Source organism: Mus musculus, chromosome 9, assembly GCF_000001635.26.
Source record: "Mus musculus strain C57BL/6J chromosome 9, GRCm38.p6 C57BL/6J".
Taxonomy (NCBI): domain Eukaryota; kingdom Metazoa; phylum Chordata; class Mammalia; order Rodentia; family Muridae; genus Mus; species Mus musculus.
Window position 1 is genome coordinate 89209827 of NC_000075.6, and position 72089 is coordinate 89281915.

A 72089-nucleotide genomic window follows, 5' to 3' on the forward strand; every position below is an offset into this window, starting at 1 on the left:
AGGGAGCCACATATAATTGTCATGAATATCCAGAAAAGCCCTGCCTTCAGAATTTAACAGCAACAATTTAACATGTATAATAATAATAATAATAATAATAATTATTATTATTATTTGGTATAGTGCTGGTGATAAAACCCAGGACTATATCCATGCTAAGTTCTATTTATTCCTGCTAATTAATAGTTGATGAATACATTGGTTTATGGTGGTGATTCTCAAACATTATTATGGGTAGGGAATCACCTGAGGATGATGTTAAGATAACCATTAGGACTCCCTAGGTCTAAGGATGGCTCAGGATTCTCCATGTCTCACATGTTTTCAGTCGAAACGAATTCATACACCACACTCATGTTCAACTATTGGTGAATGGATATTACATTGGCACACTGACATGGTCTGTAGATGTAAGTGAATCCAGCGTTTGTTTACTGTTCATGATAAGATTCTATTCAGCTATGTTCTCTCTCTCCCACCTTGCTTTGTCTCCAGGCACTTAGATCTTACGGAACTGAACTACATATCCCTTAACACAGGTGCCAGAGATCTGAACTCAGCTCTCTCGTGCTGGTGTAGTTGGTCTTTTTACCAACTAAACTATCTCCGCAGCTCTGAAAAATTAACTCTCAAAAAATCAGTCCTCGGGTACTGCACTGTAACATGGGGTGGTAAATCTGAGTCAGTGCTTCTCAAATCTACTTACTTTGTTCTCTGCTCCATTCTCAGTCAAACGTCCTGTTAGAAAAAGGCATTATCTGTCTCTAAACAGCAGATGGCAACAGCGGTTAAATACTTCTATAACAAGGAACAGTCTGACTGAGTCCTGAGCTGTCCAGAGAGGGAACATCCATCTCCAGAAAGGGCCTGCCATATGTTATAAAAGCGGGCCCAAAATCTATCAGTAAGGAGCCAACTGACTGAAAGGGAGAGGAAGGCACTTGGTGGTAAAGGAGAATGTTTTACATTGACCAGGAGGAACCAAGAGCCTTCCGGTATGATGTATAGGCATGTCTAGCTTGCTTTGCCCTTCTGAAGCTTCTCGAGCCCTGTACTCCACAATTAGATGAATATCGAGTCCTGGAGTATAGTTGACAGCCTTTGTTAGACCCTCTGCAGAAGCATGGCGACCTTTTGTGGTCTGAGAGAGAGGGTAAGCACACTGGGCTACGTGCACAGTCCCCAGCTATCAAGCAGGAAGGGTCAAGGACGCCACACCATGCTGTTATCTGCCAACACAGGACGGGAGTCTGCTCAGATGCCTAAGTGGCCTGTGCACCTCTGCAGGTTTACAGAGGCAGGGGATTTGGAGTCCCGCCCCTTAAGCTCCGAGGGTGATGGGCGTGGCCGGGGCGGTGCTTGCCAGGAATGGCGGCGGTCACGGTAAACAGTGCCAAGCGGGGCCTGCGGGCCGAGCTGAAGCAGCGCTTGAGGGCCTTGAGCGCGGAGGAACGGCTGCGCCAGTCTCTCCTCCTCACGCAGAAGGTGCGAGAAGACTGCCGGGAGTTAAACTCCGGGAAGGGTGGGCTCGCGAGTCTGCGCAGGCGCACCTCCCCGGGGGCGCGTGCGCGTCGTCCGGGGAGCGCGCTCCGCAGGCAAGGGCGGCTCTCGCTGGTCCTGGAGCTTGTGAGGGAGCGAGCTGAGCTTCCGGGCAGGTTTGGTCATTCACAGAGCTATTTTGTTATTGCTAGGAAAGGCATTGCAGCCATTAGGAGCTGTAGAGACTGTCGAATCACTCTCCGGTTTAATTGAAATCCATTCGCATGTGTTGAACACCTAGTAAACTTTTTTTTTTTTTTTTTTTTTTTTATGAGTTGGGTAATACAGATGACAAACATGATTGTAGCCCCTAAGGGATCAGGGATGTAGCAGAGGAAGGAGACAAATGGAACCATTGTAGGGCTGGGGATATGGCTCAGTGATACAACTGTTCAAAAATGCGCTGTATTTTATTTGCCCATACTTAGAACATACATGGAATTTGGGTCTGTTTTTCTAGGAGTTTTAAATCGCCTGTACCTTTATTTTGGCAAAACTCCACTGTGAGTTTTATCTAAGGGGAGATAACTGTTGATGCTGTGACTTAGCTGCGTTCACTGCACAGCATTACACCTTGGGTTGCTGCTTCTGAGTTGGGGTTGTTTCTGGTCCTTATTTTCTTGTTTTGTCTCTTTTCTTACTTAGTTTTCCTCAGCTTCCTTAAGAGTATATCCTCAACGGAATTATTTTAAAGAAAATACCTATACGATTGGCACTATTTGTAGTTGAAATGTATTCGTGTTTTGCTTGCATGTATGTAAGTCCATTGTGTGTGTGTGCCTGGTGTCTTAGGTTAGAAGTGGGTGCCAGATCCTTTGGAACTAGACAGAGTTCAGGAAGGTTGTAAGTCCCTATGTGGGTGCTGGAAATTGAACCCAGGTTGTCTGCAAGAGCAGCAAGTGATCTTAAACTGCTGAGCCATCTCTCTAGTCACAACTTTTAAATATATTGTATATTAAAATATCTTCAACTCCAATTTGGTCCATATTAATCAAATTTTAATTACTTTATTGTCATTCTGCTCAATACCTATGGGTTCCAATCTAGAGACCAATGTTTTCATTTATGCATTATATCTTGTGGTTTAGTTATTGTTCTATTGCTGTGAAGAGACACCATAACCATAGCAACTTATAAAAGGAAGCATTTCATTTGGGCTTGCTTACAGGTTCAGAAGGCTGCTCTGTGATCATCTTGGTGGGAAGCTTGGAAGCAGGCAGGCAGGCAGGCAGGCAGGCAGGCAGGCAGGCATGGTGCTGAGCGCTTACATCTTATCCACAAGGTGGAGGTAGTGAGAGTCCTGGGTCTGCCATAGGCTGTGGGCTTTTGGAATCTCAAAGCTCACTTTGATGGTTTCTGTGACCACAGAGGTAAGAAGAGTGTCTTCAGCATGAAGCAAGAAGGAAGTCTGACTCAACATGATTTGGTACCTGGGGTTGGTTCAAACTTCTAGAGTCTTACACTTATTTTAGGCATATTTAAACATAGCACATTTTGGGAGAAAAATCTCCTCATTTTAATTAACTTAATTAAAATTCAAAAGAGTTTCTAAATAATTATGGCTTAAGCCATACAAGGGACATGTGTCTTCTCCCGTAGTGATGAATTCTATAGATTGACTACATGTGACAAGTTAAGGGTCTCGGTGTAGTCTCCGTCATATAGATAGTGCCAAGGTCACCAGGTTATTAACCACCTCTGCTCTCATTTGTAAAGTACACATGCCATCTCCCATAAAGATGGGCTCTACTGACTGAGAAACAATGCTCAAGATAGAGGTCTAGGGAGGATAACTGAGACAAACATAAGAATCTGGAGGAGCCATGCAGACAGTTCAGAGGTCACCAGGCTATTAACTAAATTCATTCCCCACCTTCTGGATGTAAAACAGGTAATATATCTTTCCCTTTGAAGAAACAAATGTGTGAACCTATCATGTTCATTGTCATTCAAACTGTTACATCTTGATTACCGGTTTTCCTTTGTATCTTTCAGAAATTCTTTTTCATTAGATAATAAAAACTCTAGATTAATCTTTTGTGTCTCTTAACTACTTTTCTTATTTTTTTTCTTAATCTTTCTCCCTCATAGGGCCTCCTAGATTGTTTTCATTTGGCTAATCACAGTTTTAATGTCTAATGAGTATTCCTTAGGTCTCTTACTGATTCCTTTCCCTAGCAGTCCATTAATGTTTTATAGATTCAGTTATTATTTTCAGTTTGTCTGTGAAGACTAATTAGAATTTAAAAATCATCCCCATCTTTTGAATTACCTGTTTGTCACTAAATCATTTTTCAATTCTATTTTTTTTATGTTTAAAAAATCCTTCTATTTTGTATTTTGTTTGTTTTTTCAAAATAGTTGAAAATCCTTGATTGGCTATGCATATTTCTGTCTTTTGGGGGTAGTGAGCCTCAACTGAGGACCTTGTACATGACAATGGATGAAACCCCTGGCCCTTGGCATTCATAAATATGCATTTATGAATGAAAGTGTGTTAGCTACAAGCTTTCCTCTGTTTTTGCAGATACTGTTTGGAATTCTAAGGGAAGAATGGAGTCTGCCCACCTCCTGTGTCCATGTTTTAATGGTGCTGTGTCTATAAATACTGGCTCATCTTCCCTATGTCTTATAGGAATCATTGTCTTCATCCTCCCTTCCTAACAGATAGCATGGAAATGGGCTGGAGGAAGAAAGGCAAATGCATATGCATAATCTCACACTGATTTTAGCTGTGTGTCTCATTGTTTCTTTAGCTCTTGTTTTTCTACACTCTGCTGTAAAGAGACTAAGAAAAAGACTTTCTTATATAGTAAGCGGTGTGAAAAGCCTCAGGCCTGCTCCAAATCCGGGTTTCCATTTGCTTCATTTCTGCCAGCAGCTTCTGACAGCTTCGCAGGGAGGAATTCCTTCCCTAGCCTCGCTTTGCTATGCTTTGCTTAACTTCCGTCTCCCCTTGGTATTAGATGTAACTTTGCTTTCTTCCCCTAAGTCTTTCTGTCAGCCATATTTGTAAGCTGCCATTGCGTTATCCTTCTTTCCTTAGCTTGAAGGACAGGGGGGACAGAAAAGCAGTGGACACAGAAAGGGAGTAAGGGGCCGGCTTCTGAGTCTGGGTAAGTGCTTAGGACTTCATGAGCACAACTTAGCTCCCACTGTCTGATGAGCGATTCCACTCAATGTGGATTCTTGCACCAGGAGCCCTTTGCCCCCATTTTAATGAACTCTGTGAGCACCTAATTGAATGGAATGACACTGGTTGAGCTAAGAAACCGTTACCAGTGTGTTCTCTGTGGGAGAATCCGTCCTTTAGGATACATAGGCAGTGACTGACCCGGGACTCACCATATAGACTGAAGTGTTGATGTGCGTCCCTACAGATGTAGCAAAGGTTCTGCAGAGCCCAGTAAGGTTAGGTCTCAGTGGGACTTAAATGGGGAAAATCAATGGGAGAAATGTCCAATGATCCAAGGACTGGAAATTTTGTGAGATCCCAATTTCATAGAAAAAAATAACCCCCAAATCCTCGAGTGAGTCCCTGAGGTGTACTGTCAGGAAATAGAAACTGGGTTCTTATCTGGGATCTGAAGATAGACAGCTTTTCATTCCATGACTTCTTAAGGAATTTCCATAGGGTCAAGCATAGGCATAGTGGAGAGATGAAGGAGTCAAGTATGCAAATCTTGAGTCTTGAAATAAAAACCAGGTATCAGGGTGCAGTGTCAGCTCACCGCATCACTCCTTGAAAAAGGCCGAGACAAAAGGGAGGAATTGGTAAGAGAAGTTACTAGTTTATGAAGAATACAGTCTTAAAAATTAAAACTGCCATCATTTCCCACTTAGGTGATTGCCCACAATCAGTATCAGAATTCCAAAAGAATTTCCATCTTTCTAAGCATGCAAGATGAAGTTGAGACGGAAGTAATCATCAAGGACATTTTCAAACAAGGCAAAATCTGCTTCATCCCTCGGTACCAATTCCAGAGCAATCACATGGACATGGTGAGGTTAACGTCATCTGAAGAAATTGCTTTACTTCCCAAGACATCTTGGAATATTCATCAGCCTGGTGAGGGAGATGTTCGGGAGGAGGCCTTATCCACTGGTAAGGCATCTTTTCTCACATCCAAACACTTACCTTGGTGCACCCTCTTTCCTCTGATCTTGGAAGCTAGCATGGTCATACTTGGCTAGCGTGGGAGAACTGATATCTTTGTATGTTTTGATGGTTTCACTGGATTTGTTTTTCTTCTCATAAAAATCTTTTCTCCCTCACCCCTTTTGTGTATTTTGTGAGACAGGGTGTCACTATGTAGGCAAGGTTGGCTTCAAACTCTCAAAGTCCTACCTCCCCAGTGCTGCGCTCATGGGCCTACACCAACTCTCCGGCTTCTACCAGATATCTTTATCTATTTTTTGGTCAGATCTATTGTATGCCTAGGAAGCTAAGGCCCAGTGCCTAAAAGGACTCACCCTGAAGCTGGGAAGACAGAAATTCCATGTTAATAAAAGTATCTCAACTTGTACTCTACATTAAATATAAGCATCAAATTAAAAAAGACATTCAATCAGTTCAGGGGTTGGTCTTGCAAATGTGCACCCCTTACATGGGCTTCTTCATCACCATCCTCTTCTCTCCATCCATACCATGTTTGTGGCAGCAGTTGTGGCTTTTGCTCCTGTGATACAACCCAAGTTGCAGTGGAGTAGAGTATGAGGCTTTAGAGTCTTTCAGCTGTGGTATGAGGCAGCGAACCTGCCCCCCCCCCCCCCACTGTTGTTTGCAGAAAAGTCTGCTGAGCAGGCATGCTTTCTGTTATCTCTTCACGTCGAAAACGTGCAGTTTTCCTTGCATCAGCAGTTTAGAAAGTGGCAAGTTCAGTGCTAAAGCCTAAATCAAGCCTCACAGTGTTGGAGGTGAGCCAGTGGGAGTGCAGATCATCTCTGCTGCAGCCTTTGCTGTCTACTCGTCTTCCTGGTTTGCCTTTGTTATCTCACCTTAGAAAAGGGTGAACTTGTAGCCAGAGTTGCAGTTACAGATTCTCAAGTAAAAATTTCTTGTAAGGTTCTTGTCTTAGGTTTACAGGATACAAAACCAGCTGGTAAGTGAAAATAGAGGGTCTGTCTCTTTACTGAATTTATCCTTAAAATGAGGGCTGCTTAGACAATTGATTAGCCGGAAGTTTTTCCATTGAGAATGTGTAATCTGGTTCAACCACTATCAACTTGGCATAAGCACAAGGGGATAATATTGGTCCAGAAACTGAAGACTACACAGACAAGGCAGCTCCAGTGTCTCTGGATTAGTGTCTTTAGAAGTCAGTCTATCTTTGTTGAGACTCTTTTTCTGTCGATGTTAGTTTTGTGTTCACTGTGGCTCATGGCAGCTTGGACTTATAACACCCTTCGAGCTAGAATTCCCAGCAGAAAAGAGCAAGTCTGGGTTTCTAATAATCCCAATAAAATTCTGGTCCTAACTCTTTTTGCTTGAGGTGGTCATCCCTGAGTGAATTACTATGGATAGATACAAAATTAGTTTATTGGCTCAAGCCTGGGTTGTATACAAACGTTCCTGACTGTTTTCTGTGACTGGGGCAAAGGACCTGTAGCCACCTCTTCAGCCCTCCTCAACCACTGTTTCTTTAGTAAGACTGTGTGGTTCCTGTAGAATTATAGGAGAGTAGGCATTGGTTTATCACCATCTCGCACAAAGTCTTTATATATATATTTAATGAAAACTTTATTATAGAGAGCTTGCAAATAAAAAATGCCACAGAATCATGATATGCATGAGAGCAGGCCAATGAAAATATAATTGTGTCACAAATTTGAAAGTGGTTTGTTTGTTTGTTTGTTTGTTTGTTTGTTTTGGTTGAGATGGGATCTCAGTACAAAGCCAGGCTGGTCTTGATCTCACAATCCATAAGTCTCAGCCTCCAAGGCTTCTAGACCTTCATAGCCATCTGGCTGGTAAATAGTTATTAAGAACTTAGTTCAGTGGTTCTCAATCTTCCTAATGCTGTGTGACCCTCTAATACAGTTCCTCATGTTGTGGTGAGCCATAAAATTATTTTATTTCTACTACTTCATAACTGTAACTTGGCTACTGTTCTGAATTGTAGCATGATATCTAATATGCAGGATATCTGGTAGGGAACCCATGTAGAAGGGTCATTCAGCCCCCACAGTGATGGGGAAGTCACTGAGTGTCTGTGAGAAGTGTGATGGAGACCTGCTTCCCACAGGGGTAGAGTTAACTAGCTGTGGTTCTCATAGAGGTGGGCTTCTGCTAGCACTACACAGGCCCTCTCCTATGAGCTGCCCCGTTCAGCTTTGCGTTAAACATCAAGATGTTCCACCATTCCTTGATTTCACATTCATAAATTTATTCTTTTTATATATTTCTGTTTGTAGCTATCATGTACCCATAAAATTATCCTTGTCTCTCTTTTTTAACCATCCAATTAGTAGGTATTACTGGATATTTCTTTGGTATATATTTGTGTGCACTGCATGTGTGTGCTCTATGTATGTGTGTGCACAGCTGTATGTAGAAGCCAAAGGAGGGTGTTGGGTGCCCTGCTCTATCACCCTCTACCTTATGGCTTTGAACAAGGGTCTCTCACTGAGTCCAGAGGTAGGCTGGCAGTGACAAAGCCCCAATGTATCCTTCTCTTTCTTCCACATTATAATGCTGGGTTACAGGCACAACTGCACCTGGAGTGAACCTCATGCTTAAGCCGCAAGCCTTCGTAGCCATTCAGATATTTCCCCAATCCCGCTTTGTACAATTTTTATCACCTGCTTCTGATCCCAGTGACCTTTTGTCCCCAGTTGACTGGTCACACTGACTATTCCCCTAGAATGACTTTCAAACTTGTTTCCTGATCATATTGGTTTCCCTCAGATGCCTTTTTATACAGCTCACCCATCTGTTAGATTTTTTTCCTGGATACTATAATGATCTCTGTCTCTGGCCAACAGTACTTCCTGCTGATCTGTTGTGGACAAAAGCTGGGACTTTGGCTAACTCTAAAGTCCAGGCCACTGAATGAGCCACTGTTTCCCCTTGTTTTCTGCTTTTCCCCAGTGTGGTTCCTCTCCGTCTCCCACAGTGCTCGGCTGGAGGATAGCATTTCATCGCTGTTGTCGGTGAGGGATTCAGGACTGATCTCTATAGTTTCCTCCTTTCTAACTATGACCTCTGTTCCTGAACTCTTGTGAAGTCCAGATATCTCACCTGGAAGTGGAGCTCATGAAGCCTACCCATAGGCTATTGTCGAGATATAGTGAGATGATGTCAGTTGCTCTGTGAAAGTGCCCTTGCTTCTGTGCCTTCTATTTTGCTAGAGTTGTGCTATAATGTACACAGCCTTCTGTGAAAATGAGGCTTGCTGTTTTCTAGGCTGGAATGTGTCATGTGTTTCTTCAGGCTAGAATATTGTAGTCCAGGGTCTGAGATCCCTGGCCCTCAAATTGTAATCTGGGTTCAATTACTTACGAATTTGGCAAATGACTAAAAAGCTGAAAGGCCCCAAGAGTTGGGACTAATAAAGCCGTTTTGTAGTGAGAACAAAGTAGGATGATATACAGTTAAATACTACACAGTGTGTTGTCAGGAGGAATCAGTAGAACGTTGTCATCATCATTGAGTACTGAATATTTTCCCTGGCTGCTCCCAACACCCTAGTCTTTTTCTTCTGTGATTCTTAAGTCCTTGGCACTTAGCATTAATCCCCACGTTTTATTAATTCTTCTTCGGAGCATATTTCTTTTTGTTCTAATAGACTTTGTCTCTAGAGGACAAGATTTTGGTGTAAGATACTGTATCCCTGGTACCTCCTATCATTTGGTTCATAGTCTATAGTCATCCAAGCAGGAAGGAAGACAGGCTAAGGAGAGAGACAAGGTGCCTTTTCCTTCAGTTATCAGATTATTGAAGCAGTGGTCCTAAGGACCTTTTTCAAAAATCCCATGCCAAGAGATGGAAAAAGCTGAAGGCTGGTGCCACCCAGGGGAGGAATTTGTCTCCCAAGGAGAGATTTCACACAATTCTGATACCTTTCCAGACTACCTTGCAGGAGTAACTGGAGTGGGAACAGAATGGACAATGACCACCCAGGGAGTGGGACTGCTTATTTACATACATCACTTGCCTGCAATGAAATGTAAACCTTGGGGCTGGCAGGATGGCTCAGTAGGTAAAGGTTCCTCTCACCAGGCTGAGGACTTGACTTGGATCCTGGAACCCAAATGGGAGAAGAAAACCGACTCCAGCAACTTGACTTGTGATTTCCTACATGTTTGGTAACATGTGATTCCTTCCCCAGTAACTAACAGAATAACCAACCAAATGAGTAAATAGAGGCATACTCAAAGAGTGAACATCATGGCCAGACCAGCAGAGGATTGGGTGGGGCGGCGTTCGTTGCACCTCTTTATTGATTCCTCCTTCCAATGTGGCCACATTGGATTAATCTCCTCTCTCTGTTTTGTACTGTTGTCTGTGTAATTGACCTTTTGAGGGCAGTGGCTGAGCCTGGCTTGTTTTGCTTGCCAGGGTCTATGCTCTGACCCTAATAACTTTCGCAACATGTTGATTCAAACTGGAAAGTTCTCAAAGTAAATCTGAATTTATTATAAGTTCAGACAATACTAATATAGATGAATAGATGATCAGTCCTTTATACATGAAGAACACCTGAATTAAAAACTTACAAAGAATACATGGGAATTATTTTATAGATGCTGTGATTTTTTTAATTATTTATATCATATGTAAAATGTCAACATTATCTCTGATTTGGTCAGGGCCTTCCTGCATGATGGTCCTGGGATTTTCAGTCTCTCGGGGCTGGTTTTGGGAAATCATTGAGTTAAGAGAATCATGGGATGCTGCCTGGCTTCTGATGTTGCCACACTTGCAGTGGAGGCTGAGGATTGGCTTGGAGGCCTTGTGTATTTGTGATGGGTATTGTGTTAAAGGTTGGTAAGAAGCAGAAATTGCAGTTTTGTTAATGGAGTATTTAGGATCAAAAGCTTGGTTTCTAGAAGCACAACAAGCCAGGCTTGCCCCCTCCCCCCACCCCCAGTTCCTTCATGGGAAAAGCAGAAAAGAGGTTCCTCGCTGACTGGCACCAGGCTTTAACCTTTCCCTCCTTGCAGCATGATATTACTAGGAAATTCTAATTCCCTGTCAGTAAGTGCTTCTGTATCCTAATAGCCACTGGATGATCACAACTGTCTCGCTTTAGACTGTGCCACTCCTGCGAGATGGCAGATCTTGACCTACTGCACCATGGTTCTTTTTGTGCCCTGGGGTACATTGAGATCATTGTTATGCCTCAGATCAGATGAAGTTAATACTTTTGCTATATCTCCTCTTTTGTATGCTGAACAAATGTGTTAATTATTAGACTGAAGCCAGGGATGTCCATAGTCCTGGGGACCAGGCCATACTGTCTCAGCTACTTGCAGAAACTCAGGGACACCGCCACGCAGATGACTGCCGCATACTCAGGAGAACTCTTGGTTTGGTTTAGTTTATATTAAGTAGTGACTCAGAGACACTGCCACACAGATGACTGTCACATGCTCAGGAGAGAACACTTGGTTTGGGTTTAGTTTATACTAAGCAAAGAAGAGAGTTGCTAAAGATCCGGCACGATTTGCTGTTTTCAGTGTGATTTGTAGCAGCTCTGCTCTTACAGGAAGTGTTTTAGCAAACCTTTAACCACATCTCCTTCACACAACAGAAACATTGTTGATTTTACTGAAGCCATTTATCGTATTATATAGGGCAGAGTTTTGTAACTTCAATCCATGACTCATTAATGGCTTTGTTTGATTTTGAGACAGAATTTCATGTAGCCCAGGCTGGCCTTACTTGCTACTTCACTGAATGTGATGACTTTGAACTTTTTAACTTGCTTGCACCTTTCAGATGCTGAGGCCACAATGCATGCCACTGTCCCCATGTGTTTAGTGCTGGAGATCAACCTGGGGCACTGTGTGTGCTTGGTAAGCATTATACCAACAGCTTCCTCGTCAGTCACCACACTGGTTTGTTTTGAGACAGAGTCTTCCTAGGTTGCCCAGAGTGTCCTTACATTTACGATGCTTTATCCACAGTCTTTGGAGTTGGGGTACCAGGATGTGCAGTTCTATACCTGGCATCATTGGGCTTTAATTTCCTTAAGAAGCATTAAAAACCAAACCAGAAAGAAATTGAGAAGAAATGTTTATTTAGGTGTGCTGATCATGAAATGGATCTGATATTTTTCTTCCAGTAAGTTCTAAAACACTGTAAAGCTATTGGCTTAGATGTCTTTCTCAAAAGGGCATTCATTATCTGGTGACCTTACAGAGCAATAAGACCAACAGGTACATTTTCTTAACCAGGTACATTTGCTAATTTTGATGGAGACCTAGCAAAACAAACACACAAACAGAAACTCACATGACTTTTTATATATAGCAACATAGTCACACGTGAAATACATGGTTGAAAATAAAAGCAATTCATGGACCATAAGGATACTAATTTCAAGGAAAACCAAAAAATATTTAAATAGAAGTGGTTTTGTATCTGTGCAGGGTCAGGTCTCACCCCTGCCAGGGGTCTCAGCCTTCTCTGTAGTTCCACTAATGCAGGTGTTTGGGAAGTACTGGTCATGTAATCAGCGAGGCATACGAAGTGAGGGAGTTTGTGTGTGTCAACTCTCTCTTAATGCCCCTGTTGATTTTTAAATTCTGTCTAAAAGAAATTTAGTGTTTTCTTTTGTTTTTTTGTTTGTTTGTTTTTGTTTTGTTTTTTTGAGACAGGGTTTCTCTGTGTAGCCCTGGCTTTCCTGGAACTTACTCTGTAGACCAGGCTGGCCTTGAACTCAGAAATCCCCCTGCCTCTGCCTCCTGAGTTCTGTTTCTTAAAGAATGTAATATAGCTTATAATATAGCTCAGTCTGTTTCAGATCTCTGTTTACTAAATTCCAATAAAATACAGGGAGTTTGCTTCTGTATGAGTTCCTCTCCCTTTTGTATCATATAAATTATGTTTCTATGTATTATGCATCCAACAGTGCAGTATAATTATTGCTTTAGATATTTATATGTTTTAGGAAAGAGTTAAGAGAGGAAAGGAAACTGGGTTGATGGGACATGCCTGCAACTGCCTGTTTTTCTAGCATTCTGGAAACTACGGCAGGAGTATCCTCGTGAGTTTGTGGCCAGCCTGAGTTACGTAGTGAGACTGTATGTCTCCTGAAACACCACACACACACATAAATTCTTTTTTTGAATACATAGATGAAGAAAAAGAAAGGCTAAGGTGGACAGATTTAGAAGGATTTCATGTTTATATTTTTCTAACTTTTAGATACTTTTCAGTTTCTTTTTTTTTTTTTATTTTCATTTTATTTACTTTAGTGGGTTGTTTTGTTTTTAAGGTGGAGTCTCTTATACTCCATGCTGGCTTGGAATTACCAAGTAGCTAAAGATGGCCTTGACCTTGTGAGCTCCTGATTCTTTATGTCTGACCCTAGCAAGTACTTTGATTTTAGGTATCTACAACTATTCCTTGTTTATGCTATACCGGGGATTGAACTCAGGTCTTCAAGGCATGCTAGGCAAGCCCTTGTCTAACTGGATCCCAGCTCAATACTTTTTTTTTTTTAAAGGCTATTAATTGTTGTAATAAAGTACTAACCATATATGATATTTATTGAATGACCTCTCTGGTAGACTCACAGTTAGGTTTTATTCCTAAGATAGTATAATAGGCAAGTAACCTAGTCCAGTGATGCGAACTCTAAAGAGTTTTGAGACATCTGTGCTTTGTTCAGTAGATTTATTTTCTTAACTTCCTGCAGTGGTCAGTGTGCTGACAGGCTAAGGATGCAGAGGGCCAGGGGTCCAGTGAGTAGGTGGGATGGGGAGTATCGGTGTTAACAAGGGTGATTGGTTGAGGAGGAAAGGGCTGCTCAAGGACTGGCTGGGTGAAATATTTAGGCTCTGAACACTCAGAGCTAGGGACAGGGAGCTATGAAAAACTTCTCCTGTGGACAGAGATGTGGAAGGGCACAGAGGGAATTCCAGTACTTCTTTCCCTCCCCAGAGACCTTCATTCCCTTTTCATTCCTCTCTCCTACTATCTGCCTTCCCCGTGTCTCCCCCAACTTCATCTCCTTATTGTCTACCCTTTTCCTACTCTGGTTTTTTTTTTTTTTTTTTTTTTTTTTTTTTGGTTTCTCTGTATAGCCCTGGCTGTCCTGGAACTCACTTTGTAGACCAGGCTGGCCTCGAACTCAGAAATCCGCCTGCCTCTGCCTCCCAAGTGCTGGGATTAAAGGCATGTCCCACATGCCCTTCCTACTCTGTTTTAATCATGCAAGCAGTCAATATTGTTTAGCTTGCTATTAGACTGTAACATCTTTATGATTCCTTATTCCTTTATTTTCACTCCTCCCTGTATATTAGTACAAATATAAAAATAGTTAACATTTTAATATAAATGTTTTGGACTCATCGTTATCTGTTTTATCTTAATGGTATTAAATGCTTCATTGGTCCAAGCAATATTTAAAGTTATTAAATGTTATTAAACATCCTAACCATTTTCTTATCTGTTTCCCTCGGGAAGCAGTTCCCAACCTGTGGGTCACGACTTCTTTGGGGATTAAATGACTCTTTCACAGGGGCCACCTAATACCACTGGAAAACACAGATGTTTACATTATAATTCACAACAGTAGCAAAATTACAGTTATGAAGTTACAACAAAAATAATTTTATGACTATGGGTCATCACAACATGAGCAAATGTATTAGAGGGTCACAACATTAAGAAGGTTGAACACAAATACTTTAGAACTTTTGGAATTTATTAAAACTTTCTTTGTAGGTTAATATATTTATTTGATTATTACAGTTTTGTTGGTAATGACATTTCATTTTAACAGGAACAGAAATCTTGTGAAATCCAGTTTGAAGGAGGAGGGGGCTTATTTATTACTTATTTTTGTGCAATGGGAATAGAATTTCAGTGGCATGTGATTGTTGACATTGACATCTCAGTTTAAGAGGAGAGTGTAGGCTACCATTTTCTTGGCATTTCTTTTCTACTTGTGAAATGGCTTCTGCAGATCTTGCCATCACATCTGAGGTAAGCAAGAAGGGAAATGATGGCAGTGGTTGAATGTTAGCTGTCCCCACTGCAAGTAACTTCTGGAAACTCTTACCTCTCATTGGCTTTAATGGTAACAAAACTTATATATAAGGGAAATCTGGAATTTTCCTTTTCTTATTTATATCTATGCAGATTCTAGGGTGGTGCTGGGCCAGTGAAGGGTGGGTCAGTTCCTGTTAGAGTCCTGTAGACTTGCAAAATACTCTGTGGGTTTTTTGTTTTCTGTTTTTTGTTTTGTTTGTTTGTTTGCTTGTTGTCTAAGGGACAAAGCAAGCTCTGTTGCTGTATATTCAGCTGAATTTCCTTCCTGGGCTTGTAAGTGACGTCACCTAATCGGGCAGCAGCCACAGGAGGAAGAAGACAAAGGTCTGTTCTGGCTCCGTCTGTGGCTCCGTCTGTGGCTCCGTCTGTGGCTCCGTCTGTGGCTCCGTCTGTGGCTCCGTCTCAGGGCTCTCCCCTCCACTGACGTCAGGATGCTTGACTTCGTCAGTGGAAATAGGGACAGGATGGACAACTCGAAACTGAGTTGGAATTTATTAAGAAAAAAATTTAATATACATTTAAACACTAGTGGTGAAAGAGTGGGGTGGAGCGGCAGAAGGGGAGAGAGAGACAGAGACAGATTTGCTTAGGACAATGACAGTGTATACCCAAGTGTAGCCATGGGCATCCCAATGGAGAGTTGCCCCTAAATGTCTCAGCATAGCTGTGTGAACATTCTGGTGGATTTGAAATTTACATTTTTCTGGGTCTGGAGAACTGGCTTGGCAGTTAAGAGAAGGTAATATTATTGTAGAAGATCTGAGCTCAGTTTCCAGTACCTGCATCAGGCAGCTCTGGCTCCAGAGGATCTGACTTCCTCTTCCGGCCTACCTGGGCATCTGTACTCATGTGCACATGCCTACACATAACTAAAAATAATAAAATAAATTTTTACATTTTCAATTTTTAAAGGGTTTTAAAGAGTTAGTAAGAATGTTTTGGTATATTTGTTCTTCTGTCAGAAACTTTTTTTATTTTTATTGTAAAGATGGTATATCGAATAGGATTACTGGATAATAAGATAAAAACAGGTTCAAAGAGTCAACAGAATTCTTAGCACAGTGTCTTCCATGTGTCCATGTGCCTCTCACCTTACTCTGCACATTTCCTTTAGTGTATTGTTAAGTGATTTTAGCCAGCTTATACTTGTTATTACTAAAGGTGGGCTTTTCCTTCTTATATAGTATGTATACACTTCTTATGTAGTGTATACACACACACACACACACACATATTCAGGGAGAGAGAGAGAAACAGAGACAGAGAGAGTATTATGTTTGTTTGTTTGTTTTTTACTAGATAGCTCTGATTAATTTAGAAGTCACCATTCTTTTTACCCTAGGCTCCCCAGAGCTGTGATTAAACACATGCCACCATAGCTGATTACTCCAATATATTATAAAGTGTTATTTCCCCTATTGTATAGAGAAACATACCAGCATAATCTCAAGTTTTTTAATAGAAGCAGGAATCTCTGAAAGAATTTCAGAATTATTACAATTGTGCATTATTTCTTAAATTTCATGAAAACAAACATTGACGCTCTGGTTTTATTAAAAATGTTTATCTTTGATTAACAGTTTTCTAAAGGAGGTGTGTAAACTGGATTTCTCGAGGCTGTGTTGGATGAATTGCATACCTTTCTCCAAGCCCAGCAGATGTCAGTGTTTCACAGATGTACAGACTAAAGCAGTGCCTTCGTCCACAATCTCCACATGTGTGTGTCCCTTAGTCATTTACATTAGTCACTGAAGTGGGGTCAACTGGAGACAACCCAAGTCAGGTTTTTACCTGGAGGTAAGGGAATGGGCCTCTGTGGGAAACGATTCATCAATGTCACACAGTGAACCATGAAGCTAAGCCAAGTGTTTTTGTTTCTAAGACTCTCCATTTTCAGAACTGATTAAAAATAGGTACCCAAATCATGGAGATCAAAAAAGGATAATCCAGAGTAGATGCCCCACTTATGGAGGAAAAAGAGGCAAATGCTGTTCCATTTGTTTGGGTGTGCAGACAGCAGTTCAGTCATGATGAATAAGATGCTGGCAGTATCTGAAAGCAGCTAGCTGGAGAAGGAGTTGCTACATGGGAAAGTGACCTTTGAAAACCATTCTGTGCTTGCTTTGACCATAGAGCTCATGTGACACCAGTGCCAGTACTTGTGTGACACCTGAATGATTCCCACATTCTGTCCACTCATAGCCTTATCCAGTGCATTGGAGCAAAATCATACAAACCATTTAGTTCTTTCTTCTTTTTGAGAGGCACTTATCACTGTCCCCAAACATATGGCAATCTCCCCAAATCTGTGAGTTTGTTTATTTTATTTTGATGCACAGGCCATTGCAGCCCCTCTTCCAGACCCCTGTAAGTTCTGTTATTCCAGCACCCACTTCCTTAATGTCATTTTCCTGGACTTAAGCACTTGCCAGTGGGGTACCATGATCTCCTTTCTGTTTTTTGCCTTGGCACATGTACTACTCCATCTATTACGGTTTAGGTGTTCCTTACACTCAACTTCTTGGGTGTGGTTTTAGCTAAGCAAGTTGTTAGTACTTTGTTGGCAAATACCTGTCCCATGTTCTTATAGTTCCTTGGATGAGGCTAGCATATTTATAGAATTATTAATAATGACTAGTTATTGACTTGATTGTATTGAATTTCTGATAAATAAAAAAGCTTTGTGAATTTTTTTTCTCCTTCCCTTCTTATCAGCTGCTTTTATGGTGCATTAAGGATTTCGAGATGAAAGTTTTTTATCCACCAGAAGAAGGCGTATTGAAACAGATAGCAAGGCTAGCTGGAGTGAAAATAACACACATGAATCGTGGGAAAGGATGATAGAGACCTAGGTGATACTATGTCAAAGCACTGACTTCCTTTTTCCTTTATTTACAGCAGTTGGAGTTGTGATGGCACATAGCTCATGTCAGTAAGCTCTGAGGCCTCCTATACATGCAAGAGAAGGGCAATCAGGAGAAACAGACTGTGAGTTTAGTTGCATTGGCTTACCTAGAGAGACTGCCCAGCTTTCAAGTGTCAAACATCTGGGTAAAAGAAGTGGTGGAAGCCATCGAGCCGTTTCTTGCTCAACTCTGAAGCTGGGGAACTGGGCAGCACTGTAACTGATTAGAATAAGGACTTTGTGAGCTCCTTGTGTACAACGTAGATAGATAGAGAGAGCTGCAAAGGCACCCTTACTTACCCTGCACCTACGAGAGATGCTCTTCATTACTCTATAGCAGAGCTTCTCAACCATCCTATGCTGATACAGATCCTCATGCTGTGCTGACACCAACCATAGATTATTTTCATTGCTCCTTCGAAACTGCAATTTTGCTACTGTTATGAGTCATAATATGAATATCTGTTTTCCAACGGCCTGAGGTAACCCTTGTGAAAGGGTTATTCCATTCATCCCAAGGGGTTGCCACCCATGGGTTGAGAACCACTGCTCTAGAGTAAGGCACATTTTAATTGATTCATTCCCCATGCCTGTGGCTGATGCTGGTGGTTTTACATGGGCCAGGGAACCACTCACTCTGCCAGAGCCCCAGTTCTTCTCTTCCTCTCCTATCATAGTTGTTTCTCTTCATTATTGTAGAGAAGCATGTAGTATAAAGTGCACATTTACCTTTCTGAAACACCCAGTCCAGCAGTGCTACGAACATTCTGCTGTGCAACAGCTCTCTTAAGATTTCCATTTGGGGACCTGAAACTGTGCAGTGAGAGATGACACTCTTGCCCCAGCCCCGAGGCAACCACAGTTCTTCTTTCCTTTCTGCACTTGATTAGCCAAAAGGCTGAGAAGTGATCTTTCTTTTCTGAATTAGACTGCGTTACCTATGCGTAAGTGGGGTTGCGCAGAACTTATCTTTCTGAGGTTCTCTGCTTATTTCTCGATTACGTCACACAGAAAAAGGTAACCTTAAAGTTGTAAGAATCTTTAACTTAGATTTGAAATACATCTGAGAAATTGAAGTTTTCTTTCTCTCTTTTTCTTTCCCTTTCTTTCTCTCTTTCCCTCTTTCTCTCTTTCTATCCTTCCCTCCTTCCCTTCCTTTCTTCTTTCTTTCCTTTTTTTTTTTAACATTACATAACCAGAGGAGATTCAAGTTAGAGAAAAAGCATAGGAAAATCTTTCTCTTCTTCCCACTTTTATTTTCCTGTTTGGACAATAAAATACATGAATATCATTCATTTGACTATGAATGGTAGTGTGTTTCCCCCAAACTCAGTGCCAAAATAACACAAAGGAATGCCATTTGGATTAAGATAATACCATCTCTGAACTTTTTTTGTACTGAAAATAATTTGATCTCCCCCTTCCTTAACATTCTTTTTAAATCTTCTAAGATAGGATGAACTGAAGGATTGATTTTCCTCTGTCCTTAAGCCCTAAGGGAGATGCCCAAGGCAAGGGCTGGCACTCTTCACTGTGAAAGAGCAGGTAGTAAGGATCTGGGCCTTAGTGGCTGATATGCATGTTCAGGGACTGACTGTTCCATTTTAGTGGCCAAAGTAAGGTGTGGCTGGGTTCCAGTGAATCTTTATAACCGTATTTGGTGGGGAGGCTGTGGGTTCAAACCGGTGTAGTTGAAGAATCTGAGGCCTTGGAGATGGCTCAGTGGGAAAGAGTACTTGCCTCCCAAGCCTCAGGTATAGCCAAGTATAACTTCCCAGCACCCAAGAAAAAAGCCAGGCATGCCATTCCAGTGCTGTGGGAATGTGGAGACCAGAGGATCCCTCGTGCTTGACTCTACCTCAGAAGAATCAAGCAGAGAGTGAGAGAACATTAGATGTCCTTCTCGGGCATACCCTTAGGCGCACAAAATGTGCCTGAAGGGGTGCATACGCATATACATTACATGCATGCATACATACATACATACATACGTATATGCATTTACTAAAAGAAAATAGCTGTACACTGTTTTTTCCCCACACCCACACAGAATTGGTTCACCTCTTCCCACTTTGGCTCTTGGCAACCAGCTTTGTATCTTTCATATATAGTTACGATTGCTGTTCATAGGCATAGCAGAGATGGTCATACTGTTTAATCAAATATTGTTGGATTATTGTTACTTGTTATCTTAATATCTATATCATATTTTCACATAAAGTGTTAGCCAATATATAATTACATTTTTTAAGTGCTTAAGAAAATAACATGCTTTGAAGTTTGTGTCCTGAAGACTAGAATTTTAGAGCATTCATACACACACACACATATTACATGCATGCACACTATACATACATACATACATACATACACACACACAGACATTTACTAAAAGGAAATACGTGTGCTCTGTTTTGTGTTAACTTTCCTTGGGAAGGTGTGAAACAGCAATAACTTAACCCAGATGTAGCCCTAACAATAAATCCACCCTAGACCATCATGGTAAACCCATGAGTTTGTTTATAGGAATGTGGATAAGGGGTTACTTTCAGAAGAGTGGGTAGCCCCCAAACGCAACAGCTGCATCACTGCGAAGTCCTACCCCATCACAGAGGATGCTGTGCAGACTCTGTCACAGAGTTCCATTTTCAGCTAACCTCCCCTCTTGTTATATACTGCAGCATCTCCTGAGAGCACTCACAACCGATTTTGGGAAGGAGTAATGGCCGGAATCCCAGAAGGGGATCCTGTAGTCTTCCTTCTACTCCTTCTATGAGGGAAGGGGGGAATAGCTCTGTTACCATTACCGTAAACTTGCTTTCATTACATTATTGTTCTTATTTTGCTACCATGGCTATGGGTCAAAGTTATCTCTACTCCATTACACCATTGGGGCAGATAAATCTAACAAAAACTCAGTATTTTTTGATCATAAAGATGAAACATGAAGTAAAAACTAAAAACAACCCATCTCCATGCCCACAACTAACTACTAATACTCACCATGTTCAAACATTGCTGGATCTGTTTGTTAGCGTCTACTGGAGTCAGTCTTTTTCACTTAACAATTGCTACAAGCCCATAAAGGGTGACACATTACAGACTAAAGGGTGAGCTGGAGGGTTAACACTGTACTTTAGTGCAGTGCCCCCACTCCTGCCCAGCAGCCGTTCCAGCTGCCATCCTGCTGGCACCATAGACATACTCTCCCTACTCCCACAGCCTAAGATGTTGGATGGCCAGTGTTCCCTAGCAGTTACTACTTACAAGTTGCCAGTCCTTTTACTGGCCCCTTTCTTGAGTTTCTTTTCTCAGTTTGTGTGCCATCTGCATACACTGTGGCCCAAGCCTGACTAGTATAGATGCTGTATTCCATGTGACTGAGCTTGCTTCCATGGCAGATTTAGTATATATTCTTTGTCTGCCTTATCCTCCAGCAAGAGGCTCTCATCCTTCCCAGCCCTGGAGTCTTGACATCACTGGCTATATGACTTTGTCAAATTACATTCTGTCTTTGAATCTTGATTTTCCCATTTGGAGAAAGCAGATGATTATGTGTCTTGTGGGGTGTGTGGGCAGGTGATGTAAGGATGTGTCTGTGAAGTGGGCAGTATAACTAACAGTGAGCATCAAGTATCAGTGCCACTGGTCCTGATTTCCTTATAGACACTTCTCAGAGGATCCTCTGTAGAAGGAAAGGTACTTTGTTGCCACAGTGCTTTCCCATCACATCTTTCTAGAGCCACCATTTGAGAGAGCCTGCATGGCTCACGCTCTGCTCCTGGCTGGAGCATCTCTTGTAGATGGCTCCTGTCTGTACATTTCTAGCAGACAGCAGGTGGTGGTAGAGAGCTAGGCTTGCTCTTTGATGGGGTTTGTGCAAAAGTCTAAATAACTCTTTTAAGAAAAAAAGAATCAAGAGTCAACAAAGAATAGGCATTTTTTCATATCCATAAGTGTAAGAGAATCCTTCGTTTATTGAACACTTTATTAAGTTTTGACATTCTTTCCTTATGTATTTACTTAGTCACTTTGTAAAGTTGGTATTTGTCCCGTCTTAAGAAGAAGCTGGGTTTCAAGGAGAGCTTCAGTTACTTAGAAGTTTCTAACAACCCTTGGTTGTTGTGGGGTCTACACAGTGATCTGTATGGAGGCCAGTGCACGTGACTGGTTGCTAGTCTCCTATGCTCTTGCATTCACACAGAAGGTTGATATTTAAGAGAATTTCACATTTCTGGCTCTGTGTTCCATGTGATAAATATTCACAAGGAGTGATGTGAAGGTGTACGGTCCCCTTTTCACGCAGGCCCTTCTGTTCCCCAGTTCTTCATCTCAGAGGCTGTTACTTTTCTATGTATCCTTCCTGGGGCAGACTCACAGGAAGGCACAGGCATTACAGAGAGAAGGGGACTGTTTTCACAGGCCATCTTAGGTTGACTTTTGGCCTTGGGAATTTTTAGGCTGCTATGCTAGGGTAGAAGCTGTTGTGCAGAAACACTCAGCACTTATACTATATGCACTTCAAGTTTCTTCTGTGTTTCAGCTCTGCCCAGAAGACTCTGAATCCTTGTCTCCATTGACTGCAGAAGAAGGTTAGGGCACAGAGAGACATCAGGGTTTACATGAGAGAAGTGATTTGGCAGAAACACAGAAATTCTTCCCCTGTAAGAGACATGTAACAGACAAATGCACAAAAGTGGGTGAAGGCAGATGCTGGCTGGCCTGAAGTCATGGCCGCCATTTCTACCACTATACATATATGGCCCTGATCTAATTATTTCTTCAGGGATACAAAACCCTGAAAATCTCATGGATCCCAGTCCATGACTGTAACTACTTCCTTCGTTTAAACACAATGTTCATGGGATTAAATAAAGCCTTGCATTCATAATGTATTTAGGCTTCCATGGAAGGCATAGATAGACTCTCATGCTGTGATCCACATGACATTAGCAGAATGTCCCCTTATACCCAGGAGTACATTTTACCTGGTGTTGTATGGTTGGCCTAGTGCCCTGGTGATGAATGTTAATTCTGTATTTTGATACAAGCTTTGGTGCCCGTGTCAAAGCAAGAATGTTAAGTTAACAATGTCAAAGTGAGCAGTCAGGGGCCATCCTGTCTTCAGATGCATATGATTCTACACTAAGATTCCCAAAGGTTGGTACATGTTGAGACAGAGTGAAAATGCCTTTGAGATGTAAATATTTTTAATTACCTGCTTTCATTAGGTGATTTAGTTGATTAGTTCTTCCTGGGTTTATGGGTTTCTCTTTCTCTTAATTTGTATTGCATTTGTGTGTGTGTGTGTTCTATGGAGTCAGAGAACAATTTTGGGGAGAGTCAGTTCTCTTCCTACCATGTGGCTTGATGGCAAGCACCTAAACCATCTTGCTAGACCAGAAAAAATTTTTTTCAAAATCATTTATTCCTGAAATCATTAGTGGACTGTGTCTTATTGCAACCCTTAATTGGTTTTGTTTATTATCTCATGTGTGTTTCATTGTTTTCCCCTTGAGGAGCAAGCATCCTATGTCAGTCTGCTCTAGCACAGCCAGTATGAGTTCAAAGTATTGATTTCTGAGTTTATCACAAGAGCTGTCATGAGGTACTGGCACTGTGTCTTGTTTGGGATTTCCAATTCTTTGTGTCCTGAAAGCATGGTTGATGGACATGTCTGAGTCTCTGCAGTCACTTGTATGACTTCAAGAGTAGGCATACAACCGTTAAGTTGACATTTCATGTTACTACGTGAGGGACACTTGCCATCATAATGTGTTTGTTTTTAGGTGAAGGTGGTTTTGATTGACGTTTCATAGTTGATATGTGATAGTGCTAAGAGTTCAACCTGGTAGCCTGTCTAGAAGCCTGCACAGCCCATCTCTCAGTAAAATGGTGGGGACTGAGTGAAGTTCTTCTACAAAGAGCCTCACTTGTATCAAGAATTCTACAAAGTTTAGAGTTTATGTCATTGTGGAGAGTTGGTATGCTGCAGATTTATAACTCAATTATTATTGCCCAGTAAAATGCTTTTGTAACAATGTATTAACAAACTACTAACTTGCACCAACCCAAAGGCTAGGAGTGTCACCAGATACCACCTGAAGCCTATTCCTAATTCCCCAGCTTTTCTGTCACTGGCCGATCTGATGCTCCCACCATGTATTTGGAAAATGCCTTGATTTATGACCTTCTTTTGTTCTCTAATTAATAAATTCTCCAGAAAACTCTTACCTCCATACACCTGAACATGGCATTTGGCATAGCTTGACTCCACATTCCTGGCTCAGGATCACTGATACTTGGCTTTGGAGTAATTTATCCCTTATTCCTTTTGAGGGAAGAGCTGTGTTTTCGCATTCGTCATGGCTCTAACATAGTTGTCCCGTGGCTGCTTCTCCCATCCCTTTGCACAGCCACACTTGAACCCATTAGCAGTGGAGACCACTTAGATGTTGAATCTTGACCTCCCTCTTTGAACTGTGTGACTCTAAAGAATCCTTTGAGCTCTCTGAATTGCTTTTCCAGTGTGAAGAGCAGTCTGCACCCTCCTCCTGCCTGCCTATAGATGTAGCAATTTTCCTCACCACTTTTATTCCAAGGGGAGAGGAGAGTGCTGGGCATTGGTGGACACTACTCCAATGTTAGCTCCTGAACCCTGCTCTTCTTGACCCTGCTCTGTATTTCAGAGTCAGGTGTCTCCTATAGTAATCAAAGCAGGTGACTACATGGATATGGTCAGGAGCCACAGGCTGTCATTAGGTCCTTCACTCTCATCCTTCCATTTTAGAGAGAGCTGAGCTATAAGGAATCCTAAAAGAAAGGAAGGAAGGATTCCCACTGCTTATTGGACTCCAGGGCAAGAGCTGCTAACTGCATAGTGATTTGACAAAAGAACTGCATGGCAGCTTAAGTAAGGCTCGTTATATGACCATTGCTATATCAGATGAGGTGGCCTTGGGATTGGAACACAGATACCCAGGCAGACCATCACAAGTGGGCTTCTGAGACATGGATCCATGGATGTAACTGATGTCACAGGAATACAAGGGAAATGATGTGGAGGGTGATGGCCCGGAGACTAGGGGAGGTTTTGCATAGACAAGTAAAGACATCTTGGATGTTATCATTAAAGGTGATATGCTTACTAAATGCACTTTTTGGATTTTTTTCTTTTCTTTTGCTTGCTTGTTTGCTTTCTTCCTTCCTTCATCCCTTCCTTCCTTCCTTTCTTCCTTCCTTCCTCCTTCCTTCCTTCCTTTCTTTTGTAATTGTTGGTGTTTTTCAAGACAGGCTCTCATGTAACCCTGGATGGCCTTGAACTCTATATAGCCAATGATGACTTTGCATTCCTGATTCTCCTGCTAAAATTACAGGCCGGGATTACATATATGGTTTACCATGTCTGTTTTCAGGCAGTGCTGAAGATTAAACATAGGACTTTTCACAGTCTGTAAACATTCTGTACCTGAGCTGTATTCCCAGTCCTGTTAAATGCTTTTGAACAAGGGAGAGCCAGGAAGAAGCCTGCATTTTAGGAAGTGGAATAATCAGCTGAACTTTCTGGAGGAATGGTACAAGCAGCACCACAAGATGAGAATCTTGGCCCTAGTGCAGAGAGGTGACTGCACTAAGTCATATTTTCGAATCTCCTAAAGGAGAGTGTACAGAAGATATGATCAAGAACTGCAAGATAAAGAGAATTAAAGGGAGGAAAAGAATCCTAAGAATGGTGCCTGTTAAACCCAGAGCAGGGGCTGTGTGTATTTCTTGGGCTCCATCACTCATTCTCAGGGTCAGGGCAAAGACAGTCCAGTGGCTGAACAGGCTCTATCCTGGAGACCTCTGTCCCTGGAGTCTGTGTTCAGGGTGTTGTCAGAGACATCGCTGTTATCATAATGAAAATGATGTTCCCAGCGGTGAGCTAGATCCTCAGAACTATGGTGAATAGAAGCATGCATAAAGTCCCCTTTTATCTTCTCTAAAAGCTTATTTCCTAGGGTTCCTTTTGTTGGTGAAGAGTCCACAGCTCTGCTTGCTCCCATCCCCTGTGTGTCCCTACAGCTCTGCTTGCTCCCATCCGCTGTGTGTCCCTTACTGTAACAGTTACCTTCTTGCCATCTCTAAGGGATGTTGTTCTTACCCTGTCCACCTTTGACCTTTGTTCTTATTTCAGAAACTCCTTCTATATCACATTACAGGATGGCAACTGTAGCCTCTGGATCAAGTCTGGTCCTCTACCTATTTTAGTAAGTGAGCATAGCTAGTTATTCATATATATGTAGTATTGCTTAAGGCTGTTTTCACAGTACAAAACTGACCTATGGTTCACAGTGTCTCATAGCCTAAATTATTTGCCCCTTGGCTCTTTATAGGAAAAAAAAGTCAACACACCTAACTCTGGGTCTTCACCTACGCTTTCCTAGTTTTCTTGCTCTCTTGGCTGAAGCCTGAGGCAGGAGGAATACATGCATCAGTCAGCTCTAAGGGAAGACTTAAGTAAGAAGCTCTGCTCAATTTCACTGGGAGTTCTAGAGGAACTTCATTCCTTTCTCCACCAGTTCAAGAAATAGTGCCTCATATTTCTTAATTCAAAGGAGAAATTCTCTTAATAAATGCAATTATCTTGGACTGTACTTAGCAGTAGAGCTCATAAGCATGATCTGTTTAATGTTTGTGACAGCAGGCGAACAAGCAGATTTGCAGGTGGTAATGTCGAAAGCACAGACTGGAAGGCTACTCACCCTTGATCCCACAGCTAGGAAATAGCATGGTCCTTGCCCCTTACCAGCTGCCTTCAGAGGAGGCTGCTCTTTCAGAGCAATACCAAATAAGGGGAAGAAGAAAGACTGTGAACAAATGTAGGGTATAAGGCTGGTGCAGTTTTCCAAAAGTTAGCTTTGCAGTTTCGAATGCAAGAGAACTGTGGAATACACCTTCCCCAGGAAGAACAAATAAACAATAAAGTGTGGCTGTGCAGAAGAACTGGCTAACACCCAGAGACCTCTGCCTGAAGGTCTTGTTGCCATCCTGATGAGTGGAGCTCATTAGCTCTCCTGGTTACATTTCATTCCAGCCAGGCTTGGGAGACAAGAGTGGAAGGGTTAACTGGAATCAGGATTATGGTGGGCACTATGCTAATGTCTTCTGTTAATGAGCCTTTGCTGATTGTAAATCATGTAGGAAGAATATGGGTGAAGAAGGAAGGCTTTTCTGTTCTTCCTACTGAACTTCGCTTTTGTGGTTCATTAGGGTGTGTCTAGGGGTCATGCTCTAGTATATGTGGCATGGGAAGCTTGTTGAGCCCACACCTGATTTACTTGTCCCACTGATTTCTTCACTGGGGAAAGGTGACATTCAGAAGTACTGTTATGGAAATGTCAAGAGTCCCAGATAGGTAAGTAGGTAGGGTAGGTAAGGTTGTGCATGTGTATGTGCGTGTATGTGGTGTGTGTGTGTGTGTGTGTGTGTGTGTGTGTGTGTGTGTGTGTGCTCACGCATGTATCAGGCAGCAGAAGAGAAGAGAAAGGAAGAAAAGATGGTGGCAAGCCACAGAAAGAACTTCAGGGGCAACAGCAGATGGGGGAAGCCAGTAAGGAATGCAATATACATTCAGAAAAGCACTAAGATCTAAACAGCAGAAATGGGAAAATACCAGAAAGGACTTTCAAAGTCCTAGGTACTGGAACTGGGGCCACAGTCAAGTGCACAAATAGTAGAAGGGATTTGGGTGGAAGCAGTTCTAATGGGCATGGACGCAAAGGCCAGATTCCCAGGTAGAATGCCAGGACTTCTGCAGGGCAGTTTCAGGTCCCTGAGTTACCCAATGGCCAGAAGGCCATTCTCACTTCTGCTTAATAGCTAGAGAATTTCACGTTTAACTAGTGGCCATGCGAGGATAGACTTACTCATAATGTCACTTCTTTAATCCAAATATATATACCTTAGAGTTATTGAAGTCGGAGGTGCCATGCCAGGATTGATCTGTCTGAAGATAATGTACTCATTTTTCAGGGTCTTTGTGCTCTAGCAGTCTATTAAAATCCAAGCATGAAGGATGGCTTGGAAAAAATTATGGCCTGCAAGGAAAATTGCTGTCCAGCCGAGTCGACAGAGACATATACACTCAGCTCTACAAGACAGACTCTAGGGAGAAGCAGACCAAGCCCAGGGAGGAGTAGGAGCAGCAGCAAACTTGATCCCAGCGTGAGGGCTGAGAATGGCTTTCCTTGACTGTTTCTCTCCTCTGGTCTCTTCCTCCACCAGCAGGAATGTGATGGCTCCAGAATTCTGCCTTTTTTCTGTATGTGTCGGCGCTGATGAATATCCCAGCTGTTCTGTTGCCGTACCTTTTTGTTGCTTTGCTTGTATAGTTTGTTTTTTATTATGTTAGCTAGTAACCCATATGAGATGTTCCCTCTTAAAAGTTTAGGTCTAGAGTATACTTATTTTGGCCATAAACACAGTGTCCTACAGACTGCTGGAGCTTGTCCATCTTGCTTGGATGACACGCTGTGCTTATCTAATAGTATCTTCCCCTGGTCCTGACAACTGGCATTCTACTTCCTGTTTATAAAAGTTTTACTCTTCTAGATACCTAGTATAAGTGGAGTTATACAGTGTGTGCGTGTTTATATGATTGTTTTTCCATCTAGCACAGTGTCTTCTTGGTTCATCCATGTCCACTATTATTAAATTGTCTTCAATTTTGTGGCAGATTAATACCTTACCATATGCATGTGCCATGGTTTTGGTTATTTGTTTGTTTTGATCAGTTGTTACTCTGGTGGACATTTCGGCTGTTCTACCTTTGGGCTATTGGGTACACTTCAACATGAAGATGGAAGTGTAAAGATCTGCTGAGATCCTGATTTCAGTGTTTTTGGATAAACACCTAGGAGCAAGGTTTCTAGATCTTATGGTAGTTCCACTATTAATTTTTTGAGAATTCCATGTACCTTCGTCCTGGCATTTGTTCTTCCACTGCTGGAGAAAAGTGCACACCTGTCATCTCTTATTCCTTGCCCCGGTCTTTCTGCCCCATACGAAACTGCCGCTTGCCCCTTCCCTGCGCACTATCCTGCTACCCTTCTTTTGGCTTCCAGGATGTAACTTGACTCTTGACACGTTCTTAAAAAGCCCATGTCAAGTCAAAATACCCCATGACCAGGACTTCTCACCCAGCTAAATTTACTTATTCTCTACTGGAGTCTCTAGAGCCTTTGCTTCTGTAGCTTTGGGACAGTTGATAGAGATGTCATCTTAGCCTGATGTTACATGTTATTTTAAATGAACTGTCATCTCTTGAAGGCAAGGACTCTGTGTCCTCTCTGAAGATTTTACAAAACACCTATTCACATGTGGAGAGGCAGAAATCATAGTACATATATGTGTTACAGGTTTAGAAGGCAGGAACTTTAAGTTAGTTGCTCTTCAAAGGTAAAGAAGACCCTTGGCAGCAAGGTCCAAATGCACAGGACACTGTCCATTCCTATAGAGATAAAATAATGGGACAGGGATAGAAAGGAAAGATCAATGACATCACTTTCTTAATTGTTTTAAGCAAGCAGGCCTTGGAATAGGCAGGCAGGCTTAGCGGGTTGGGTCTGACTGCACCTGAGCTCTTCAGTGTGGGAAGTCAGCAGGCAAGGTGAACATGTACGTGGCAGGAACAGGAAATGGGGTTCACCTCATAGGAAGTCATCAGCTGCTTGATGCCAGCACTATTCTATCAGAACATCCTACTTCTAGCATCCTGAGCTGAGAGCCCTTGGCTTCCAGCCATGGTCTGCCGTGCTAGCAGTGCTGTCAGTGTGCTCACCCCACACCTAAGCTTTAAGTCTGAGCCTACCCTTGCCTGTCAGTGGGAGGGAATGGAAGAGGAGTGGGCCTTGTGGACTGCATGATACTCTTAACAGCTGTGGAATAGCTCCATCCTTTCTGTCTTCCCTGGCCTTCTCACATCCGTCCATCTGTCATGATCCCAGGGTACTGGCTCCCGAACCAGAGAGGTGTGGAGAATCAGCTACATGCTAGAGTTAAAGGAAGGTCTGAGGTCTGCCCACAGCGTCCTCTCACTGATGTGGACAAGGCTAAGAACCTGCCATTTCTATAGAGGCACACCAAAGGACTGCGGAAGGATGGATGCAGGACTAACAACGTTGCTGAAGAATTATTCCCTTTGTCTAACTTGTTTTTTTTTTTTTTTTCATGATTACACAAGGATTATATATATATACTCTTTTTAAAAATGGGAAAATGATTGATGTTAATAGAAATAACATGCTATCCTGAAGCAGTCATGAAGTAACCATTGATGCTCCAAGTACATTTCTGTTTTCCACAGGTGGACTTGACCTCATCTTCCTTCCTGGCCTCGGGTTTGACAAAGATGGCAACCGGCTGGGGCGGGGTAAGGGGTACTATGACACCTACCTGAAGCGCTGTGTACAGCATCAGGAAGTGAAGCCCTACACCATGGCTTTGGCTTTTAAAGAGCAGATCTGTCCCCAGATCCCAGTGGATGAGCATGACATGAAGGTAGATGAAGTCCTTTATGAAGATTCCCCAGCATCCTAAGTTACACCACGACGGCTACACTTACTGCTCTGTCCCGGTGTAAAGAACATATGTATATTTTTCTCTTGTCAAAATGAATCAAAATGGCACATTAAAGTGAATATGGGTTGTGATTTTAAGTATAAAAATAAAATAATATAAAATCCTATTTAGAAATCAATAGAAATTATTAGAATATTAATGCAAATGGAGGTGGAAACCGCATGGTTTTCAGCTTAGCTTTCTGGTGTCAAGATGGTAAGTTGACCTTTCCGTCTTTTAGTTTAGATGAAATATTTATAACTATTAGAGAAACAGAAATTGGGTGTGAATGGAGGCATGGTTTCTTAATATGCAGTCATAGGCCTGATTGCTCTGGCATATGGAGACTCAGTTGTTATTAATTGGTTTGGCAGTACTTGGTATGGATAAAATATTCCCCAGGAATATTATTATACCACCTAATCATGGCTTCATTTACTCACCTTGAAGTCTTGTGTGTGACACTTTGTAGCTTCATGTGGTGAATGGATGGGAATCTTTTGTGGTTTGCATACTTTGATCCAGTGATTGGTCTCTGGCCCTGAGGACTTATATAAGGAAGCATTTCTGTGAATTCGTGGGTTCCATTTGGAAATGGAAGCTGCCACGTACCGGACATTGCCAGATGGCCTCACAGCCAGGGAGAGGTACTTTTGTTGAGGGGAAAGATTTGGTTATCACAAGACACTCAGGGGTCTTCCTGGACATGTCTGCTTGCTTGGTTCCACCTGCAGCCTGTCACTAGCTCCTGCTGGCATTGCCTCTGGGATGTGGTCTACATCTGCTCTCTCCTTCCTGTCTTCCTGCTCCTGATTTCTTCAACTCTCAGCATTTCTCAGCTCAAGTATGCAGGCTTTGTGCTTAGCTTCTTTGGCCTCCAATTTATTTCAGGGATGATCTGATAAGGCATAAATCTAGTGTGGACAATCCACATTAAAGTCTTTTAGAGACATTTTAACAAGTAGATGCCTTCCACTGTGGGAGAAATCCCTTGTAAGCCCCCCTCCCCCTTCCTCTACCATCTCTTCCCTCTCCCCCATATGTCTTTCTATGAGTGCTGCAAGCACCGCAGGCCCTCTGCCCAGTGCAAGCCTGTTTTCCTGCATCTCAATGCTGGCTTCTTTTGTCCTGGGAACTGCTGGGCATCTTCAGGGCTCTCTCCTTGCTTTGTTTCTCCAGGAGGTCTTCCTTGGCTCCCCTCCTGCCAACTCTAGATCCTCTTTCTTCTCTTTCTGTGGCCATTGCCTATTTATCACATTGTCCTATGGAGCAGTTACTAATCTCCATGTCTGTCCCTTCACAATGCTGTAAGTTCGAAAGAGCTTCTTGTCTTCGGTAGATGACTGATAGAGAGTGTTTGGTAACATTTTTTAAAGTGTAAAGAGAATATGTGGACAATTATTTCACTTTAAATACAGATCTACTATTTTTTACATAATAATATACAGTGATATTTTGTGCACAAAGGTAAAAATATATTTTTTAAAAATGTCAATTCAGGCTAAGAGTTGATCTGTACAATTTAGAATATGCAAAGAGAAATGAAAAAGAAATGGAATTACTACAAGGTATGATGCCATTAGTATACTGGTTAATCTTATTTAGAGTTACTTCAGCAGCAGGGATAAGGTAAATATTACTATAACTGGCATGACTGTTGGCGTGAAATAGTTAAATCCTAACATTACAGGGCTCTGAAAAAGCAAAGCTTTCTCAACCTATGTTATTCTTGTATTAAAAGAGAGCATGTAAGAGCCAGGTGTAGTTAGAATAGACAAATGACTTGCCAGAAATTGCTGGGCATTCAAGATTCAGAATAATCACAAGCCATATGATCTCTCCCTGTAGTGGTTAATCTTGTAAACCTGACAGGATTCAGAACTACCACAGAAACATGTCCCTGGGTGTGTTTATGAGGGTGCTTTTTGGAAGGTTTAATCAAACAGTGAAGACGTACCCAATATGTGGTAACTCTGTCTCGTGGGGTGGGATCCTGGACCAAATGAGAAGGGAAAAATGAGTTGCATACTAATGATCATTGCTCTCTGCTTCCTGACTGTGGGTGCCTCTGGATGCTCTGATGGATTGTATATTGCCAAAATAAGTACTTCCTATAGTTGTTTCTTATCAGATATTTTGGTAATAATGAGCATATCACCTGACACACACCCCTAAAATGACATCCATTTCTGTGTGACCAAGATTGCACCATGGAGTTCCTGCGAAGGTACTGGGAGGTCGACACTCCCTCCCTGGTGATACAGGGTACGATGAGACTGTAGGTAGATTAGGTATGTAGATTAGGACATCTATGACCCGGGGAGTGAGCAGCACAGGGTAGGACATCATGGATTAGGATTTGAATCTGCAGTGCTGCCACAGGTTCATGTTCTGAATGGTTCCCCCAGGGATGGCATTGTTTGCCTATGGAGGCAGAGCCTAGCTGGCAGAAGTAGGCCATTGGAGGTAGATCTGCCCTGGTTCCTTTCTGACTTTCTGCTTCCTAATCTGCTGTGATGAAGCCCCCTCCTGCTGTGAGTAACACTTCTATAGCATGTCTACCTTGCCTTCATGAGCTGGACCCCTCTGAAACTGTGAGCCCAACCAAGCCATTCCTCTCTTCTTTTGTTTTTGGCGGATACTCTGTCACAGCAATGCAAAAGTATCCAAGTTTACACTTTCATAATGAAGAGAGTCTCAGAAGGAGCCACCTATATAGAGGAGAACTAGTAATCAGATACTAGCCGAACCCACTAACCAGAGAGGAACCAGGGCTGGAACCATGAGAACCACAAAGAGGTGCATGATACATATTTTATAGAACTGTGTTTAATTGAACTAGAACCATATGAAGTTGTAGTCAGTGGTTAAGAATAACTCACATTTAATCTCAATGTTTTCCTGCCTAAAGAACTGGTTAAATATACTGAGACATGGGTAGCTTCATGCAGAAACAGTTCCTGGCCCCAGATTTTAAAAATTTGTATGTATATGGGGGTAGAGTGGGGGATGTGGGCATGTATGTGTTTCTTGTAGAGACTTCTGATTTCCAGCTGCTTACATTGTATTTAATAGGTATATGTTTAAGTCTTCCTCCAGCCTATAGCTCTTAAAAGTACATTCTCTGAGAAGTTTATAATCATTTCAAGACCCAGTCCAGACCCCACCAGAAAATAATAATTCCTGATGAGGGAATGGACCTGCTTCAATGCTGCCCTGTGTCCATTGGGAGGGTACAGAGGGGAAAGGGAAAGGAGGCATGTTGAAGTTAAATTACTATGTCAGAAAGAAAACTGACTCTCCTTCCCACATTAGCCCCCAACTGCCCATAGCTCCTCAATGATGGGTAGAGGCTCACCAATCGCTTCTCCATGCTAGAATGCTGACTGGCTTCATCTGGTGAAATTGCCCACAGCTGCTCTGAGTACATGAGTGCAGCTGTCCTGTCATCCAGAAGGCACTGTTTGCTCTGGGCCCCTCCGGCTTCTGGCTCTTAAATCTTTCTTCTCTTTTGCAGTGGTGTCTGGGCCTTGGGAGGAGGTGAGACATATTAATATGCTGAGCAACCCATTGGCATTCATTCTCCCTACTTTGAACAGTTGTGACTGACTGTATTAATCATCATCTACAGCCTCAACTTCTCTGATGAGGTCTAGGGTATGTGTGTACCATACATGTGTGTGTGTGTGTGTGTGTGTGTGTGTATGCATGTGTTATTTACTATATATATGTGTGTGTTCTGTACATGCATGCATGAGCACATATGCCTGCTGACCCAGACCCCAAAAGAGGGCATCACATCCCCTGGAGTTGGCTTTATATGTGGTTTTGAAGTTGTGAGCCTCATTGAACTTGGCTCCTCTAGAAGAGCAGGACAGAGTGCTAAATTGTTGAACCATCTCCCTGGCTTTGAATTTTTAAGACACTACATTATACTGTGTAGAAACTCTCCATAACAGACCAGATGGCCACTCATTTCTTATAGTCTTCCTATCTATGCAGATGTTCACACCACAACAAGCTTTTTAAACTATAGGAGTTGCATAACTGAGTGTAGGGATCACAACACACACACACAAACACACACACACACACACACAAATTAGCAAAGGTTAAAGTGTTTTGAATGTACAAGGACTGAAAGTTGATTCAAAATCAAATGTATTTTTGGATCCAATCTTTTTCTGGCAGTGCTTGCCCATGCTATATATCACAGGACACCTATGACTACTTCTCCTCTTCCTCCTCTATCTCCTCTTCCTCTTCCTTCTCCATCTTCTCTGCCTCTTCCTTCTCCTTTTTGGCAGGGTCTCACTATGGAGCCCAGGCTGGCCTAGAACTCACTGTGTAGACCAGGCTGGCCTTGAACTTTCACAGATCCATGTGCTTCTACCTGCTGGAATTAAATGTGAATCATCCACATTGTTAATAACTAAGATCACAGATTATTGAAAAGTTTTAAAAAGTATTAAACTAAGTTAGAAAAAACCTGCTTCCTATTGTACTTGTGTAAATATGAAAGTGTATGTGTGTCACATGGGTTTTTTAATTCAATTACACAATATAAAGTCATGGCAAAAAGGCATTTTCATTACACCCTGTTGCTCCTCCCTTCCTTCTTCCCTCCTTCTCTTCCTTTCTCTTCCTTACTTCTTTACCTCACTCCTCTTTTCCCTTCCCTCCTCTCCTTTCCTTCTTCTACCTGTCATGGATCAAGCTCAAGGCCTCATGAATGCTAGGCCAGGATTCTATTTAGGAACCACACCTTCAGTCACAACACCTCTTTGGAAAGTAGGTTTCATCTCTGTCTTTGATGGCCATTTACGTGAAAAATTCAAATTGCATCTCTTTATATATTGGAAACATTTGCTTAGGTAGTAATTGGCCAGTTACCACTATAGCCTATAAAAGTCAGAACTTTTTCAACATTTCACAGAGAGTTGTGAATATTTTACTTGTTTTAAAATGTGATTTTATAAAATGCACATCAGTGAAGCCTGCCTCACATGGGCATTTCTCCCCTGCAAATGTTAGTCCTTCATTGAATGAATGCCACTCTCTGAGTCATGTCAAAGAAGCCACTCCAGCAGGGATTGGAAACTCTTAAGGTATTTTGAGAAATACCGATTCTCTCTCTCTCTCTCTCTCTCTCTCTCTCTCTCTCTCTGTGTGTGTGTGTGTGTGTGTTGCATGTGTGTGTACATGTATGTAGACATCAGAGGTCAACTTCAGATGTTTGTAACTCCCCAGGAAACATACCTGTTTTTTTTATTCAGACAGGGTCTCTCACTGGCCAGAAGCTCACAGAAGGCTAGGCTGGTTAACCTCAAGCACCAGGCATTGCCTGTCTCTACCTCCCCAGATCCTCCATTGCGAGAAGGCTGCTCTTGTGCAGCACACACTTTACAGACTGAGTTACCTCCCGAGTTCTGCCTTCCCTCAGCCATAACATCTTCCTGCCAGCCACCCCACCAGAGGAAGCATTTGTCCTTCATTCAACCTCCCGCCCTGGACACTTTACACTTTCATTGATGTTTTCAGCCTGTCAACTGTGTTTTCTGTGTGTCCTCCTGCGATGCTCACTGACAAAAGGATGCATCTGTCTCTCCCTCCATTGCTTGGTCTCTATTTCATTCACATTTCTTTGGTATGATGAATCTGTAGTTTTTAAACAGTATGCTATTTTTTTGTCTTTTTCTTCTAAGTGAGAACACTTTTAAAATGTATAAGTAGTTGCCACTGTATTTAATGAACAATGTTTCATAGCCTTTAAAGTTGGCGTCTCAGGATGCCGTACACTGCTGAATAGGTGAGTTCGCCTTCATTGTCTTCCCTTGTAGCTTCTCCAGAGATGTAGATGTCACAGTTGTCACTGTGGGTGTTAGATGTGAAAGCCTCCGTGAACCACAGAGACACAAACCCACACTTGGGAAAAATCTTTGTGATCCTTTCAAATTTTTGAGCTGACTTCGTGGCAAAACGTAAGTTTATTTCTTGTGAAGCTTGTGAACAGCTTGCTCCAGAAACAGAGGCATCAGCAATTGCTGCTCATCTGTGACTTTGTGATTGATGACTGATGTTTGGTCTGCTGTTGTCTCGTCGGAAACTTTTAAAGGCATTCGTCTATTTTAGGACGGTTGATCTAGTAGAGACTACACAGTACAGTGGGTAAGTCCTTGTTCTTGGGAATCCATGTAGAAACTATTATGTCTCAATGGGCTGAAGGTGGCTAAACAATCCTCCCATGTCTGTATCCTTTAAGCACAAATCCTAAGTAACACCAGACAGGGAACCTTCAAAAAGGCAGGGTGAGTGGCTGATGTCGGTCTTAATTTAACTTCTAGGAAAACTTAATTGAATTAAATTGTGAACTCCATCAAAGGACTCTCAGGAGTAGAGTAATAGAACCTGGAATTTCTTTGAAATTCCCCACTTTTTTCCTACCATCAGTCACAAGTACTTCCTGTTTTAACATTCTGGTCTGTTGTGACAACAGACTACCCCAATGCAATTGGGCAAAATATGCTCATGTGCCGGCGATATGCTTTTTAAATAAATGTGATATACTTAAAAGCACACTTTCAGAGCTTTCAGTCGCAAGTGGAAATGCAAGGACCATACTGTAAATGGGGAGTACTTGGTTGATCACAGAAAAATCCTCTTTAGAATTACAATTCAAGGATGTGGTCTTTCCCCCTCAAGCCTAGAGATTAAGACTACTAAATTGTCCTGAAGATCTGGGTTGATGTGCCCATGGATGCTCACTGCAGAATAAATGCACTGCTGTATTGCCTAAATATTTGCTGTCCTTCAAATCTGGCATGAGATGAGATGAACCTCGTTTCCAATACATATGTGTATATATAGGAATATATATACTAATTAGAGCCAGTCGACTGTAAAGATTTCTTATCAGTGCTTTTTATTATTACTTATTACTTATCTCCTTAAGCTCTCTTCGGTGCTTGTGAGAACTACACCCATAAAACATCCCCTGCCTGCTTAACAGCCTTTACTGCAGTTCTGTTGATTACAAAATAAGGCCCAAAGGGTGTTTTCCAACCAGGTTGCAATTATCACACCATCCACTCCAGACCAGTAAAACCAGTTTCATTCACATTTAGTATGCTTGGTAAGAACTCTAAGAGCTCAATTTTCTATATTAGAATAGGAATAGAACAAAACAGAGACATTCAAAGAGGCACCACATTATTCCAGAAAGTGAAGAGTGACTTTATTGGTATGAGGTTCATAGGGGAATCAGCATAAAATGTGAATTGTCTCAGGTGTGACCTGAAAGTCTGCATCTTGCACAAGATCCCAAATTCTGCTGCACAGTTGGTTTCCATCTGAGTAGCTAGATGCAATCCCAAATGGTAGTTTAAATTTAAGTAAATTTAAATTTCAGAAATTTTCTATTTGAGACCATCTTCCTTAGTTCTGTTAGCCACATAATAGCTGTGAGTATGGCCCACTCTAGGATACCCCAAGGATAGGACATTTCATCACAGAAGAAAGTTCTGCTTGGCAGCGTGTTTTCTAGAACATGATTTTCAAGTAGCTTTCTGTAGACTATACATTGAGTCAGAATCTGTAGGGATAAGATACTGGAAATATCCATTTTTAACAACTATCCCCTGGGCATTTTTATACAAGTTAAAGTTCTTGAAATGTTCTACAAACATCCAAAATCAAAATCTCATCTCTAGATGTCAAACTAATATAGAGCTAGGTCAAAGTCAGACATGGATAGAGTGATTCTGGTTATCTGCTATGAGGATGTAAAGTGAATAAATAAATAGTCAAATAAACAAGTAAATAAAATTGACATTGAACAAGGAAAACAAAATAAAAATCAAACCAACTTTCCCCCGACACTCCCCCACCCCCGCAAATAAATTCTTCCAGCCATGAAAACCAAACCAAGTCAGTTGTTTATAGGTACAGAGGATTTGTGTGTGTGTGTGTGTGTGTGTGTGTGTGTGTGTGTGTTTGTGTGTGTGTGTGTGTGTGTGTGTAGTTGGCCTATAGGATGGAGGAGGGCTAAGCCATCAGCCACCAGCATTCAGCAGGTGTGCAGTTGATCACAGATGTGTTCTTAGGTTCCTATCTACCTCAGGTCTTCCAGGTCCCACTGTGAGTATCAGAGTTTGCATTCAGTTTCGAGAATAAATTTCATTCCTGGAAAGAACAACTAATAACTCCATTCTTTTTCAAACCTTTGGGAACCTCTTTTCTTTCCTAGAGTCACATTTTGGAATGAACCTGCCTGTTGTGGTTTGAATGAAAATGGTGCCCATAGTCCTATAGGGAGTGGCACTATTAGGAGATATGGCCTTGTTGGAGTAGGTGTGGCCTGTTGGAGGAAGTGTGTCACTGGGGTTGGGCTTTGAGGTGTCAGCTGCTCAAGCCAGGCCCATGTCACTCTCCCTGCTGTCTGCTGATCCAGAAGTAAAATTCTCAGTGCCTTCTCATGTCTTCTGCATGCCACCATGCTTCCCACCATGGTGATAACAGAGTAAACCTCTGAACTGTAAGTCAGCCCCCATTAAATGTTGTGTCAATGTTTTCTATGGTATCTTCTGCACCTGAGATTCTCTCTTCTATCTCTTGTATTCTGTTGGTGATGCTTACATCTATGATTCCTGATGTCTTTCCTAGGTTTTCTATCTCCAGGGTTGTCTCTCTTTGTGATTTCTTTATTGTTTCTATTTCCATTTTTAGATCCTGGATGGTTTTGTTCAATTTCTTCACCTGTTTGGTTGTGTTTTCATGTAATTCTTTAAGAGATTTTTGTGTTTCCTCTTTAAGGGCTTCTACCTGTTTATCTGTGTTCTCCTGTATTTCTTTAAGGGAGTTCTTTATGTCCTTCTTAAAGTCCTCTATCATCATTATGAGATTTGATTTTAAATCAGTCTTGCTTTTCCAGTGTGTTGGAGTATTCAGGGCTTGCTGTGGTGAAAGAACTGGTTTCTGATGATGCCAGGAAGCCTTGGTTTGTGTTGTTTATGTTCTTGCACTTGCTTCTCACCATCTGGTTATCTCTGGTAGCTGGTCTTGCTGTCTCTGATGGTGGCTTGTCCCTCCTTGTAAGCCTGTGTGTCAGCACTCCTGGGAGACCTGTTCTCCCTGGGAGGAATTTGGGTATGGAGAGCTGTGGCACAGGGCCAGCTCTGGGGTGCAGATGGAAATCGGAAAAATCCTGTCCCCGACTGTTTCTTGGTTCCTGAGTCTGGATGGATCTGGGTGGGTCCCTCTTGGGCCAGGAATTTGAGCAGAAATGGTGGTCTTAACTGTTCTCTCAGGTGTGTCAGCACTCCTAGGAGACCAGCTCTCTCCCTGTGGGATTTGGGTATGAAGAGCTGTGGCACAGGGTCAACTCCAGGGTGCAGATGAAACTAGAAGCTAGAACATGATTTTCAAGCAGCTTTCTGTAGACTGCTCATTAAGTTAGAATCTGGAGGGATAAGATACTGGAAATATCCATTTTAAACAACCATTTCCTGGGCATTCTTATACAAGTTAAAGTAATTTTCTACAAACACCCCAAATCTGATCTCTAGATATTAAACTAATATAGAAATAGATGAATGTCAGGCATGGATAAGAAGTGATTCTGTTTATCTGCCATCACGACGTAAAAGGAATAAATCAATAAAAAATGGAAAATAAATAAAAATTGACATTTAACAAGGAAAAAAAGAACAACAGGAAAAACAAAATAAAAATCAACACCCCCCCACACACACACATACTCATCAATTCTTCCAACCATGAAAATCAAAACCAGTTGTTTACAGGTACAGAGGATTTTCTTAGTGGAGCTGGCCTATGACAAGAGACCTATTTAGGATGGAGGAGGGCTAAGCCACCAACATTCAACAGGCATGCAGTCGATCACAGGTGTATTCTCTGATCCCATCTACCTCTCTTCTCCAGGTGCCAGTGTGAGGATCAGAGTGTGCATCTGGTTTCAAGAATAAATTCCGTTTCTATAAAGAACAGCTTGGAACTCCATTCTTCTTCAAACCTTTGGGAACCACTTTTCTTTCTAGAGTTACATTTTGGGATGAACTTGCCCGTAGTAGTTTGAATTAAAATGGCCCCCATAGTCTTATAGGGAGTGGCACTATTAGAAGATATGGCCTTGTTGGAGTAGGTGTAGCCATTTTGGAGGAAGTGTGTCACTGGAGTTGGGCTTTGAGGTGTCAGCTGCTCAAGCCAGGCCCATATCTCTCTGTCTTCCTGATGCCTGGTGATCTCAGCTCCTCTCCAGCACCATATCATGTGCATACCACCATGCTTCCCACCATGATGATAATGGACTTAAACTTTGAACTGTAAGTTAGCCCCTTGTTAAGTTTATTTCCTTTATGAGAGTTGCCATGGTCTTGGTGCCTTCTGACAGCAATAGAAACCCTAATTAAGAAACTACTTTTTTGATTATTCCCTTTCAGATCAAAACAAACAAACAAACAAAACAGTCAAAAAGTTTCATTTTCTTTAAAAAGAACATTTAAAAGTTCATCTCCATTTCTCTAGATTTTTGTTTGTTTCTGTAACCCTCTCATAGCATCTATGTGGTGGGAGTAGTTTTCAGTGTAGTATTTGATTTTCCTCTCTTGGGGCTTTGCTCCTGGTTCTCAGGTTTCTAATTTAAAAAGGGTCTATATCATTGCTCTTGACACTTGGCCACTGGGGCCTTCTACATACCACACAGCCAGCTGATTTTCATAGAGCTGCTGTGTGAGTCTTAAAGTAAGCTCTGCAGAGACTGATGCTCTACCACTCTTAGCTGAGCTCATACAGCCTTGATTGCCGTTCACCCTGTAGGCAGCCCCCTCCCAAGTACCTCATTCAGTCTGTCAGTTCTCTTGGTCAAGCTCCCTTGATGCTGGCTTTTGAGTATGGTCTCCATATGAGGTGACCAGTTAGCTAAATGCATTCCTAGCTACATGTTTGTCTCACCAAGCTGCAAGTGTCCCTAGTTCCTAGATTATCTGTGTTTAGTCTGCTCTTGGTGGCTTTTCCAGACAGGGTACAACTTTCAGAAATCTGCCATCTTCACAAATGCTTGCAATCATGTGTTTCCCAGGAACTCTCACATTCAGACCCTGTGATAACTACCAGGGCATGTGATTCTGCTAGGAGACAAGTGCCTCTTTTGTTAAACACTTCCAGTTGAAAAGATCCTCTCCCTGGTTTGAAATAGTGGCAAGTTGTCATGATGAGAGAAAGGACAATGACATAGCACTTTCTACGCCTGCAAATTTCCTTCCTTCAAAGAATCTGATCATGGCTTGCTTTTTGAATTGATCCTGTGGTTGAGTCATTGGTGGGAACTGGTCATGAAAATGCTGGCTACCTATTTGCAAATCTGTATAAATATGTGTCATGGCCCCTTCTCTGTCTCCTGTGATAGGTATACTATTTCTCACCTGCATTGCCCTCTACTCTGGTGTGTCACATTGTAGTAAGACTCATACAAGAGCCTTCTTCATAACTCATACACACCATGCATGTAGACCTGAAACTGGGAGGGAGTCAATTCCTCAAGGAGCTGTGCTTGATCAAGGTAGGCTAAGAGGCAGCTGATAAAATCTGCCTTTTTCTCATCCTGACACCCATTCCATGGAACCTTTGTGACCATGGTGGTGCTCAGCTAGTTAAGTCACCCTCAAAGTGGCCTTGCCTCTACTGCTCCCCTCTTTACATTCCCAACTCCTGTTTCTTGATATTGAGTTGCACAAGCCCTTGTCCTGGGTGTCTGCTTTTCTGAGGATCCAGGTTAAAACAATGTGACCATCACTTTAGAAGGTGTTGATAGTTGTTATCTGTTGTTCCCACTTTGGCGACTACAAGAGGGAAAGTGTCATTTGGCATCCCTCTCTACTTCATTATTATAAACAGAAAGCTAACCATCATGGTCACTGCCAAGCAGAAGCTCTGACTAGGTAGCAGCAGGTACATGTTCCTGCTCTGAAGGGTTGACGTTCTTTTTCTGGTTTGGGGATGGGAGTGACAAGAGTAGACAGAGAAACTTTGATTTCGATGTTGTTAAGGAATGTTCTTCGTGATTAGGGGGGCCGATTGGAGCCTAGGACCTGGCATATCTTTGTATTTGTGTCAGCTATTGTTTTGTTCTTCAATCAGGGACAGAATTTAAATAAGAAAAAAGAGCTATTGGACAGAGCCATATGTAGTACGGCATGCTTTCAAATTCTTCCTAGAGACAGGGCTATGCTTTCCTCAGTGATCAAGGTGCTGGCTACTGTCTACTCAGAGCCGAGGTCCTATTCACCAGTTGCCCATGGATAGAGATGCATCTTTCCCAAGGTTGGCAGCCTGCTCTTGAGGCCTGAATAGTGTTGAGGTAGAAGGGCCTTGACCTTAGGTCTTCACAAGCACAGCAGGATTCAAACATTCCACCACAGCAGACATATTCAGGAGCTCACCGTGTGGGATAATATGAGTCTGTCAAAGGCATTTATTTCTCATCCCACTCTGAAGATGGGCATCATTGTCCCTGTTTTCCAAATGGAAAAATAGATGGCCACAGAATTGAAGATTGTAGGTAAGATCACAGCATCAAGTAGCACAGCCAGGAAATGATAGGCCCTACTGCTTTACAGGCGGCCACACCATCTTCCGGGTAGATGCTGTGGAATGTATCATTCCATTTATGGGGTGACGATACTAGTGAGGTGGTCAGACATGGGTGGTACTTGCAATACAACTAAGAAGCTCTGTGTCTGTTCTATGGTTGGGATATGTAATTTCAAATCCTGTCTGCTACTTATGCTCTCTCTGTCTGTAGAAATAATTTAGTTTCTTTTTTTCCTCTATAAAGTGAGAAATAATCATAATATCTACTTCTTAGATTTGTGTTGAAGAATGAAAAATAAAATGGATAAAGAACAAAATATAATAGCTAGTCTGTAGAAAATTGGGAAAACTACATAGACTTAGGCCCAGTTTTCTTATCAAATGAAGTTATTCAAAGTCTCTGTTAAATGGAATTTTCCTCCAAATTGCAACATTTGATTCCAATGAAATATTCCCTGGAGCGTGGAAAGGTAGGTTCATGGGATTCAGAAGTAAACCAAAGCTCACATGTCTCTGAACACAGAAGCTGGAAGGCTCTTGAGGGCCCTACGCAGCCATATAAAGACATAAACAATGGTGAGGTTGGAGGATCTGATCAGTCAAATTGCAATTTGCAGCTGAGTGCAAGCTGCATAGAAAGCCTCTCAGCTTTGCAGTTTTTAGAGTCTTACGGAGTTGCAGCTTTGGAAGTCACGTAGGTTGAGGTAGGTTTTGGGGTGATGAAGCTGCTTTTAAGTTATCTTGGATCTTTGTACATAAATACTCCTTCCGAATCCTGTCAGTGACCCAATAGAATCCTCAGTGGATTAGCTACATTGGATGGTACAGTGCAGATGTTGCTTTGGTGTGTCACAGGTTCCCTTTCTGAGAGAGTAAACACATCCTGTGTTCCTAGGAAAAGTCTGTCACACGACAGTGTCTCACACAGTGTCTGTCCTGTCCACTAGTTTTGGTAGAAGACCCACATTGTATTGTGTAATAGGCTAAAGGAAGTGGCACTTTATGTAGCAACTGTTGAAAACCTTGTTGAAGTTTTCTCTGGAGTAGAACTGTTGAACCTTAGAACAAACAAATTGACAGGTTAAAACTTCAGGAACCAAATACAAGGAGTCAGATGGACGTGTGAACTTCTAGAAATGGAAGCAAGCAGGATGGTCACAACCAGACATTGGTTTTAAAGTCCCACCATCCCTTCTTGTTATTCTTTGCTGGCCCACATCATTCACACCTTTGTTTTTGATTTATTCATCTGGATTTGTTGATGTTAAAGCAACAGGTTTCTTCTTGGGTGCAAGTCAGCAGATGTAGGGTTTAATGGTGTTAAAATACAACTGTTCCAGGTGCATTTCACTGTTTCTGTATTGTTGAACCTCTTGGCCTCCTAGAATTACTGGGGATAGTCTTTTAGCAGTAAGCATGGATTTCCTGTTTCTATAGTGAGGGTGAGGGAAAGAACATGACAATAGATCCAGTTCAGTTCTTTTAGTTTGGGCCAGAGAGGAAATTATGGTAAGATTATAGAGTTCTGATGAAATGTGGTTTGGAAGGGTTAGATGCTAATATACCCATTCCTGTCCAGGTAGCTGCAACATAAAGATAATATGATTATCAGGGTAATATGATTCTCAGGATTAAGAAACTGAACTGTGGAAGGTTTCCAGTAGTGCCCAGAAAGCTGGAGTCCATAGCTACTCAGGGAAGTATAATGGCATTAAGCTACCCTGTAGATGGGGAGTTACCTTAGGGTCTCTGTTGCTATGATAGAACACCTTGAGCAAAATGAACTCAGGGAGGAAAGGATTTATTTCATGCTACATGCTGTAGCACATCATTCAGAGAAGTCAGGGAAGGAATTCAAGGCAAGGACCTAGAGACAGGAACTGGTGCACAGGCCAAGGAAGAATTCTGCCTACCTGCCTGCTTCTCATGACTTGATGAGCCTGCTTTCTTCCAATACCTAGGACCAGTAGCCCAGCACCACTGTCCAAAGGAAGCTGGGTGAATCACTAATTAAGAAAATGAACCACAGGCTTGCCCACAGGCCAATCTGGTGGTGGAGGTCATTTTCCCACTTGAGGTTCCCTTTTCCCAAATGACTCTAGCTTGTGCCAACTTGATAAAACACAGTATAGGAAAATAGAAAGGATTTGAACTCAAGTAGGCAGGTTTTTCATGCGGTCCCAGACTAACTCTCCACTAAATAATATTCTATATACAATTTTAGCCCAGAAGTTATGTTAGAGGCCATGAATTTCAGTGGACTTTGACAAATTGAGCTCTCTGTGAGCCTTTGAGGAGTGATGGGCCTGTGTAGTTTCCAGATTCAAGCAGCCTAGTTTGGTCATCTCTGATGCCTGCAATGGAGTCTGGTTTAGAATAGGTTTAGGTGTAAGAGAGATGTGGAATGAAGAAGAGGATGTTATTTTAATTATATTTGGAGAGGCCTTCTCTCTTCCTACAAGCTGTATACAGAAGGAAACTGTGCCTGAGAGTAGATTCCTTTAAAAACCACTCCCAGGATGCAACAGAGGCAGTTGGGGAGATTTACGGTTATTCATCTTTTTCACCTGTTGGCATGACTGAATGTTCCTCAGACCTAGGGTGCCATTGTGAGAAGAAAGCAGGAGAGAATGGAAGCCTCAATTAGTGTCACATGGGTGCAGATACAGCAGTTGGTATGTAATGTACTGGACAAGATAATGTCTGTCAGGGTCTAGTAAACGATCTGTCTGGGGGCTGGAGAGAGAGCATAACAGCATGTAACTCCCTTGCATATGATGAGTTATGTTCCCAGCATCCATGTTGAGTGGATCACAACTGCCGGTCATTCTAGCTACAGGAGAATCGGATGTCTCTGGCCTCCAGATCACTTGCACTCACACGCACAAACCCGCATACACATAATTTATAATTCTGAGATAAAAGGATTTGTCTGCCAAAATATCCTTCCATATAGGACTTCAAATGTTCTAAGATAAGTCTCAGTTCAGAGTGTCAGATGGGACCTTAAGACACAGCATTAATGAGGGGGCAGGGTAGCTAATCTCTTTTGGGGGTCTGCGTGGGGGAGCAGTGCAGATTGCCATCATCTTCATGACAAAGCTGAGGCTGGAACTTCCTGGGGTTTAGGGAAAGGCTTGCTATTTCTGTGGGTCTGAGGCACTTGAGGTCCTTAAGCTAGCTGTGCTCAGTTCAACAATGCACATTCATTTAGGACTTCAGCCACTTTCCACAGGCCTTTATCTGACTGTAGTAAGAAAGGGTAATCAAATGAACAGATTTCTAGAAGCTCTTTGTGACCTCTGTGGCCTTTTTATTCAAAGTAGGAAAGGAGTCAGATAGATAAGTATCTAAGTCCCTTGCATTTGACATAAGGGGAAAATTTACCTGGAAATACAGTGAGGGTTAGCTTAGATTCTTACTTAAGCAAGTGACTGAAGCCCAAGTTCTAATACATTGGCACCAAATTGAGCCACTGAGTCAGAGGTTTTTGACAGGTAAGCTACTAGATGAATGAGCCGTGTCAATATTTGTGCAAGAACCCCAAAGCAATTCCCCCTTCTTTCATGAGCATATAGATAGATTTTTCTTAGGTGCAATAACATCAAGTTAGGGGCAGTAGGTGTGTCTTTTTACATATCAAAAGTCCAACTTCTGGACTCCATAAGACTCCATAACCCCATAAGTGGTTCAGCTCTGAGTCCAAACTAGGGGGATCCAGAAATGACAGTATCCTGCCATTCCTAGAAAAGAGTGAAATTGTTGTTTGTTAGTAGGGGTGTCTGACCCGTCCAGCAGGTCCAGTTATTCGAGGGTCTCAAGGGGACCTCCTCCTAAGAACCAAATGGGGGGTAGAGGGGGACGAGGGCCTTGTGCGAATAACGACATGGAAACCGTTCTGGAATGCATCAAAGCCCCCAAATGTATTAGTCAGGCCCGAGGTTTAAATGCACAAGCAAAAGGGGAAGCACAGATACTTATCAGTGGGAGGGGTAGGGCAACACAAGCAAAAGGAGAAGTACTTATGGGAGGGGGGGCAATAGAAATTCTTTCTTTAGGCAGCTACACGGGGAAGCTGGAACTTGGTGGTATCAGCATGTGGTCAGGACATTGGTGATGACCTAGGGCTGGACCATCCCGTGGTTCTTGGAATCCATGTGTCGGTGGCCCGCTTTTGACCCCTTTTTCTTCTCGTGGGGAGAGGCCCAATTTAGAGATCAAGAGTTGTCTTAATAGCTCCCAACAGGTGTCCATGTCTAAGACTAATTCTTGAGATGGATGGACAAGACTGATATCCTAGAACTACACTACCTTAGCCTTAGAATTGTACCTTTTGGGGATATACTTGTGGCATGGATAGGGGAGACTTTGTTACCACAGGAAGTCATCTTTTGCAACATCTGTCATATTTGAGATGACAGATTTTCTTCCTCTGGGAGGAAGATGACCAAGCAGTCTACATGCGGTTATTGGGAAGGCTCTCTAATGGAGAAAGAATCTTAGCTAAGCTATGAGTAGCTATCTTGGAAACCCTAGAATGGGTCAGTCTGAGTTCATGTGTTGACGAGTCAAGGAATTCATCACCCAAAGACAAATAGGAACTGAAAATCAGACCAACTGGGGAATAGTGGAAGGCATCATTTAGGTATAGGGTATGAACTAGAAAGCTGCATGAGAATTATGTCTTTGTAGAATACAAAGGCACCATCAAGACTTTTGATTGCCATTATAGGCCTGTTGCCAGTGGACTATTAAGGACAGAGTCAGATGGTGACCAAAAACTTATGCATGAGAGGATCTTCCCCTCTTGGCTTCAGGATTGAGGGCATATTGAGAGTACCTGGGAGAGAATTGGGAGTTTTTGATTAAAAAAAATTATGAGGCTTGTAGGTAGTGATGGTTTAGTGAGTGAGTTGTCCCAGATGCCAACTAGAATGGATCAGGCAGTGTGGGAACTTGTGTTTGGAAGTTAAGGAGTGCTGAAATGGGTGCCTGGACAACAGTGTTAGAGTTGACTTTTGAAAAGCTATCCCTTCCTAGCAGTGGGATGTGAACACCAGATAATACTAGGAGTGATCGACCGTTCTAACGCCCATGCTAGAGGAAGTGTGAAGTGGTCCTGCTCTATTTGCCTATCAATTCCAGTGAAGATTGTGGACTGCAGGTGGGTCTGAGGAAATACAAGCAAAATAAGCGACTGATATGGACTAAACCTTCTAGCTGCTGTTATGCAGAGCCAGAAAATATAAGAGTCTAAACAGCCTGTAGGCCCCTGTAAATCAAGTTGGGGAAGGTCCCCCTCATGCATGGGCTCCTCTGATTCTAGAAACAGAGTCGAAGGTAACCATTGATCCTCTTTGACAGTCGTCCTCAGACTTTTGTCAAAAGGATGCTTCTTCCTTTTGGAAACAAAGTAGACTAGTCATATTTCTGTCATCTTTTTTGTTTATTACATGGGTACTGGCTGGACTAAAGCGTCCTTCCTGGCCACAGTTGTAGCTGCTCTATGAGGGTTCCCAAAGAACTAGGAGAGGATGTGATTAAACTTCAGCCCTTCTCCCCAACACAAAGATGCTAAGCTACCTGTGGCAGCTCTTGTGCACTGGGCCTGTTGTTTATCATGTTCCTATTCTTTTATCTCCTTCTCAGTCTTTGAGGTTTCTTCCAGTTTGCTGAATACCTTGTAGGCCACATATAGTAAAGTGGGGCAAAGGGCTTGGGGGTCACTCATTTTCTGTTCAGGAGACACTTTGCATTGGGAACTTATTCTCTGCCTGGTTCTTCTCAGTTGTGGGCTTCCTGCCATAGAGCATCTATGATGAAGAACTATTGGTAACTTTATAAGAAGAAGGAGAAAGACTAGAAAGCTCATGCATATGCTCTTTCCACATATACTTGAGTCCTTTATCTTTTTCTATGTGATACTCTGAGCCAAGCTGGGACTCTACCAGCCAACAAGGCTAGATATAGCCCTTGATACTGAAATAGAGCTATGGCCAAAATGAACCTCTCTTCCTTATAATTTTCTCAGCTTGAGGTATTGTGTTGTTAGGAAGAGAAAGCAGAGTAGTACAGTGGCCCAGAACGTGTTGGTAGAAAGCACATCCCAGCCGCCCTCACTGTACAGCTCAGCTCCTGGAGACTCTCATGCAGCGAATCAGACATGGAGAGAAGTTGATAATAAACCAGTGAGTGAAAATTTGAGTGTGTCTTCAGCTTTGGTTTTTAAATTTTAAAAACTAAAAGGAAGCAAAAATTCTCAAGTGCTTTTACAATTAAAAGTAGCTTTACTACTGTGGTTAAAAATGACTTTTTTTTTTGTATTTATTGTTTACAGTTTATAACACTTCTGGAAACTGTGGTGACCTATTTTGTCAGTTTCGGGAAGTTCTATCATTCCATAAAAATGACTACCTCCCCAGTGCCCTTTTCTTGCAGAAGTCCAATCACATGTGTGTTGGCCTTCATCCAGCACATGGGGCCTCGTGTGTTTGTTGCCTTGGTCCATGCCAGTTCTTCCTGTGCATGATCTTCTTTCCATCCATTCAGTACAAATCTTCTGATACTTCTCTCTGAACTCACTAATTCTTTCTCCAACTGTGTCTACTTTACCATTAAGTTTAATGAGTTCTTGGCTTTATTATATTTTCACATCGAGATTTTTCATTTGGATTTGCTTCTTTTCTAAAATTTATTTGTGTGGACATATTAATTACATGTATTTTGGGGTGTCTTATGTTATAAGGCCAGTATCAGGAACTCTTTGGATTTCTCTCTATGTTTATCTTCTTGAATTCTGGAGTTTTCTATCTTTAATTTGTTTCATTGGTTTTTGTAACTTATTTATTTCTGAGCAGATACTGTGTGAGCAATTTTGAAGATAATATGAGGGTCTAGGTGGTACCATCTCTCCCCTTGAGATCTACTTGTGCCTTTGGAAATCAGAGTATGGGAAGATGGGAATATATATCCAGTTGAAATTACATATGTGTGATTGGTAACGTTGCTAGGATTCAGGAGATTTTTCTAGTAATATGTGTGTATCCCAGGGCCCCTCCTTTTGGGGGAACCATGAATGGTACCTCACAGGCAGAGCGATATCTACACCTCTGCCTACACCCTAGCCTCAAAGGCTTCCAGTCCCTACTTCATGTCTCCTTTTAGCTTCTCTCTGATAAAAAGTGCAGCTCCTCAGCTTGTAGGTTTAGCTTCTGGTTCAGCAAATACTTTGAGGTAAATGTTATGCCAACACTAAAGTCGCTTCTGTGCATTTTTCCTCATAGAGCTCCCGGTGCCCGATGAGTTCATTGCATTTGATAGTTCTCTGATGCTTCTGTGTATAATGAGTTAGTTCTTCTGTAATATTATTTTCTTCCATTTTTTTCTTCCTAGGAAGAGCTGGTCTGGATGCCTTATCACTGTCTCAATCCTCATTTTTAAATCTTGTCAGGTTTTTCTAAAGTGAGACTGAACAAAATCAATTCCTTGCCACATCACAAAACTACCCACATCTCCTGTTTACAAATGTGGGTTTCCTTGTCCTATCCTAGACATACCACATCTGAATTTCCAGGAAAAAAAAAACTGCAAGTTCTACATTATGCAAAAGAGTTAGCAATGGCTAATGTGTGCTAGATAAACCAGCTGGAGGCAATTTGTAAAATCAAACTCACTGGATTAAAATCAAGCAGTTTACTCCCTGTTCACTTAAAAGTCAAGGCCTAAGCTTTAAAACTGAAGGCCTTATGTCAAAGCTTCTCAAATGGTATCACTCCTGACTGATGTGGGAAATATCTGGGAGCACTTTTCCCTGTAACAGGTAACAGAGCCTTCCTGCCCAAAGGAGGGTCATTGCTTTCTTCTTCTTCTTCTTTTTTTTTTTAAAGTAATTAATCATTTATATTATTACCACCACAACCTTCTCCTAGTGTATATGTGCGTGTAATAGAACCCATGGTGCATATCAGGGGACATTTCACACACGTTGATATTCTTCTACCATATGGGTCCCAGTGACTGAACTCAGGTTCTCAGGGGTTTAAGTGAGATGCTTTGCCCATTGAGCCAGTTCTGTCCTAAGGGGTCATTATTTGATTTCTAGTCTCCTCCAAGCTGAATTTCTGTTGGGGAAGAGGATCAAAATGAGTGACAGATTGTCTCTTATCACAATCCTTTTAATTACTGCATGTAACTAATTTTATTATCTAATTATGGGTAAGATTAAAGTTCATCAAGCTATGCATTTTATGTGAAATTCCTTCATTTCCAAAAGATCAGTGGGGCATTAAAGAACAATGGAAATAGCCAGTGGGAGATTACAGAGTGTAGTTGATCATTCACAAACAGCAACAATGGCCCTGTTACCCCAGCACAATTGGTCTATAGATATAATGTATAGTATATGCTTACATTTTAGTCTTGAACAAGTAACAGGATACATTCCAAGTGGGGGTCGTAATTTCAGTGGCTTTATAGTGCTGAAGGCTGCAGAGCACCAGGCTGGTTTGTTACAGCGAATGGCTAAGAGCCCACAGTTTCATGAAATTACTTTTGCGTATTTGCAGGATTGTCACCCAGTGCAGTGGCTTCAGATCTTGAGTGCCGATCTGAAATACATACTGCCAAGACATAAAAAAGGTGTGAGAAGATTTGTTACCTGAGCAAGCAAAGAGCACAATCGACATTTCTCAAGCCCTGTCCTACTAGGACAAGTGAAACATGAGGATTCTGAGCATGGATATAATACTCGGATAGGGGTTGGCTGATTCTTGAGCTTGCTCAGTTTTGTCGTAAATCCCTGAGCATGCTCAGTTTAAGGTCATAATTTCCAATGTAAACAGTATTCAAAGCCATAGAACACATACATACAAGATTAGAGTGATGGACAGAAGTGCCCCTGGGCGTGCTTACCTAGTAGCATAAGTTTCCAGCAGGAAGGAAAGAAAGGATGCTTTGAATGTACATTAACACAGGCATTTCCCCCTGAAGATTCTGCTTTGCTGGGTAGCTAACAGAAACACCTTCTCTAACCCTGTCCTACCAGTGCACCCGAACTTCTTCCAGGTGAGATGAGAAAGTGCTACACTTATCTGTGTTCCTGCAAGTTCCAATAGAAACATCACATCTATCAGTATTGTTACCAGAGCCTTTAGGGCAACACCTCTCATTCCTAGCAGCCCCAACAGGCTAGGTCCAGCTATCTGTCAAATAAGGGTCAAATAATGGGGAAATAGAGACTTTTTTGTTGTGACTGCACTGGGAACAGGAACAGATAAAGGGCTGAAGTAATCACAAATCAAGTTTGGGATGCTGACATCAGCTTAGATTTAGGAAAGGAAGAACTAGGGCAGTGGACACAGAAGAATGCAGCCTTGGTGGAATAGTGGTCTGGTTATCCTTCTCATGGTGCTGATTCTGTAAGATGATCCAAAGATCTCTTCAGCATTGTCATCACTTGGGGGTATCACTTGGTTCTTAGATAATTACAAGGTATGGCTTCACCATCATGGATAATTTTCCTCATCTGGGCCAGGAGCTGTCCTGTGAGATTTGTGCCAGTAAACTAAGGTGACTCAAGAGGAAAGGTTAAGGACAGTGGCATCTTTGTCCTTTCAGCCAAAGTAAAAAAGACAGACAAGAAACAAAGGGAAAAGATGTCATGTTTTCCTCTTGTGTTTACATACCTTGTGGGCCAAGTGAAAGAAAGTAAGGTGCCACTGGTGATATAGCCAAGGTCACATACCTGGTAGAGCCAAGATTATATTGGTTGTCCATAACGCCTTCGTGACTCCTACGCACTCCCCAAGCATATTGTTTATTTTCTTCTTTCCATCCTGTTTCCCTTCTATTTCAATAGTTTGGGTCTCCTTTCCTTCCACTGTAGTATGAAACCCTCGGAGACTCTGTATATCCATTGTCTACTACCATGGTATAGAAATCAGAGTTCACAGAGAGAAGCAAAACCACAGAGGGATCCCACCGATCTATAGCTGGTCCTTTTTGACAAATGTTGGATTCCTGGATGCTAGAGGTGCTTATGGCTGGAAGATGGATGTGAGACAGGAGTGCAGATTGAGCTGAAGAGCAGAGGATAGTTTAGACTTGAGATCCTGGCAGTTACGCAGGTGTTATGTAGGAGCCAGGGACTGTCATCCTGGAGTTGTTTGTCCATACTCAGCCTATGAGTGAGAGAAGCTGAATCAGGACTCAGGGAAGAGGGAACACTTCAGGCTTGGCTATGCGTCAAATCAGTGACAAAGTACAGTAGAAAACGACCAATGCTTGTACCCTGCTTTTTCAGATCTGCCATGAAGATCCCAGAGCTGAGCAGAAACCTACAGAACATGGAATTCTGGGGAATGTAGCTCAGCTCAACCACATCAGAACGTTGCTGTGGGTAGTTTCTGTTAAGCCAGCACCTACTTGTGTTATCTTAAGCCATATGCACATAAAAACAATGAAAAGCCACATCTCTGTCTTATGGACTGTATACAACCAGACACAAATCTTTTCCCCAGAGGATTCCTTTGGGTCTTGAGGTAATGATTACACTTTTTTTGGCTATTTGTATTATCTATCTATCTATCTATCTATCTATCTATCTATCCATTCACCCATCATCTATCTATCCACCCATCATCTATCTATCTATCTATCTATCTATCATCCACCCATCATCTATCTATCTATCTATCTATCTATCTATCTATCTATCTATGCATCCACCCATCATCTATCTATCTATCTATCTATCTATCTATCTATCTTTAGGATACACACACATGATTAACTGTGATTACCATGTGATCAGTGCTGTAATTACAAGTATGCACTACAATGCCAGATTATGCTTCGCTGGGGACTGAATCCAAGGCTTTGTGCCTTTTAGGCAAACATTCTACCAACTGAGCTACATTCCTATTATATAAACATTCCCACTATATAAATATTTATATAAAAGTAATATAAATATTATGGGTCTCCTTTATGTAACTAGTCATATAATCATAGCTAGTTACAATCCATTATTTGATATCACCTTTGCTTTCTGCAAGTACCCAGGAGTAGGTAGGTCTAGACCAGGAGTCATCAAACCTTCCTCAGTTAAGGGTCTAGGAAGTTAAGCAAATATTATAAGACTTAGTGATTCTGTTTCAACCACTCAATTGGATGTTGCAATGTCACAATAAGATGCTGTAGGGTATAGTTTGCTGATCCTAGACTATTCATAGTCATGTAATTGAATGTAAGTATCCATTAATTTTGTGCATTTTATTATCCCATGCATTTGTTATGTGTATATGGGGCCCTGACATGCTTACCATGGCTCCTGTGTAGAGGTCAGGATAGAGCTTCCAGGAATGAGTTTTTCCCTCCTACCATGTGAATTCTAGAGATCAAAATTGCATCATCTTCAGGTTTGGCCGCAAATACCTTTGCCCATTGAACCATCTAGCTAGCTCTCTATCATTTTCAATCACTGGACATGAGCCATACACCCTATCAGATCTCTTGCATTCCAGGGACACCCCTCTTCAGCCTGCTACGCAGTGCCAACCAGGATTCGTCATAGTCTAGGCAACACAGCAAGCTGTACTTGTCCATAGGAGAATAGGAAGCCTCATTCTCCACTTGGGCACTAACAGCTTCAGAGCACACAGTCTAGAGTGACTGGAGAGAGAAGCATTTTTCCCAGTGGCTAACAACCGGTCTCTATTTGCTCCACTTCCCATAATTTTCCAAATACCATTTCACTTTCTAACTCCATGAGTTTGACTACTCTAGGTACTTTGTATACCATGGAATCTTCTAGTTTCTGTCCTTTGATGATTGCTTTATTTTACTTAGCACAATAGCTTCAAGTTTATTCCATGTTGTAACATAAGTTTGAATTCCCTTTCTTTTGGGGCTATAGCATACTGGGTGAGTTCTTGCCTTGTGTGCTCATTGCTGGCCCTGGTTTCCATGCTTCATCACTACGGATGGTTTCCTTCCACTACTAGGCTGAATAATATTGCATGTGTGTCTATGGCACAGTTTGCTTTTGCAGTCATCTGGTGTTGTGCAATTGCTGTTTCCACCTGTTGATTATGAGACTGTTGTGAGCAGTGCTGTTCAAAGTCTCTGCATTTACTTTTTGGAATTTATATTCACAGAAGAATTTCCAAATCAATGAGGATTCTGTTTATTTTTACTGTAGAAACTACTGGTTTTTTGTTTTTGGTTTTGGTTTATTTGCTATTGTTGTTGTTTTGTTTTTGTTTTTTGGTTTTTGGTTTTGGTTTTGGTTTTGGTTTTTCAAAACAGGGATTCTCTGTGTAGCCCTGGCTGTCCTGGAACTCACTCTGTAGACCAGGTTGGCCTTGAACTCAGAAATCCACCTACTTCTGCCTCCCAAGTGCTGGGATTAAAGGCGTGCGCCACCACTGCCCAGCTACGACTGTATTTTTATTTCACTCAGAGACCACAACGCTTTGCATTTCCACCAAGAATAGGCATGTACCAATGTTTTAACTTTGCTTTTACAGTTTGGCTGACATTTGTTATTTTTGTTTTCTGATAATAGCCATTTTTAATGGTATCTGCTTTTTGGTTTTAATAAAATAAAAATTGAAGTTTCAGCATGTTCAGCTGAAGACTCTTCAGGAATCATCCAAGTGGGATGTCAGGCTGACCTGACAGTTGGGCACCAGAGGCTTGAGCCTGAAAGAAAGAAGGGAAGTTCATTAATTCACCAACACATAGATGGTGTGTCATCGGTCTGTGCAGAAAGAAGGTTGTCGAGAATTGGGGCAGGGGAGGGCACAGAAGTGCCTGTGGAAGTTGACCAAATAGAGATAGGACAGGAGGAGATGTTGCAGTGGAAGAGCCAGTGGAAGAGTGACAATGCTGATGCCTGGGTAGGGCAGGAGGCTCTGCTGAGAAGGGTGCATGGCCTCTTGTATCAGAAGAGATCTGAGGTCATGTGAGTGCAGGTAGCTGTACTGTACTGATATTGTATGGGGATCAAGAGGTTTGAGCATCTGAAGTCCAGCAAGTATGTTATGAGGCTTTTCCAGTAGCAGAAAGTTTTCACTGTGCTCCTGGAAACTGGGCTGTGGCTTCTAGATACTGTGCCCAGTTTCTTATTTCTAGCATGTAGGTGGGTAGGGCCTGTAGAAGTACCTATTGTCTTAAATTATTATCAGAAGTGGAGAACTGTCTTGTTATGATGTTCCATCTCAATCTTCCAGGAAAGAGAGTCAGAAAAATCTCTGAATCTGAAACAGGGGAGCTCGTGCAGATGGGAGCAACACATTTGACTCAGAGTATCTTCATGAATGTAGTTCTGTTACAGATAACATGGGTCCCACACAGCCTGTTTTAGGTTGGTGTAGGTGCTAAGGGAGGAGCTAGGTTCCAGGTTTCCTTTGATTCTCTGCTTGTCCGTTCTATGCATGTGGGATTTATCTGCATGGCTATAAGACTTCTGCCTGCCCTCTGGTCCCTCTAGAGTCAACTTTCCAGGCAGGAATAAGGTAGAAGGTACAAACTCAGACCAATGAAGTCAGTTCTGTTTTCTATCATTTTCTGTTGACATCTGTCATGAGTGGGCAATGACAGAAATACAAATGGCCATATTTGTGTCTGTCTACTATGTCAGAATTTATTGAATGACCAATAAATTTCCAAGTTGTGTCAGTTCTGCTGGCTGGAATTTGCCAAGTAATCTGATTTCTCTTGATAGCTGGCCATTGACAAACAGATTTTTTTTTTAATTTAAATTTTTTTCTCTTTTTGTATATACATTCCAGGCTACATCTGTAGAGGTCAGAGAACTTAGAGAAATTGGTGGTGCCATTGAAAGTAGTCTAAAGGTCATGGGCAGGAAAAGACTTGAGCTGGAGCCTGGAGACAGGCAGCGGCCCATTATTGACACTGTGCCTGATACATATCTGTCTTGGGGCTCTCCTTTTATAGCCCCAGTTGAGGGGATTGCATTTTACCAATTTGTACCTCCAGGTGTGCTGGCAGGTACAGTTGTTGGCCACCATTGTGTGGTTATAAACAAGACATATAGAGTCATTTTTTCTTGGCACTTATACTCAAGATGGAGTAACTAAGATCAAGGTTGCTGTTGTCTAAAGTCAAGTTATTCTGGGCTACTTATTCCATACATCACTGAATAATTCAGGGCAGGTCTAGTCTATGCTCACATCTCACTGGCCAGATGGTTCACCTGTGCATCTCTAGTTAGAACAGAGTCAGGGAGGCATTTCTAATAGAGCATAGTGATATGTTTGGTGAATTTAGGATTCTATAGTCATTATAGACTATTGAGATAAGAAAATGCTGATATTAGCTAAGCTACTAGAGTGCCTTCTTTAGGACAGGTTAGGTGAGGAGGGGGAAGAGCACGAATCAAGCAGACTCATGCATAGGAGGCAGAAAGGAGAGAGTACACAGGAGGAAGGGAGAGAGAGAAGGAGGGAAGGCGGGAGGGAGCAGTTCTCAAGGCCATGGTTACCCCAGTGGTGCTCATTATAAAACTGAAATGTCAGGAGTTTCTAAATGTCACGTGAATTATTTTCACCTCTTTCTAAATAGGACTACGTGACCACATCAAGCTGAATGAGTGTTTTTTGGCTCAACAAATAACCCACAAAGTTTCTTGCTTCTCTAATTTGTACTTGAACTGAAGAGCCAGCTTGACAAATCTCCAGCTCATGAGACCAGTGCAGTCACCTTTATTTATACACAGTGCTTTAAGAAGAAAAGGAAGGATAATTAAAAAAAAAATACAAAATTATTCAAAGTTTACATTCATTCTCCCTTGGTGTCCCAGCAGGGAACTTTTCCTGGAGAATTCATGAAAGCTCGACCTAAGAATAATAATGGCAAAAATGTCACAGGAGACCGGTGTGTTGAATTATTGATCAGACAAGGAGTTTCCAGGCTCTTCTCCCTTCGTGATTACACACACTAACAGAGATAAAGGAGAGTCAGGACATGTAGGGATCCAAAAGAGCTAGAAGGCCCCAGGACTACTGAGTTTTACTTCCTGTTCCACGCAGCTGCAGAAGGGCAGGCTAGACAGTGGTTTCTCCCGAAGTGGGAGCTTAGAGAAGGAACTTACAGGGTGGATACTTGGCACCTCTGCTGCTCTTCTAGCTGGGAGATTTATAGGTCTGAATATAATGCCCCATCCTGGCTGAATAGGCAGGGCGGGAGCTAGGTAAAGGATGTCTCTCCCTGGCTGCCCCCTCCTTCTGAGAATGCTTAATGTAATCTTGATGCAGATCTGAGGACCTTGGCTTCCCAGTGGGAAACAAGGGCCTCTTGGTGCTCATTTGCCTGTGATGCTGGGCCTTCTCTATGGTTATAGTAGCCCTCAGATTCTCTTCACAGCATCCTATCTGCCCAGCAGCATCCTGTGGCCCACACCTGTCTTCTGTACTCTGTCCCTCCACCTGCACTGTAGCACACACCCCTTTCTCCATTCCCTATGCCTCCCTCCTGATTCATCAGAACTGCCCGTTGTTCTTTTCTCCAGCAAAGCCCAGCTACCTTCCTTCCCTGCACTACCTAAAGTCTCCTCAGTACTCTCCATGTTGTTTCAGTGCTTTCCATTCCTAGTGAAATTTTCATTATGATAAAAATGAGTTGCTGAGTGTCACTCTCTCCCATTCGGTTACAAACCCCAGGTAGTCAGGAACTATGCTTGGCTTTTCTTGGTATCACATCCCCAGAGTATTGCCTATTGCGTGGTACGCATAGAATCTTCAAATAAACCTTCCCTTCCACCCTCTAAGGCAGGATTTCCAATTTCCATGTTGTCCATGTAAAGCTCAGAGAAATAACTCAAGTTACCAGAGGGCACACAATGGCAGAGGCTTGAGCTGCAGTCCAGTCCACACCCACATTTCCCAGATAGATCTTGCTTTTCCCAGATGGGTCTCAGGACTGAGGGCTTTGTCACAGTGGATCAGAATAGTGGGTTCCCCCACACACCCTTTGCTCCTTACCTGGGTGTTATGTTACTTTCCTAGGGAGAAGTGAGCAAACATCTATGCACTTTGGTAGGGTAACTGACAACACACCAGAAAATGATTTTACCCCATTTTAGTTCGGTAAACTCTTGAAGTTATTGGGGTTACTTATAAGAGCATAATATTTCAAAGGGAGTGGCCCACTGGAAGCCCACCCCAGGGTGTGGGCACATGAAAGCTCCATCCATGGAGTCCCCCAGACAGAAGTCTCTTCTCTTTGAGGAAGTGTTTCTTCCTACAAGGGCCTTGTGATTCATAATTTTCATGTGCTTTCTAACACTTGTATGTTTTGTGAGCTGCCTGAGTCTGATAAGTGCCTCTTCCCTCCACAGTATTTTAACTTGGAGACAATAGTTCCCATTAATGGGTGATGTTCTCTATATCTTCTTGTGCTGATTTAGATCTGTGGTTCCCACTCTGGTAACCACATGGTATTTGAGGACATACAACAGGGTGCTTTTCTGTAGCCAGGCTGGGCTGGATACTGAATCAGACAGCTTACCTTGCCTTTGCTACACTTTTCTGGTTTCTAGATATAACCTGACACTGGTTTCATCTCTTGCTGACAGCAAAGTCATAAGCACAATAAAAGAATGGAGAAGGTATATGCCCTGTGTGATGGTTTATATATGCTTGGCTCAGGGAGTGGCACTATTTGGAGGTATGGCCTTGTTGGAGTTGGTGTGACCTGGTTGGAGTAGGTGTGTCACTGTGGGCATGGGCTACCTGGAAGTTAGGATTCTACTAGCAGCCTTCAGATGAAGATGTAGAACTCTCAGCTCCTCCTGCACCTTATCTGCCTGGATGCTGCCATGCTCCAGCCTTGATGGTAATTGGACTGAACCTCTGAACCTGTAAGCCATCCCTAATTAAATGCTGTCATTTATAAGACTTGCCTTGGTCACGGTGTCTGTTCACAGCAGTAAAACCCTAAGACACCCTGCAACAGGAAAGGAGATGTGGCAACTCTTTTAAAAGCATTGTTTTCCCTGAGTAAAGGAAGAATGAGGGTCTTCTTCAGGGAACCTGTAAAGTTTTATTGGAAAGTAGTTTTGGCTTGGGATCATTCCTAAGCATGCCAGTATAAAATGTATGCTATTGAGAATGCTCAATTTAGGGGTAGATTTCAAGAGGGAAAAATGGCAGATACAATTTCTGACAGGCTTAGCTCAAGGTTGTGAGAACAGACAGGAACACTTATGGGCATGCTCAGCTCAAGTGGAAACTTCTGGATTCTTTGTTGTGCCAGATGGTGTTTTGTTGGGATAAACATGAGAAGGAGCGTTTCATTGAAGTGGACACAGGTGAAAGGACATTTTGCTAAGGCAGATTCATAAAGAAATGTTTCATGAAGCATATATAGATGAAAGGATGTTCTGTTAAAGCAAGAACAGGAAAGGACATATGATAAAGGATTCTTCTCAGATGACATGCATGTATTGGTCTGCCTTACATTGAGTAGCTGAGCTCCTTTTGTTGGGACTCCATAGAGAGAGTGATGCTGTGCTGTGGCTTCTTGTTGCTTCTGTTCTATTATCGTTGTGTCAGTAGAACACCAGTCCTCTGCTCTGAGAAAATAGTTCAGGGCAGATTTACCCAGGGTTACTTTTTCAACCCTTGTGCTTGCCATGGAGATTTCCTCTTCTCCTCCCCTTCTTCAAGTCCTTAATAGGATCCAGCCTTTGGGACAGTGTTCCTGTCCCAGTACATTGCCTGGATCTGCCCAAACAGAGGTGGGTGCTGGCTCCATGGTTGCTAAGGGATCCTGGCTATCACTAGGAACCCTCTAGGCAAAGGAGACCAGCAGGCTGTGTACAAGCAGACGGGCTTGGAATGTGGTGAGGCAGTCTACAGGGCAGAGAGATGAGACAGGAGGGTTGGACACATGGTCTATTACTTCAGACACAGCAGGTGTACTCTTAGAGTTCCAGCAGAGTGACTGCAGGCCAGCCAGATGGGACCTGGAACTCTTGGGGTGGATTTATGTTTCCTGACTAGAGATAAATAGGAGGAGGAAGGAGAGTCAACACGAGCATCCAGCCATGCTCTCTCTTCCTTTGCTGTTATTCTTCTACTGTCTTCCTTTCTGAACTGTTAAGCTATGTTCCATTTCAGGAGCTTAGCTCTGGGGATTGAGTTTCTGCCTTGCTGGAATTTCCATTTAATAGGAAATTTGCTAGAGAGGAGACACGCTATTCATTTGGCTGGTGTGAATTTAAGGACTTGGTGTCATGTAGGTTTCAAAAAGCTTGGAGCAGTCAGAAGCTGTAAGCAGACTAAAACCAAAGAAGGACAAAGGATTTTGTCTCTAAGGTGCCTGTTCCACTTAGCTGTTAGTAAAGACACCTCCAGTTCCAGCTTCCCATTTCCTAATGTGGTGTTTATGGGGCACAGCATCCTGGAGAAAAACATGGGATAACTAGGAGAAGAGGAGGATAAGAGTGTCCAGTTTGAGAATGAAGAAGTCCCACTGTGCAGCAGTACCTAGAAGGCCAGCAGACAAGAGTGTGAGAGACCCAGGGGATATTGTGAGAGGAGATATTGTGACAGAGGAGACCTCCAACGTGAAATATAGCATGGGGGTGGGGAGGTGTCTCCTGGTCTGGGCTGAGAGGATGCTCATTTTAGACATAAATGGGAGAGAAGAATGAATGGTGTCATCATTTGACACATATGTTAGTGTTCAGTAGGTCCCAGACTATGTTCCGAGGGACCCAAGAAGCCTTCTTAGGAAAGAAGAGCAAAGGGCAGGATGAACTTCAGTGTTTAATATTTGGGGTCATTGTTTTTAATAGCTGAGTAAATGTGTAAATGCTTGCTGGCAAGAGCCTGATATGGCTCTTTCTTGAGAGGTTCTAAGCAGACCCTGACCAATACAGATGTAAATACTCACACTCAGGCATTAGACTGAGCCCAGGGACCCCATTGGAAGAGCCAGGGGAAGGACTGAAGGAGCTGAAGGGGACTACAAAACCATAGGTAGAATAATATCAACTAACCTGACCACCCAGAGCTCCCATTGACTAAACCATGGCTCCAAAGTTATATAAAGATCCCTCTAAAAAGGAATCCATGGCTCCAGATACATATGTAGCAGAGGATGGCATTATCTGACATCAATGGGAGGTAAGGCTCGGGCTTGATGTCCCAGCATAGGGGAATTCTAGAGAGGTGAAGCAGGAGTGAGTGAGTGGGTGGAGGAGCACCCTCATAGAGGCAAAGGGGAGGAGGAGAGGGGAGATGGGATGAGGGGTTTGTGGAGGGGTAACCGGGAAGGGGGATATCATTTGAAATGTAAATGAATAAAATGATTAATAAAAATTAAGAACATATCTTGGGGTATAAACAAAAGGAATGCCAGCAGCTTCACACATATGTGTACACACACACACACACACACACACACACACACACACACACACTATGCACACACTCACTCCTTGGATCTGAGCACTTAGAATACAGCATATCATAACAGCACAAGAAAGAAGGCACTGGAAGAGGAGTGCATGCACATACAAGCCTGTCACAGATACATTCTCGCCATCAAATGGTGGACAAAAAAGCTGAAATAGTTTAAGAAAATAAAAAGACCAAGGTGAGTAGAATAATTTTTCTTATATACATTTTATAATATGCTGGAAGCCCCAAACAATTTGAGGAAATTAAATCATCCATGTTTGGTCTTTAGAGCCATCATGGCAGACAATGGGTTTAGAACAGGCATCCCCAGAGACTAGATTCACTGTTTGCTTTATTAGCGAGTAGAGAAACTAGGAAACAAGTCACTTCACACCCTGTGGGCTGTGCATGGTTTTCTCCTTTTCCAGTGTGGACTGTGTATTTTCTTCATGCTGGGGCAGACAGACAGCAGAAGAATGGTGATTTTATTTTAGAGTCAGTTTTCATTGAAAATTTTGGAAGATCTTTCCAGGACATAAAATAGGCTCTTCTCTCTTCTGCATGACCTCGAGGGAAGGGGGAGATCCCTGTCCTTCAGGAGTTGACAAATGATTTTGAATTCTAGAAACAATGGGCACTGTGTACTCATGCAGGCAGCTAGTCCACAGTCCACCAAGGAAATGTACGAATCCTGTGTCTGGAAGAGGAGATGACACCATTCTCAGGGATGCTGCAGGGTCTCAGATGACACAGAGCACAATGCAAGCACCTTGGGTGCATGGGGCCTGGTGTCATTTTATGTGGGAATGAACTTATAGTCTCTCCAGGTGTACAGTCACATTGACTCATTCATATATATATATATATACACACACACACACACACACACACACACATATATATATATATATATATATATATATATACACACACACACACACACACACACACATATATATATATATATATATATATATATATATATATATATGTTTTTTTTTAAAGAAGGAGGAAGAGAGGGAGCAGGAGGGGAGTAGGAGAGGCTGAGACTCCCTAACAGAAAGCCAGTTTGAGTGAGTTTGGGTTTGCATTGGATCTGCATGGAGCCATCTGAACTAGAGGTAAGTGACTCCTTCACTCAGAATACCCTACACATGTCCAGCTCTGCTCTTTGGTAGCCTTCTGATGACTCTTAGTTCTTTTCAATTCCCAGCCATATCACATCATTTTCTCTGGGATCTACATTGCCTGGTTGAAGACATTGCTTTCTGCTCATTTCTCTGTGTGCTTCTTCCCTCCAGGCTCCAGACACACTCACCTATGCATGGAGAGTACCAAGCTCACTCTTGCCTCAGTGCCCTGGCACGTATTAAGCCAGCTGCTAAGAATTTCCTCTTCGTCTCATCCCTGCACTCAGCCTTCAGATGTGCACTCAAGTGCCAGGCAGAAGTCCACCGTGGCATCTGCTCACCCTGGTTTACTTTCCGCTGAGGTTCTGATTAATCTTTGCAGCTGCCTTACTATCCTACGACGATCTGAGTAGATATGTCTGCCAGCCACCAGGATGGCATGGCCAGTCTTTTTGGCTCACCACCATATGTACAGCATCTTAGGAGGTCTGCATAGAACATTCAAACAGAACTTTTTGGGGGGCTAAAACAGAGATGCGGGTACCACGCAGCTAGACTTAAGACAGCTCCCGTTTGGGATTGCTTCTCTCCTGAACTTATCCCTTTTACACTTCCCATTTTGGAATCTGAGCCACCCTGCCTGGGTTTACATCTGTGTGAAGCATAGCATTGCAGTGTTGCCCATCTGCTCCTGAAGCAGATGCTGCCAGCTCGCTGTCCCTGAGTCCAATAGGAGTGGACCACATGTCAAACCTAGCTGAGGCTGCAGCTCTGGCTCTCATTCCCAGCAGGCTGCAAGTGCCGAGACTCTAATAGCCCCCACGGCCCTCACTGATGGCTGATAGACTTGGTGTCACCCTATCAGCTCTTGCAGGCCCGGGTGAAGCATGCCAGAGGTATTCCCTCTTGACCCTTTCCTAGATACCCTCAGAGGGACAATTTTTGTCGTCTATATCAGCAGCCAGTCTTATAATGCACCCTTCACTGTCTGCTTCTCTTCCCTGCCTTCTTTGCCCACTCTTTTTCTCATACACATGAATGACTTTATCTTGATTCTCTCCTAGAGACTACTACTAGGGGCTGAAATGCCATTGCTACAGAGTGCAGGCAAATGCTTATTAGAGGATCCCATGGGCACAATGGTCCAGTGAGGTCATAAAGGAGCTAGAAATTCCCAGAAGCCATCACGATATGGCAGTGTGCTTTGTTGCTCACCATTTCTGGTGATTGTCTATGAACAAACCTACTTAGCTACTAGGATCATGAAAGCATAGCAGCTCTATTACAGGCAGCACTTAATACTCCACAAGGGTAATACAGGACCAGGTTACTAGTTTATATTTGTATTATAATAGGCGTTTCCCCTTCAGCACTACTTATTAAACTTAGTTTACTGTGCAGCCGTGTGCAGGCTGTGCCAGCTACAGCTTCAATACGCCTTGTGCTTACTCTGCTTCCTGACTATTTCATTTCTCCTGTGCTGGATTTCAGCTCTTGTTTTGTTCAGCATGGCCCTAGAGGCAATATGCTGTGATCCTAGGAAACCTAGGTGTGTCCTGGGCTGTCTCGTCAAGGTCTGAGTGAGCACACAATGACACATTTTGGTGAACATTTCTTCTTAAGTGGCTTGGAACCGATTTTTGTTTGTTTGTTTGTTTGTTTGTTTACCATTTCAGGATTATTAGTAGTATGTAACGAGCATTCACAAGATGCCTCTGCACAGGTTCACTCATCAGTTTCTCCCATGAGCCCTGTGAATTAAATGGCCCTGACTTTTTTTTTTTTTTTTTTTTGAGACAGGGTTTCTCTGTGTAGCCCTGGCTGACCTGGAACTCAACTCTGTAGACCAGGCTGGCCTCTAACTCAGAAATCCACCTGCCTCTGCCTCCTGAGTGCTGGGATTAAAGGCATGCACCCCCACGCCCAGCTTTTTTTTTTAAACAGAGGGAAAAAAAGGAGGTTCACCAAAGAGATAAAACTATTTACCAAATTCAGAACAACTAATCTGCTAGAGGTCTGTCATTAGCTCAGGGTACTACTGTTCATTCTAGGACTAACAGGGCTGGGAAAACATCAAATAAATCAGAGAGAGTGAGATAGAGAGATAGAGAGATAGGCTATGAAGACAAAGCTGTGAAGAATATGTTCAGACAACACATCTACACTTAGAACTAAATATCCAGATGATGGAACATCAGTCATGCATATACATCCTGTAAACACACAGTCCTACAAATGCTGGCATACACACTCATTAAACACACACCAATGCACACATACTCAGGCCCATGCATGTCAGCTGATTGATATAATCAGCAGATGCACCCATATGTGCCTGTGTGCACACACTCAGATAACACATGCCAGTGTGTTCACACTTATATCCACATGAGCAGAAAGCTCCACAGCCATTATTATCACTTTCAGTCTCCTACTTCAAACAGTCCAGAAGGTATATCCTGCCTAATGTTATGTCCTTGGGCTTATTGAACTGAGACATCTTCTAGGCATTAAGCTGGTGTCCCACATCTACACTGTTTAGACATTGGGCCAGCACAGAGTGAGGCTTTGTCAGCTAAGAAGGGCCACTTGACCAGCCATAGAATTGACTCTTGGGATCCTGGAATGATGACAGGTTTCTCAAAATGGGAAGATGAAGAGGAATTTGGAGAGACATCTTAAGGTTTAAAATCACATGGTAGAATCAATATTCTCCTTCTGTTATTAATTATGTTCCTCATGATGCTTAGCTGCTGTGTTCTCAGATGGCACTGCAGCACAAGATGGAATTGCAGTACTCAGTAGAGTATGTATGGTGTGGTGTCTGGTGATAGCCTGTGTGTGGTGCTCGCTGCACAGGTATACAGTTGTACTCATACGCACAGCACAGGCTGCAGATCAGGGGGAAAGCTGTACTCTCTACGGAGCTGTCACAATGACCTGAAGTCCCAGGTTTCTATAGAAACCTCTTCAGGAATTCAGGGTGTTAAATGCTTCTTTGGACTGTGATATCCTTCATGCAAGGACCACACACACCTGTCAGAATTCTACAGTCCCAGTGAATGACCTAAGAGAAATGAACTTTCAACTGTGTGAGCGGCAAGAATAAGGACCACTGAGGCCACTGTGCCAGGAACATCGTGAGTGAGGAACAGCCACAGGTTAATGAGCTCAGTCCTCCAATGGAACTGGTGGAACTCAGTTCACCAAGATATTCATGTGGGGATAGAAGGGCAACAAGCTGGAAATTATCCTTCCAGAAAGGAGAAAGCCACACAGATGGAGAAAGCCACGAACAAAACATCAGATCCTGTTACCATTCCTAGGTGTTTGGATTTGCCTGATTTATTTCAGAATTTTCATTGTTGCAGAACTCTTTTAGTCACAAGACAGAACAGTCTAGGGATGCTTAAATCAAGAGGAATTTTATAGGTTGGGCAGGATGACCTGATAGAGAACTGAGGTATGGGTTGCAGACATAGCTCAGTTGGTAGGGTCCATGGTTGCATACACGGACCTGGCGTTCAATCCCCAACAACACACAAAAGAACGAAATCAAAATGAGACCTGAGGCATCACTCCTAAAGAGCCAGAAAGATCAGCACCTCTACTTAGGAGGCAGTATATATGTATTCCTACAAGGAGAAGAAAGGGTGGCAGATACTCCAAAACTAATTTTATTGGAATAGTCCACATCTGGTAAAATGCATCAAATTGCATTCAGTGAGCTTTAATAAAGACATGTAGGCACACAGTCTTTGCCATGATCTTAGTACAGACCATTTCTGTCATTGCCTCCTGGTCTCATGTCCCTACTCCTCCTGGTGATTTGAGTGTCACTAATATGAATACTACTCTTTTATTCCCCTGTGCTGGATTCTCAGAAGTGTTCTACAGTATCTGTTGGCTTCATTCACTTAGCACTGTGCTTCTGAAAGCAGCAGTCGGTCAGGTTGAGACAATGTGTTGTCCCTTTGCCTACAGACTGCTAAATTGGCAGGACACGCACTCCCTGCCAATTCACACCCCACAATAACCCACGCCCAACTAACCAATGACTGCTGGAAATCAGTGTCATTCTTTGAGGAGACAGCCTTGACTGCAATGAGAATATTCAAAGGCCTGGGTGTCCAGTTTATCAACACCCCTCCTCCAATGGCTGGGATTTCAGACATGCCACCACTCCTGGGTTATGTGGTGCTGGGAATTGAATCTAGGCCTTCCTTCACGCTGAAAGAACCTAGTGGGGAAACCCCCACTCAGCTCCCAAGAATCACGAATAGAATACAACACCTTGATGTAACAACACGAGGTATTTTAATGGCGGAGCTCCAGGTCGAAACGTATCTCACACAGGAGACAGTGGATTCGAACACGAGGCTTGGAAGCTAGGGGTTTTTATAGAAAAGGAGTGGGGCTGGGGGAGGAATTGGCGCGGTTTCACATGATTGGTCCATTTAAACATCAGCAGCCTGTAACATTTAACTTAGGTCAGAGGGGTAGGAGATAGGGAGGCGATGGGCCTGCCCGGGCATGTCCTGGTCTGTTCTGCTATGTTCTCAGCCCCAGGTTTCAAAGCTCACAAACAACTCTTTGGGCTATTTGACATACATTACATGAATCACAGGTCTCAAGTTTTATTTCCTTTCAATGCAGGGCTAGCACGTTACTGACTAAGCTACATCCCTAGCCTTTGCCAAGCTATTTCTAAGAATATTTTGTGATCTTCAAAGAGCATATTCAGATGGCGCAAACACCATCTGCATATTTAAACTCTGATATTTCCATTGTAAATATTGCCTTTTTGTAGTTAAAAGGAAGATCTGACTGTAATATTTGGTTTCTGCTGTGTGCCAGAGTGGAGACTTTTGGGATTTAGGGTCTTTCTCTCTCTCTTTCTTTCTCTCTCTCTCTCGCTCTTTCTTTCTTTCCTTCTTTTATTGCCCCTGTTTGTAGAGTGGGAACAGTTAGACCTTCCTAGAGACGGTGCAAAGGCTTTAAAAAGATGATATATGTAAAACCTAGCACCATGTAAATAAAGTATGCGAAGCTTAACACAGTTGCTCGAAAGGATTGTTATATTTGTCTTGTTCTAAATATATAAGGATTTGAGATTGGTTTGTGAAAGTCACACTGAATTGGCGTGGGGCTGAGCTGTTAAAGCTCTGCCTTTTAGCTCAGGCATGAATGTGCACAGACTAGTAATATTTATTGTACCATATGTTACTCGTATATATACACATATATCCATATGAATACAAATGTCAAAGCGGAGAATGCTCACATCCCCTTTTCCCTTCACCCCCTCCAATGCTCGCTCTGTTTGCCGTTATTACCTGTGACATAGAAGATACCTGTGACAAACCAGAAGAGAAGAGGAGAGGCCTCAGCCCATCCAGAGGCCACCAGCTTAAGGCAGCCACCATGAGCAGCTTGGGGAGTGAGGGGAATCTGCTGCTTCATGTTTAGTTCCACCCCGGCCACACTCTGAAGCACGCCAGGCTTCTCTGTCCCGCTTTTCCTCAGCCGCCCTCCTCTTCCTGGGTTGCCCCTTCACTGCAGCTAGGTGTGCATATCAATTCGTGTTTGTGCGGGGTGATCAGAGAGAAACCTGAGGTGTCCTTTCTCAGACACTCACGACCCTTCCTCCCTTTATTGAGACAAGTGCTTTCACTGGCCAAGAACTCATAAAGTAGGCTGAGCTAACTGGTGAGTCCCAGAGATCCTTGAGTCTCCACCTCCCCACACTCTGGAATTGTAAGTGTCCATCGCTAGACCCAGCTTTTCTTTCTTTAAAAATATTAAGGAATTAAGTGTGACCAGTTCCACATCCCTGTGTGTGTGTGTGTGTGTTTATAGGTACACGTGTACCTCAATGTTCATGTGGCGTCCACTCTCTTCTGCCATCTTTATAGGGTCTGAGACTGGAACTCAGGTCTACATGCCTGTGCACAGGGACTGATACCCATTGAGCCATCTCCCTGGCCCCAGCTTTTTACAAACTCATCTCTGTTCTAGAAAGGCAAGCAGGTGACTGAATGAGCTCTGTTCCCAGTTCTACGTCAGCTCTGACACTTCTGGCTACCCACTTTAATGGCTCCTGACCAGAAGACTAGTGTTCTTTTTCTATCCCAGTCTTAGTAGTCTCTGGGGCAAACTCTCAGGCATCCAGGTATGCCATGAATTAGACCTCTCTTTGATCCTCTTGGTGGAGGACTGGCTGTGTTTCTGACAAGCAACCCTCCAGGTCTTAGATTTAGGCAGACAGGGATGTTGTAAGTGAACCCACAGAACAGGAGAAGGTCACAGAGGCTTGCAAAGATTCTACAGGAAAGAAAATCCAAGTCAAGAAAGGTGGGGAAGCAGCTAGGATCCGGGAAAAGCGTGGTCCAGAAAAGCTTCATTTCCATCAGGATTACTGGTTCCTGCAGCAGAGGCTGGCTCTTGGTTTCTTGCTCAGGGTTCCTGATGGAGCTGAGAAACCCTCTACTCCAGCTGCTGCTTCAAGTGCTGGCTGCTAAGGTTCACAGCTGGACTCTCTCTGGAAAACTGCTCTGAGTATCTGTATCTGAAGGTTTCTGCATTTCCCTTAAGAGGCTCATAGTCAATGACTGACTTGTAAGGAAAAGAGTACCGACCATTCCCCTATTTGGAGGAAGTAATGCTAAAACTCCCATCCCACAGTTTGCAATGGAAGCTCACTCCCAGGGGAGGCTCTGTGCTCCCTTGGCTCCTCCATGTCCCCAACTCCAGAAAACACTCCCTTAGTAAATCTTAGGTCCCTCTTTCTCCAGATTTTCCTTTAGGGAAAGGGCCCAGGACACTCTTTCAGAGTTACTATGTTTCCTTCTGCTAAATAGGTATGCTCAAGGTCTTTTTTCCTCCATCATAAATCTCATTGCTGTTCCTCACACTGGCCATCTAGTTCCTGCCCTTCTATCCTTCAGATGTGGCCTGTTCTTGATCAGGTGGGAGAGTAATGGAAGCTAGAACTGAACCTCAGAAGGGTGAGGGCAGTGCAGTGGGAAACTGCAGTGTGCAGACTGCTTTTCTGACCATGCTGAGGAGTGCTCCACAGAAATGGTGCTTATGACTGCAAGGAGCGCTTCTTTTGCCATTTCCCCAGTGTGTTCCTGGGGAGCTAATGACTTCTGTATACCCAGAGATTGCAGGGGCCCAGATTCTGTGGCCTCCTCAGAGTTGTGCTACCTGGAACATCCCCTTTTCTAGCCCTGTGACAGCCCACTGCTGGTGTGAAGAAACAGTGATACCCTTAGCCCCAAGCTCAGTGGGGACACTTGCTCAGAGCAAATAGCTACAAGCTCTGGAAACACATCTCAGTGCCCTGTGCATCCAATTAAGGCAGGTAGTGTCCAGTTCCACATCCCCAGGAATGCTAATGCCCCTGACAAGGACACAGCAAGAGTCTAGATGGTCACTAGATGGCTTCACTGCACCGAAGCCAAGTAAGAGCTCATGTACACTTATTGTTTCCATAGAATTAACTTAAAATTTTCACAAAACTCTGTATTATTCTAATTATAAGATCTTGGAAGTAGCCAGACATATGTGTTTTCATTGATTTTTAAGAGTGGCTTTCAGAATTATGGACCTTACAGGTTATCTAGTTCAGCATCTCCTGCATATCCTGTTAAAAAAAGAATTCCTGTGAAATTGCCTACCTCCTCTGAATCATTTAGTGACACAGACCTTGTTTCTGTGACAGTGTCATCTTTGTACATCTCTTTAGCTGATGTATATGCCAAGTCTATTTTTTAAAAATAGATATCACTTTTTATTTTCAAAATATGCCTCTTTCCTTCTGTGCCTTTTTGCACACTTTTCTGTTGTGGTCACAGGTGATAGGTAGAAAACAATAAAGCGATTAAGAGTTCTAGAGGTAGGAGTTGAATTCTGATGACCAATGCATAGCCCAAGGCCTATTGCATTGACTGGGAAAGGAGGGGAACCTCTCCTGGCACAGACTTTACGCTGTCAACTGAGGACTATGAGGCACAGGGTAAGTTGATATCACATCTGACAAAGAACCTACATATCAGAGAGCAAACTGGGGCATAGAATAGAGGTCAGGGTCAAGCCTCCTGATCTTTACCTGGTCATAAGCCACCCCATCATTCCTGTCTGAGTGATGAGCTACCATGCCCTCCAGCAGCAGATTACCCAGTACCAGCCATGTCCAGGACACGGCCTCATGCACTCCCTCTGCTGCTCTTCGTTCTTTGCTCTCCAGTGTCATGGATGACACTTAGAGCAGGAAGTCTGCCGCGTGTTCTTAATTGCAGGCAATTACCATATACAGAATAAGCACTGCATAGGTCTAGTCTACTGAGGAAGAGCCAATGCATTCAGTGCATGCTTTCAGGTAGGCTTACATAACATCACTGCCAGATTCAATTTCACCAAAAGGGAAAGACAAGTGTATTTCAAGCAAAATGAGTTGACTATTAGGACTAGATGGGAGGGAGAATGCCTTTCTATCCAGTGCATTCGTACACATTGGCAGTTAATTCACTAAGGTACAGTTGAGGCCTATGTAAATAATTAAACTTAACTGAACTACAGACCCACTACTGTGTTTTATTTGGAAGAGAGAAGTGAAAAGTTGCTAGTCTAATTTATATATGTAAATCTCA

The 72089-nt window shown here is 42.6% G+C and overlaps 1 protein-coding gene across 2 annotated transcripts; it reads left to right on the plus strand.

Annotated features, from left to right (window-relative positions):
- The first annotated feature begins 1363 nt into the window (after positions 1–1363).
- Positions 1364–30399, plus strand: Mthfs (5, 10-methenyltetrahydrofolate synthetase). Of its 2 annotated transcripts, none has more exons than NM_026829.2 (3): positions 1364–1485; positions 5383–5644; positions 30016–30399. In NM_026829.2, exons 1-3 carry the CDS (start codon positions 1369–1371, stop codon positions 30246–30248), a joined length of 612 nt encoding a protein of 203 aa, NP_081105.1. In that variant the 5' UTR covers positions 1364–1368; the 3' UTR covers positions 30249–30399. The 2 variants fall into 2 exon arrangements, with proteins under 2 accessions (NP_081105.1, NP_001346922.1); NM_001359993.1 differs by lacking the exon at positions 1364–1485 and adding an exon at positions 1558–1655.
- Positions 30400–72089: the final 41690 nt, after the last annotated feature.

Bases quoted from the DNA above. Each gene is read 5' to 3' on its own strand.
- Mthfs (NM_026829.2), top strand. From the start codon at position 1,369: ATGGCGGCGGTCACGGTAAACAGTGCCAAGCGGGGCCTGCGGGCCGAG. The intron at 1,486-5,382 runs GTGCGAGAAGAC...TTTCCCACTTAG, and splicing joins CTCTCCTCCTCACGCAGAAG to GTGATTGCCCACAATCAGTA. The intron at 5,645-30,015 runs GTAAGGCATCTT...TGTTTTCCACAG, and splicing joins GGAGGAGGCCTTATCCACTG to GTGGACTTGACCTCATCTTC.